Source organism: Lampetra fluviatilis, chromosome 26 (assembly GCF_964198595.1).
Source record: "Lampetra fluviatilis chromosome 26, kcLamFluv1.1, whole genome shotgun sequence".
In the NCBI taxonomy this organism is placed as follows: Eukaryota; Metazoa; Chordata; class Hyperoartia; order Petromyzontiformes; family Petromyzontidae; genus Lampetra; species Lampetra fluviatilis.
In genome coordinates, this window is record NC_136300.1 from 10,104,069 (window position 1) to 10,154,608 (window position 50,540).

The following is a 50,540-nucleotide window of genomic DNA, read 5'->3' on the forward strand; positions in this document are numbered from 1 at the left end:
CCACTATTGCAAAACCCTTGCACGCTCTAACGGCGAAAGGAGTGAAGTTCCGATGGGGACCGGAGGAGGAGGCCGCGTTCTGCTCCCTCCGGGACGCCTTGGTGGGTGCCCCACCCTTGCGCTATCCGGATTTTGCGAGTCCCTTCTTGCTAGATACGGATGCTAGCAACACGGGCATTGGGGGGGTACTATCCCAAGTCGTTGGGGGAGTCGAAAGGGTGGTCGCTTATGGTAGCAGGGTGTTGTCTCCGGCGGAGCAGCGCTACTGCGTCACCCGTCGCGAACTGCTTGCCATTGTTTTTTTTGTACAACAGTTCAGACCGTATCTCTATGGTCGTCACTTTACGGTCCGGACCGACCACGCGGCGCTACAGTATTCATTGAGGGTCGCCCAACCCTCGGGCCAATTGTCACGGTGGTTGGAAGTCCTCCAGGACTATCAGTTCACGACCACATACCGTAAGGGGTTGCGACACACAAATGCCGATGCCCTGTCGCGATTGTTGCCTTGTCAGAAATGTGCGTGTCTATCGGGATCGGCGCGCTGTAAACCGCCGGTTGTGGAAGATATGGGGGCATTGGCTGCGACCGCGGGCGCACCAATCGGGGATGTCCCCGCTACCTCTCAGGATCAGGACTCGCTGCTCTCACTGTCGCTGAGTGAGTGGGGCCGCCTCCAAATGGCGGACAGCTCCCTGCTAGCATTGCGCCGCAGGGTGGGGGGTCCTAAAGAGGACCAGGAGCGAACTGGCTCCTACGTACTTAAACAAGGCATGTTAATGAGATGGGACAGTTTGTCCCGGCGGCATGCACTGGTGGTGCCTTCTGCTGTGAGGGGGAAAGTTGTTTTGGCCGCACACGAACGCCTCTTGCATTTGGGAGTAAACAAAACGCTTGCCCTGCTTCAGCGTGACTATTATTGGCCGGGAATGGGGAGCGACGTGGTAAATATTCTGAAGGGATGCGTTGAGTGCGCCAGGCGAAAACCACCGCCCGTGGCAGCTAATCCACCGCTGCAATCTATTCAAGTCTCGCGCACTAACGAGCTCGTTGCGCTCGATATTCTGGGGCCCTTTCCAGTCACGCCTAGGGGTAATAAGTACCTGTTGGTGGGGGTCGAATATTTTACCCGGTGGCCTATGGCGTGGCCACTCGCCAACCAGTCGGCGGCGGCTGTGACGGACGCCTTTGTCCAGGGCTACGTCCTGGACAAGGGGGCTCCCGAACGCTTGCTGACCGACCAAGGGAAAAAATTTTCAAGTAAATTGCTGCAAGAGGTGTGCGATCTGTTGGGTACTAAGAAGGTGCGTACCTCCCCGTACCACCCGCAGACGGGATGGTGGAGAGACTCCACAAGACCTTGACTTCTATGCTGTGCCAGCGGGTGTGTGAGGCACATGTTGATTGGGACCTGCAGGTCCCGGGGGTCCTCGCCGCGTATAGAATGGCCCCCCATGCAGCGACGGGGTTTTCCCCATTCTATCTGATGTACGGTCGGGAAGCCGACCCGCCCATGGAAACGCAGCTTGGCCTGTCCGCACCACGAACTAATTCTAAATTGGCAGAACATATTAAATTTAATATTCATAAGCTGACAGAGGCGAGGGAGGCCGCACGGCTTAATTTGCGGGCTCGCCAAATTGCTAACGAGCGGTTGCGTGCACGAAAGGTGTCCGTGCACGACTGGAAACCAGGTGACAGGGCCTGGCTGCATTGCCTTCAGGCACCTTTGGCTACGTCGCCTAAATTGTTGAAGCCATGGCGGGGACCCGTGGAGGTCGTGCGTGTTGCACGCCCCCAGTGCGTTCAGATAAAATGGGGAAGGCGACGGTGGTACGTCCACCCCTCCCGACTGAAACCGTTCTCGCCTCCATATGGCCTCCCCTTGTGTCGTGAGGGCCGAGCATGTGACGTGACCGACGACCCAAAGGGGAAAATGTCTCTGCCTGATCCTCACATGTTTCCGCCTGATCTCCTCCCAGGTGTCTCGGAACTGACAGCTGCCGACCACCGGCGGCCGGATCTTCGCGGCGGGGCCGGTCCTTTCAGGCCCGATCCGCGCCGTCTAGAGCAGCCGGAACCACCGGACGGTCATCAGCGTCCCGTCCCATATGACGGACCGGCCAGACGGACTCGCGCCAGGTCGCGCTACTTTTCATGACCTACCATGTGAGGAGTCGAGGAAGCTGGAGCGCCTCGTCACTGCGTTAGTCACAGAGACGCTGGGCGCGTTCATTTTCTGGAAATCGCTTTTATTATGTTGTTCGTCGGGCTGTATATAGCTTCTTATAAGGTGTTGTGTGTGTTATTGTTGACTTTTCTTGTGTTAGTTGTCAAATTGTACATAGGTTGCTGTTGTGTTGTTGTTGTTGTGTTACGGGGCACACTGGGGGGTGGGGGTTTTGTTGTGTTAACGTTGTGTGATGTTGTTGGTTAGCAGCCGGGTCGGCTGCGAGCTATGTGGGAGGGGGTGATGTAGTGGTGATACGCGCTGGGGTAGCGATCGGGTGCCAGCGCGTCGTGATTGGCTGTGTGTGTGGTGACGCGCGCTGACGGTGAGGGATCAGGGGTCAGCGCGGGGTCGTGGGTTGTGTGGTGCTGATTGGCTGTGTGCCGGTGACGCGCTGGAGAGGGAGTGATCGGGTGGCAGCGCGGCGTGATTGGTTGGGGAGTGGAAACACGCGCTGGGGGAAAACGGATCGTAGAGATAGCGCGTCGTGATTGGTTCACTAAGGAGCGATGCTCACGTCGAGGTCCGCATCCGCTCCGTCTCCCGTGAGGAGGGACTATATAAGGTGATGCGCACGGGCGTACGGGGAGAGTGTAACCAGCGAAGACTGAAGACGGAGAAGAAGAGATAGGGCCCTGCGGTACCCAGTCCTGCTGTCCTGTGGGGACCGGGACTCTGTGTAACCCAGAGGCGGAGTGTAGGGTGAGCATGCAGTGTGAGCATGCAGAGTGTGTAGCCAGAGGCTTAGGGTCTACACGAGACGAGTGATGAGTGTGTAGCCAGAGGCATAGGGTCTACACGAGACGAGTGATGTGTGTGTAGCCAGAGGCATAGGGTCTACACGAGACGAGTGATGTGTGTGTAGCCAGAGGCATAGGGTCTACACGAGACGAGTGAAGAGTGTAGCCAGAGGCAGAGAGTCTACACGAGCTAAGTGAAGAGTGTAGCCAGAGGCAGAGAGTCTACACGAGCTAAGTGAAGTGTGCAGTCGGAAGAATAGAGACCACACGTTGTATTGTGACAAGTCAAGATTTAATAAAAAGTGTGTTACCCGTCAAGGAGTTTCCTGCCGTCATTTCCAATACTTCACATGAACTGAAATGAACACAGAGAGGAAGCGCAAGGCTTGGGCAATTGTTGGCAATGCGTCGGCTCCTCGCCACGTAGCTGTTGTTGCCTTCACCCCCCCTCCTCCGTCTGTGCTTCGTCGGGGAAGGAGGCCGTGATGCACTCACTCATCACAACACTGACTCACTCACACATCACTCACTCATCACTGACTCACACTACCACTGACTCACTCATCATAAGCTGACTCACACATCATACACTCACTCACACTACCACTGACTCACTCATCATACGCTGACTCACACATCATACACTCACTCACACTACCACTGACTCACACATCATACACTGACTCACTCATCATACGCTGACTCACTCATCATACGCTGACTCACACATCATACACTCACTCACACTACCACTGACTCACTCACACATCATACACTGGGAGTGTCATGCTGCCAGCTATGGCTGCAAGTTTGGTCGTACATGTTATGTATGTCGTTTGTTGTTGGGTTGAATCGCAGTTCCTATGATTACTGTTGTTATATTGTTTTTATAGCTTTATGTTGGTGATTTCGAAAAGATATGATTAATCTAAATTATCTTATGGTTGTTATTGTTTGACTTGCATCACACTGGCATTTTTGCACACAGCGTTGTAATACGGTTGTTTTTTTCTGGAAGATTTGCTGGTTTATCCAGGATGTTTCTGTTGAGCGTCGTCGCTTTAAGATGTTCTCTGTTCATGTTTTTGTTTGTTGCGGTTGCACCCGACTCAAAAGTCGCATGGCTCACAGGGCTATACCTAATCAATGAAACTTGAAAACGACAGCGAACGAGTCCCCCGTACGGTGCGGTGGCGACTCGTTACAAAGTGACCACTTTGTTCTCTCGACTGACCTCAAACTAAATAGTTTCTACTCATTTTACCGACGCCCGAAGGATGATACTCATTTTACCGACGCCTGAAGGATAGATTTGCGCGCACATCCACACGAGCAGTTCAAACAAAGACAAATATCCCCTGTATAGCCTTAACAGACTGTTAGGGCAAGTGCTGTTCGCGAGCACCTATGAAGGCCAGAACGGCACACGAGGGGGTGGGTGGCCAGCTCCACGCCCGGCCGCCTTTGTGGCGATGCTTTTACGCACCGCGCCAGGTACTGATTTGGAGCTGAGTCGACCTAGGGGAGGCCCAGGACCGGATAATCGTCACTGTGTGTGTTGGCCGTGAACAGGAATCGAACTCGGGTGGCCAGGTTCGTATCGCAGCGTGCTAACCGCTACACTACCGCTCCCCACACACACACATATACCTTTTGTCAGCATATATACCTACACACATCTATACGCATTCCCAGCCACGGCCGACCTCAACAGCGAGTGATATCTGCGCCAGTGCAGGACAATCAACCCCCCCCCCCCAAACTATCTGAACCAACCCGCACTAACCATCATGCATGAATTATGGTCTAATAGCCCCCCCGCCCCACTGCCCCCCGGCGGAAGACACAGCGTGCGGAGGCCTTCATCCAGCAGCGGATCCATCGTGGATGTTGCTGATGACACATTTGACTGCAGAGTGAATGCACCGACACAACAGGCGCGCCTCGCCCAGGAATCCCTGCGCAGTATTCGCATGGTTACAGCTCAAGCCTTTGGGTGGCGACAATTACGCCGTCATGCTGTCGGAAATGTGATCTCATCTGACCGGATGAGATTAATCTCAGATTCCAGCGCAGGGCTTCGTAGTGGGGTTATTTTGTGGGGGTGGAGGGAGGTAGGGGTGGAAGTGGCTTAGCGCATCCAAGCTCAATGCGGGCCCACGCCTGCTTAGCTTCTAACGAGATTGTGCGCATTGCGGGCTGATTTGGTCTTCGGCTGTGTGTGGATATTGATGAACTCGAAGCGATGTACGTACATCTAGCTTTATATAGATTTATATAGTGCCTTAGTCCAAGTTGCTTTGTAATAATTATGGAGTTGTGCATAGGATAGTGGTTGAAATAGAGAGTGGTGGTTATTAAAAGTGTAGTTATGGTGACAGGACAGATGGGAATGGTTAAGTAGGGGTTGGGGTGGTGATAGGGGTTGGGGTAGGCCTGGTCGTAGCTGGGAGGCTGAGGCAGGGAGTAGCAGTAGGATGGGCAAGGGAGAAGAGATGCGCTTTCAGGGTTTCGGTATTTCAAACGTAGCTCACGCACCCAGATACAGTCCACCAGAATGTGGGACACTCATCCTGTTTGCGAGCACCTGAGGCGAGCAAGGTAGGTAGGAACACGAGGTGTGGTTCAAGCGAGCACCACACGTGGCCGCAGTCTTCCCAGCGCTGATGTTTACATCCTGCACCGGCCATGACTCATCCACTGCTGGATGGCCTCCCTAAATCGTCACAATCTCCCAGGGCATCGCAACGCCACAATCCACCGAGCTTCTGCAAACGAGCAAGATTTCATCGTTCCATCTCCCGGTAGGTGGACGTCCTCTTAAGGGCGCGTTATCTCCCTTGGCGATATCTCCCAACTGTAGCGAAGTCTCGATGACCTCTCCTCGTGACATGTCTTACCCAAGCCCCAACGTCGCCCTACACTGCATACATCTCGTATACAAAGGAGCAAAGTGGGTGTTCACGCACCCAGTTCGCGTCACTGCCAAGTTGCAAATCCCTGGGATATAATTGCCCACATGGTTTGGAATTGGTCGACCAGTGACAGTGAATAAGCATTAGGACAACCGAGTGACCCTTTCTTTTACCGTGACGTCGGCATTACAGAGCCACCGACAGTCAAGACCCCGCCAGGGGTGATCTCATACCCGAGACTGGCGAAAACCTAGAAATTCAAAGCCCTCGGACAGGATCGATTTCCCACCGCAACTATACAAACACAGGCTGCTCGAATTATCAGCCTGGAGCTGTTCAACCGAGCTAATGTAGGGTTATTTGCACGACTGCATGTATGCGTACATTAATGACCTGCATTAAAAAGGCACCAAACATGCCCGAAAGGTATTCCAGAATGTGTGCTTTGAAGAAGGGGCAATGCCCAAAACGTCACCTATTACTTATCGAAGGCAAGTTTTTTTCTGGGTTTTTTTTTAACTGTGCTTGTGTACCATTACCAAAAGCATCACCAAATTCTGTGCGGATATGGGGGTGTGGGCAAGCGCGCTCCAAACCTCGTGACGAATTTCCACGAGGCGATGTCACTCGCCGAGGTGCGATTGGATAAACTTGCAAATGTTTAAATAGAAAACAGACAAGGCCATGGGAGCCTGAAGCAGGGAAGGAAGACACCTCCAGCGTCGTCAGCCCACTCCACAAGGCCGCCGAGCAACGCGTTGCGCGTGTCGGAAGTGCCGTGTGTTTATAGCACCGTGGTGAGCACAGGTGGTGCACATCTGCCAGTCATCTCAGTCATCTCAACCCACACACCTGGGGTCGGACTCATTACCAGGTTACCTCCCCGCCAGCAGCATCTTCTGGACACTTCACGTGGTCTTAAAAGTGTACCTAGCCTTGCACAAGCGCCGCGGTTTCACCTAAAAACTACGTTTGGATGCAGGAGCTCAGTAGTGCTGGCTCGAGTTCTCAGGCCTGGCTCTTAGTCACTGGAACCACACAGCCAGTTTGAGCACGTCTTCTGCTACCCACGGGCTAACTGCCGTTTCGTATACAAGCAGACTCTCTGGGGGTCATTAACGAGTGAACGCCTTTAATTGGGACACGGGCCTCTGCAGTATCCATCCTCACATGCATCTGTACAACAGGGTTTGCCTTATAATTACATACAATCAATAAAGGACCTCATTGAACCTGCCAGCTTCCTTGCACACAGACAATAAAACAAGAGGTTAGACGAGACAAACAAAACGTCCCTCTTTCTCGACAGCACACGATGTCCCTCCCCCACCTCCCCAAGGGTCACATTTCCAAGCACGAAACGGCAAACAGAAAATACAAAAGTGCAAAAATTTCCAGACGTGAATACGAGAAAAAGGATGGCTTTTTGTACTTCCGGTGGCCGTTTTCGGCATTTAAAAAACAATGTGGTCCAACTGTCTGCGAAAGAAACCATGCTAGACTATTAAAGCGATTGGAGATTAAAAACAAGCTTGCAGTCCCTCCATCCATCTGTCCATTCATCCGCATGTCCCTCCATCTGTCAAACAGCACAGCACAGCACAGTCTGCATCCCCCTTTCAAACAATAAAATAACAAGCTAGTGTGTCCTCTTTAATTAAAGAATGGAGCTCACAGGGAAAGTCAGACGCGGCGTGGGGGGGGGGGCAGTGCGTAGTGTGGGCGGGCGGGGGGGTAACAAACAAGATCGACGCGACCAGAGTCCTGCGAGAAAAACCTCCTGCCAAGAAGCTCCTCCACATTTCCAATACCAAGTCTTTTAAGTGCTCAACAACAACAAAAAAGCAAACCGACGACGAAATTAAACTCGGTTACATCTCTCTCCCTCCCGCCACCCCGCAATGACAGGTCACCCCCCCCCCCCCCCCCCGAGACGAAGCCTTCGTCAGACACGCCCCGGAGGACACCACGCGGGGCGACCGAAGCAAGTCCTGATCGACGTCCGGGACTCCTCGCCCACGAAGCCTGCAGCCCCCGTGAGCCCCTGAATCTGGGGGTCGCTTGTCTCAAACTGGTGGTGGGGGAGGGGGGCGGGGCAGAAGGGAAGGGTGGGGGCTTGTACGTGGGGGGGGGGAGGGGCGCGCGCCAGCTATCGCAGCCGCGTCGCAGACCTGCGCCTGCGCCCCCCACGGGGCGGCTGCGAACCGCACGCCTGGCTCCTGTTGCCGGCATTCGCAAATAACAAAAAAACGCCGTCATGACCACCGTGGAAGGAGTCGCGCGGGTCGAGGGGCGTCGGGGCTGTGCCGCGAGCTCAGGGCTTGGCCGCCGGTTTGCCGTCGCTGCTGCCCTGGAGGTTGGACGACGGGTCACCGCCCTCGTGGAATTCTCCCTGCTTGTACTGCCACAGGCCCAGCACGCCGTCCCACTGCATGAGCACAAGACAAAGATCCCCCCCCCCCCGTATAGCCCTTAACATACTTTTCGAGCAAGACGCTGTTAGAGACCACTTATGAAGGCCGGCACAGTACACCAAGGGGTGGGTGGCCAATATCACTCCCAAATGCCTTTATCTCCCCATAGGTGATGTTCACACACCGCATCAGGTATTGATTTGAGGCCAAGTCAACCTTGGGGAGGCCCAGGACCGTTTAAGATAATCGACACTGCTGTTGGGCGTGAGTGGGAATCAAACTCGGGTCATTGGGTTTTTAGCGCAGCGCGCCGATCGCTACGCTCACGCTCCCCATATGCACAAGTACACGCACACACACATTTACGCACACAAGGTGAGACATGTTGCTGGAAGAGATGATGTATGGCGGTCGAGAATAATGACAGTGGCAGCCAGAATGTCAGCCAAAGAATGGCGAGAACACGCCCGATACGCTGAAGTCAGCTCATGTGCAGGAGCAAGACACGCTGCTGCATCGCATGAGTGGCCTTCATCCAGCAGTGTAATGATCACGGCTGATATTGTAATGTACAGACAGTCCCATACTTACAATATTTTGATCTTACGATGGCGATAGCGATACGACAAAATTGTTAAATATTTTACATTTAGCGCGGCAGGCAAACGCTCAGCGTAAGAGGTACGATACTGTACGTTGGGACACTCAAAATTGCTCTGTTTTGCTAAATAATCACCATTCTTTAAGACTCCTGGGTAGGCTAGGCCATTTTCGACTTACGATATTTTCGACTTACGATGGGGGTCGTCGTAACGCATCTCCATCGTAATTCGGGGACTACCTGTATTCCCTTAACTCCTGCAGCAACTGGAGGGATTGCATTCACCATGACGGGGAAATAACTATTGACGTTGGACTCAAAAGGTGTGAACCCAAAATCTTGATAAATCATTAAATCATTATATGCCTACGAACACTGTGGCTAGAAACATGGCAGTGGAACAACATCCATTGCAGTGATCGCCTGTCGTCCTACGTTGAAGCTCCCAGCTTTGACCATCCCGCACTGACCAAAAATGGGGAAGTGTCGTCAAATATCCCCGACGACCGCACGGGCACGAGGGGGCCCTTACTCAGCGGTGGCCTAACAAACGCACACAACGAATGATCAAGACCACTTCATTCCTTCACATTTGAAAGCAGAATTCAGCTCGAGAAGCTAACGCAGCCGAGGCACCACTTCTGCTTCACGGCGACCAGGACCCCCCCACCCCCTTCCCCCCCTTGCCAGCTTCGAGCCCGATCCATCCATCTCGTGAATCCGACCACCCTGCTTTGTCGAAATCTCGCGCACCAGACGCGTGCATCACAACCGCAAGCAGAAGGGCGTGCACCCCGCGGAGTCCGACACCCCGGGGCAGTGCTCGTCACGCACACGGGCCGAACCCCAGCAGGGCGTGCGCGCAGACAGAACTGTTGCTATAAATGGAGGTCGCTCCGGGCAAGAATCAGGCAAAGCGACTCGCAGCTCATCCTGACCACACCCCAACCCACGCCATTAATTCCCTCCGGACCTCCAACCCCTCTCTTGCTACTTAAATTAGAATAAATATCGAACATTTTATCCCAACTTTGCTATCAGCGTCACATCACAAGACGAGGCATCCATTCGGATCTCCCGCAGAGCAGTGTGACCCTGATGGCTAGACAACGGCCCACGGAAGTGAATACCACAGAACTACTTCTGAGGTTTCTTCAGGGCGCGCGGTAGAGGTGGGCGTGTGCCGGGTAACAAAGTGCCTGGGAAACCCCCAAGCCGAGTGCATTTCTGCAGGGCAATTGACTTGGCCACACACACGATAATAACATTTACACACATTTTGTGTGACACTATATTGGTAGTGATGCATAAGCAGAAATGACAAAAGCTTGAAGTGTTCATCAACAACACTTTGTTTGCTCAAGGAAAGCCGAGCTGAGTCTTTAGACTTCATTATCAGGAGAATTCTACATTTAGGATGTTTGGCCAAGTCCACTGTAAGCGGTGGGCTTACGGACGGCAGAAAATCTAAAACCAGGCCTGAAATTACCTCCACATCCCCCGCTGCCATGTGATGTCCTGTCGTCGTTCAGTCTCACAACTCAACTCAAGAAACGATTACTTCTGTCTGTGGCTTGTACCGCCATGTTCGATCCATTAGCCGAATTTGAAGATTTGCATACACAGTGCACGGAATTTTCATTCGTCCTTAAAAGAAGATTTTTTTCACATACTGCTCTATGCATTTATCCAGATTGAAATAACTATTTTTAATCGATGAACTGATGCATGCTTACGAGGGGACAGCTGTGATGCGCCTCCTACCCCCCCTCGCAGCCCAGTGGGTTTGGGAGTTACACACATCTCTGTGTGATCCACAAAGCTTGACTCACGGACGTGCGCCAACACCAAGAAAGGGCACGCTAAGATGGACACAGCCACCGTGAGGGAGGGGCTCGAGAATGGGTTCGACCCAGCTGCTTGATTAAAATGAGTCGTACAGCCCATTGACGCTCTGAGTGTGAGAGTGTGTGGCTGGCTGGTGCGGCTAGGAGGTGTGGCCCACTGGTGCGGTGAAGTACGTGCAGCCAGATGGTGTCACCGGACTGAGCTGTGAACTGGGTGGATTGGCCAGTGGTGTCATTGAGCAGTTGGGATAGTCAGGTGTCACTGGGCAGTGTGCATGAGATCGCATCTTCTGATTTTGTCTGGTGGGTCTGGTGTGGCCCAGTGTGGTGAATAGATAGAATTGGTTGTCCTGGTGCAGCCGATTGAGTGTGTCTGCGCCGATATGGCCGGTGGTGTGGCTTGTAAGGTTTGGCTGGTAAAGTTCGGCTTGTCAGGTGTCACCGGGCAATGCGTCTGAGATGGTGTGGCCTCGTTTTGTGTGGCTGGTGTGGTGTGTGTCCTTGTAGAGGTGCGGTTAGTGGGAGTGCAACCGTTCTGGCGGTGCCGGTGCGGTTGGCCTCACCGACGTGCTGACGATCTTGCCGTCGTACGGGTGCCAGTGGACGTCGCGCACGCACGCCCGGTGCCCGTTGAGCCGAGCCACCACCTTCCCCGACAGCACCTCGTAGACTACACGCAGGCACAGACACGCCGAGTGCACGCAGATCGAGTGTGCACACACACACCCAATTCACTGTTCTAAGAGACCTGGAACACAAAGTTACGCGAGGAGGGTATGTTTTGTCCATTTGTGATTAAATTAATTTTGGATTTTGCAGTGGCATGGGGTGAACAAAGAAAACTGTGACGATAAAAAATATATAATTTACAGCCAGTTGTTAATCCACTCATAGAATTAACGTCTTTCCACACTATAGATCATGGGGGTTGTTTGATCAAACTTCACTACGCTGCTCAGTACAGATTGGTGAAGTGGAAGGTCCAGGACCGGTTCAAAAAAAACATGCCACTGATGGGCCCAAATCGAACTCAGGTCGTCATGTTCACGGTGCAGTGTGTTAACCACTGCACCACCACTCCCCCCAAAAAAGACATCACAGGGTCTCTTTAACTTTTGCACTTTGATATCGGACATCTCACTTTGTTAATTTACTTTTAAAATGACTTACGTGACAAACATATTTCTCTGAAGCAGAACGCAATTATACTCTTAGCATTGTCAAATGATGAAATGTTTAATTCAGTGGCAAACCAATTTAATTCGGTAGCATTCTTACATGTTTTCATCGGTGACTCGGCTGAGACCGTGACTAATGTTGGCCTCAGGCCAGTCATTGTTCGTCATGGAGATTCCTATTCCATGTTTAGTCAACTCGGTACAACCATCGCAGTAGTTTCACCTGGCCACCAAGGAAATTTGTCTGCTCCTTAGATTCATTATTATTTGTGCTATTTATAGGAAGTTTTTTTCCAGAGTATTGTTTACTTACCAATTACTGTTTTCTATTGTTATTTCTTTTTTTTATATCAATGAAGCATATGTTATTTTTTTTTACTTTCTTACACCGATTAATGAGACCAGGCAGATATAATTGGTCGAATAACTACAACTGAAGCATGTGCGTCAGTCTGAGCGGACACTTATGAACACATTGAATCGCCCGCTCGCTCGGCTAATCACTCGTGAACTCACTTGCCGTGTGACCACGGGCCCACCAGCTCGCCCGCAACCCATCAACCCGTTTGGTCGTTTACCCATCTGCTCACTCACCCACCAGCCCGCATGCTCAGCCATCCACTCAATTGCTCACCCACCCACTGGCCCACCAGCTCGCCCGCCGGTCTGCTCGCTCGCTCGCCCACTCACCCACGACCTTGCCGGTGGAGCAGCCCGTGTAGACGTATCGCTGTCCGGTGCTGAACTCCGGAGAGAAGCGGCAGCGGATGAGGGTGTGTAGCACGCCGTGACCGCGGTACGTCATGACCGACGTGTCACCGGGCAGCTTGTGTTTCTTTAGGGCTGCACCACCAACACCAAACAAAGACCCCCGCCCACCCCACCATATAGCCTTAAAAGACCGTTGGGGACAAGTGCTGTTAGCGAAGGCCGCCAAGGCACACGAGGTTGTGGGTGGCCAGCACCACGCTCCCTTTGTCTCCCGAATGGGCAATGTTTACACATCGCACCAGGTGCAAGCGTGCAAACACACAGACACAGTACACAGGAGATCTTTGTGTTTGCACGATAATGAGTTTCTTACCACGCTTGGGCACCTGCTGCCAGCGGTAATCCCAGTTCTGCTGTGTGACCGCCTGCCTCGACGCCTCCAGCCCTTCCTTCGGCGAGAAGCGCCGCACGTCCCACAGCTTAATCGACTGGTCCTTGGAGTTGGAGATCAGGTAACGAGCGTCGCCCTGTCAACAACATACACACACGCGCATCCTATGAAAATATAGACCAGGCGTGGGAACCCTTTTCCTTAGTAAGGGCCGAATAGGATTTTAAAATACCGTTGGCTGGCCACACATTAATGCAGGTCACCCACTGAAGGGGTCTCTTCCAGTGGCAGCAGTGACCGAGTGGGATATATATTTGAAGTGTGTTGTTGCTACGCCAAGAGAAAATTAAAAATGCCAAACTTGAAAAACATTTTGTAATCCTCAAAGCCGTCAATTTTTCACAGGTCAGTGACAAAAAACTGATTTAATCCGACGGTTCTGTTTAAGCAGTTGCTGGTGACATCAACTTGCTGCACTTCAGGATCTGGCTAACCAACAGGCGGATGAAACCTGGCTTTGAACCCGTGGTCTCAGCAGTGCCGGCTCAGCATCTCTGACATCTTATCAGCCCCTTGAGTAACTCAAGGTGGTCGGTCTCACTTCGTGCCCCCCCCCACCCCCTTTGCTCACCCAATAAGCTCCCCACGCCCAGCATGCCGTCTCTCACCTTCGTGTCGATGAAGGTGACGCCATCGCGGTGTCCGGCGAGCACCCCCACGGGCTGTGGCGAGTCCTCGCGCAGTGTGCGCCGGTCCCACACCTGGGCACCGGGAGGGAGGGAATGGGGGAAGGAGAGGGCAACTCTTGTTTAACACCACCGTAATCGTTCACATTACATGAGAACAACTCGCTTCCCTGGTCGCCTCTGCTTTGACTTACAATGCTTTAAAGCCATCGTATTACACTCTTGGGTAAGCATGCATGAAGATCCATCGGAAAGCTTACGGATGAACTGTTGAGATGAAGAGGGACATTGTCTCAACCCCACGAAGAAGGAAGCAAGGTGTTATAGGCCACTGCCGACATTAGTCGGGACAGGAAAGTCAGGAAGGCGAGCGCATTTTATGCTTCTGTAGCTCCCTGAAGCACACTCGCAAAACATTGGCCTACATCAGACACCAGCAGTAGCCGGCAATGCTGTATAAATGAAGGAGAACTGGAACTGATAATTAAAGTTAGAATAAGAAGCTCCAAGTACACGGTGTGAAATGTCGGACAACGTGCTAAACATCACACGGTGCAACCCATAAACACGTCGAAGAACTACAAGAGCGGGAACACGATCGCGAGCGCGACGCGGCGCCGGCTCCGCACCTTGCAGAGGGCGTCGTCGCCACCGGAGAAGAGGATCTGGGAGCTGGCATCGGCAAACGCCACCGTGTTCACGTCGTCTTCGTGAGCGTCGATCTGCAAGCGTGCACGTCGACACGGGGAGAGGTCAATCCGCCGCCTTCATCACAGTGCGCGGAGCCGCGCTCTCACCCACCACAGGTGGAACGATCGTCCTCGTCTGCCGGGCAGCTCGAGCGGTCGCGTGCGCGTGGCCGACAATTCACGCCCCTTGCTCGCTCGTAATGTCGCACCTTGAGCGTGCGCTGGTTCCTCTCGCGGTCGAAGACGTAGAGGCAGCCATCGTTGGCCCTGACGCACACGCACGTACAGGCACAGAGACCACGTAAATTCACGCTCGCACACACACACAAGCATAATAGCCAATGCGTGAGCGCACGTGGGTAAGTATGCAAAACGCAAGGACACAGGTACAGGTAGGAGCACACCTGTATAAGCACATATGAAAAAACTCGTAAACAACACTGCCTCAAAAGAGACATATATATAAAAAGGTAACGTTTTGGGCAATGCCCCTTCTGATGTGCTATAAAGAAGGGCCCTTGTCCATATTATTGACATTATACACATGTGGCGACATGATCCGAAAAACTATTATTAATAATAACATTGATCACAAATTCCCGTGTGTGAAATCATTAATTCGTATGTGAGTCAGTGATGCACACCTCCCTTGTCAACTACGCAACACAAGGTAGCATGGTTAGTGACTTTAAACAATTAAACGACTGTGAGTCATTAAAACAAATATATATCGTAAGCATATCCTTGCCATTGGCTGAATGAAAGGTGTTGTAAATTTTACAGCATAGACAAAAATACACAGGTCATTAAACATCCTGATGACATACTGAAAACATTAATAATCGGCGGCCAAATCCACAGATGTTTGTGATGTGGTACAGATGAGCGAGTCGGTGAGTGACTGACGCGTGTGCAAACATCGCGTTTAATAAAATACGAGCACAGGAAAGAAGTCACATGGCACCAAACCAACGCTACACCCAGGGGCCCCCTCTACAACCGAACGAGACTGAGCAAAGCCACGAAAGGAATCGACGCCCGGATTAAAACCGACCACAGCTGCTTACGACGCCACCATGTCTAGAATTCAACGTGGCCGGACTTGCCTCGACTCTGTGATGAAGCACTAAGTGGAATTGGCTTCAACAAAACCGTGGTTGAAAATTTTACGACAGGTGAGATTCAAACTTTCTTTGTGTTTCATTTAAAAGATACGTTCTTTATTTCTGCCAATTATGATGTTCCGATTATTTAGTTAGTGTTTAGTAATGAGATGAAGGAATCACCATTTGTAATTCCTGCAAAGAGCACCTTGCGCCAGAGAATGAACCTGGAAGGTGACAATCGCGGAACGACTTCTGGAGTAATTTCAGATGGTTTTCCATACAATGGGGACACTGTCCTCTTAATACACTCCGCATTGAGTGTTTGTGACAAATCAATCAGACTGACATTCTTCATTATTCAATTTGGAACAGTAAGTCTCATAAAGTGAAAAATGTACTTTCATCAATATGCTAGAGATATTTTTGCACAGTTATTGGTGACAGGGCTGACACCATTAACTTGCTAAACTTGAGGACCTGGTTTAATTAACGGGCATTTTAAATCCAGATTCAAAGACAGGATCATGGCAGTTTCGGCAGCACAGTGATCTATTAGCCCCAAGTCTCACTGTCAGAAACGCGCATATTAATAAAAAGGCCGAAAATACTATCACCTTGGTGATCTTCTCTACGGTTTGTGATGGATACGCCAATATAATCGAGCCACAACATGTGAAGCTGCCCGAGTCTGCGAATTGTGTAGCATTTCAAATGTAGACGTGGAGCGATCCAACCCCACAGCGATACGATTTTGTTGTCACAAATCGGTGTCGCGATTCGATTGAAGAATTGATTCTCTGTCACGTTCTCACCATCTCATTTGTATTGATTGTATATTTTTTCCTGTCGAGTTTGTACAGTTTTTTTTCTCTAGCTCCATTAACTAAAGTTCAAGGTTCGCCTATCATTAGCGCAACTCGTATACATTTCGACGAGCACCTCCCGAACCTCTTCATGTCACGTGGTGCGACTCACCCGCCAAGCACCTCGCGGCTGTCAAGCGACACGGTGAGCGAGAAGACGCAGAATCGTCGCTCGTCTGGGCTGCGGGGGACAAACACGTGCATTATGCTACCAACAGCACGTCCACTTTGATTTTCAGCTTTCGTGAAGAGAATAGTACACCACAGCCCTGAACCTCTATCCCTAACCCCAAACCTACCTGTGCAATTTTTATCACTTTACAGTTAAGGATGAGAGCAGTTATGCATTAGCTCTGTCCGCCCATCTCTGTTCTTCTGTCCATCCGTCCTTGTGCCCTCCTGCCCGTCCACATTTCCTTTCGATCATCCATTTATCTTGCCATCCGTCCATTTATCTTGCCGTCCGTCCAATCGTCGGCTGCCAGCTGAGGCCACGCCACTGCACTTCCGCCAAAGTCACAAGCGGGCTGAGGCATTTCCCGGGGCGGTGATGTTGGGTTTGGCGAAATTGTAGCCGAGACTCACTTGAGATCGAGCGCCGTGTGGGTCTCGTGCTCGCCGTAGATGTTGCACACGTGAACTGCGGGGAAGTAGAGGGTGGCGGCGCAATGAACCGGCGATCACACGCGTACATGCAAACACGTACCTATCCAGTGAAACACAGCGACGATAAGACGCTATCAGAAAATAGTTCACCCACGGCAGAGAATTACCGTCAATACTATAACCTCCGTATCATAGTCAAATTAACACCAACCAGGGGAGCAGTGGTGCTGCAGTGGTTAGCACACTGTTCTATTAACCTGGCAACCTCATTTTCATTACCACGCCACTGGCGTACAGTTTTGTAATGATATGGTCTGAACCCCCCTTCACCAATCCCGTACTGATCAGTGTGGTGAAGTATGGTCAGATAACCTTCAATGGGTTGCCGATAAAAATGTTTCAAGCCCCATAGTGCCCCATTACTACTTAGTTAGTGCCCCATTAGCATCTCATGAGTGTCCCGTGCCCCGTCAGCATCTTGTGAGTGCCTCTCGAATTCCCCGTTCGTCCCCCGGACTCACTGTAGTCGGACCAGCTGGAGTAGAGGAAGTGTGTGCCGTCGGGCGTGAAGGCCGTGTCCAGCACGCTCCAGCCGACGTCCCGGGCCTTCACCGTCTTGAACTTCTTGAAGCCACCCTTGCGCGCGTCGAACAGACGCACGTTCTGATCTGATGGAGCAAGTGCACGCGGATCAGTGATGCATGTACAAAGACACATGCGCACACGCTCACATGCAAAATACACGTGCATGCATACATACATATGTACAAAACACAAGCGTGGGTGCATACGACCATATAACAATCGTCATTTTCCACTAAGGGAAGGTAATGTCAACACAATTATTGTGGTAGGGTCAGTGCACTTCGAGGTATACGTAACATGTGTACACACAACATACGCACACTTTATGTGCACACCATTCAACACGCATATGCACGCACAAAACAAAGGCACATGCATAAAAGTAGATAACATTCATTATCACAATGCACATATGGGGCACACACAAAACATATATCCAAACAAAACATGCACACACACTTACACAAAACAAGGAAGCCCCACACACTGTAATTTGTGACAAATGCATCAGAGGGAAAAGTGTGGCAGGCTGGTACAAAACAATACATTTTGCTTTCACCGAATTCACGTATAACAGATGTGCCACCCATTGCAACCTCTCATCTACTTCATTCACCTATCTCCACCATTACATTCAAATGTACCGTTGTTAATTCTTTGTAAAGCGCCTTCATTAAGGTGCTATAGAAAGTCCGATACGAAAAAAAGATTGTTCGTAAACAATGAGAAAAAGACATTAAAACAGAATAAGAGTGCAGGCGGGATAACCACAAGTTTCAAACATCACGCAAAAACGTGTAAAAAGTACATCAGATTATTGTTGGCATTAGCCAGGCCATTGTGCCCCACGATGTGGATGTAGAGACTACTGTGCTGACCAGCCCCAATGAGGACTAATCCAGTCCAGTGGTCTTCACTGCATAACTGCTGCTGTCAGTCGGTTATGTTTCCTGCAATTTATTTTGATGGTGAATAATGCACTTCTTCAGGAACTGCTGATGGTTTTCACATAAAGCACAAAGAACATGTGGTTTTTTACAATTTTTTGTGTTGTTATAATGCAAAAAGGTGCGATTGCGACTATAAGATCACCCTCCCATCATGCCTTGCAAGTCACGCGACACCACCATGCTGCACGTATAATTGACACGGCCTTCTTTTGGAACCGCAGACTCAAGAATCAACATTGTGGCTGCACATAGAAATTTGAGTGTTTGCCTCTTTCCCCACACCGCCAGCCCCGCTCACCCACCCTGGCAAGCGGACATGAAGATGGAGCCATCTTGGGAGAACACTCCACAGAACGCTTTCTGGGTGAAGTGCGCCGCCTGTGTCATCTGGTTGGGCAGGAAGCTGAGGGGTAGGCGGAGGGGAGATGGGAGCCAGGAGACACGGGGCGGTGATGCGAGTCGGAGATAGGGTGGAGAGTTAAGAGGCGTCGGGCAAGCCGCTCAAACGGCGGGCGCCACGCGGTTTGTCCGCAAACCGCACGCAGCACGCACATGAACACTCAACACAGACACACAACAGCACCGATCTACACCCTCATTTGTCAAGCCACTTTGGGAGAGGGCCTCCCTCACCCACGTGCGGATCCTGGGGTTTATTTGACCACCATTCATCATGCTGGTTGGTGCGGGTTGAAGGCAGGGGGCATAGATGTTAGCGCATTATATAGTACAATAATGCATTTCTGCTGCACTGCCCACTGCTGACAACGCAGCAGCCTACGACACCCATTAAATTCACGGTGATTACCCATCCAAGCACTATCCAGGCTCGGCTTTCTGAGATCTGACGAGATTGGGCAATTTCTGGGTGAATTGGCCATATGCCCATAGCATAATTGCAATGTAATTGTAGAAGACAAAAAACACGGAAAATGCACGGGCGAGATGCAGACACCACCACACAACGCATATCAGAAACAAGCGCTCGCGCGCCCCCTGCCTGTAACGAGTGCCAGACGCCAGAAGCTGCGTGGGTTCAAACAGTGCTCGCTTCGCTCTAGAGCAGCGTTTTTCAAAGTTTCGTCCTCCAGGTGATGGAAATGCAAGTTGATCAGAAAATAAAGACAAATTTCATACATTTTGTGTCAGACATTAAATAATATTTTACTCATATTTAATAAAAAAAAAATGAAGTTAGCTAAATTGCCCTGATTAAACTATCCTAACCCTAAGAGATATGCCTCCCCTATATGCATATATATAAACACCTTATTGCTGCGTTTAAGAAAAATATTGTTCCGGTAATATGAATAATTTTGTATTTCTGGTATTTAGAGAAAAGTGAATGCGTTTTGCCACCAGGGGTGGGGGCTGGCTGGTCCGCGGGTCAAACAAGTTTGAGAAACACTGCTCGAGATGAAAGCCATCCATGATGTTGACTCCCTGTCCCTGTTCAGACTTTAATTTTATTTCAACTGCTAAGGCCCACTGAGCAAAGAAGCTTTTTTACAAGGGCAACTAGGTCAAGTCATCCAGGCTCAAGAACTTCCCCTTCTCCTCTGCTGCCTATATCTGCCTGATCAACCCCCCCCCCCCCCGTCTGTGTCTCTCGAGAATATGCCCACTGTTTTTAAACATTTAGAAGCCGTATAAATATTAATGTTATTGGAACACAAAGCCACCAGATTATAATCAAACTTCAGCGCTCACCATAACCCTATAATATCAATATAATACACTTTAGTATTCCATGAAAGCCTCAATGAACCTTGACAACTTTTCAAGTCGAACCTGCAACATTTGGATATTTGGACAATCCCAGGTGGTTTCTAATCCAAGTACTAACTACAAGTTCAAGCGGTCACCACGGACATTGCCGCTGATGTCACCGCACCTCGGCCATCGGCTCCTTTATTTTGCCAGAACTCGCAGCTTTAGACACAGCTGACATCCGACCTCCAAGGTCGGCTCTTACATTACAAACGCCAGCATCCATAATGGCAGCGTGTGCCAGCGTTAATAATTTCCACACCCTACAGAGCGCCACTCTTCTGACCTGCGTATTATTAACTTGGGCGTAAAGTGCAGACCAGCCCTGCCACATTTAACTCTGGTTATTTCACCGCGGGCCAACTACAAGTGCATTGCGTATCATATTGCTATTACTGTATGAAAAACAAACACGGCGTTGTATCGTATTACCGGCAAAATTTCAGCACGCTTCATGAACAATATGATCGTCTCTTAAGACGATGTTGGATGTGAGGTGTAATGTGCTGCATCGGTTGCAGAGGCAACGAGAACAGATGCCTCTGGCCACTGGAGTACAGGTGCACGCACAGAATGGTAGGGATGTTTTGACTGGATAGGGTAAGCAATGTGAGGGTTTCTAATGGAATCGTTTTTAATCGTGAGGAGAAAGATGATCCGACAGCCATTATGAAGCCCAATCCACTTAGCCACATCGGATAGATAGATCTTCAAAATTTTATTATGGACAGAGACACAAGTACCAACGTTGACATGACGATAAGCAGCGGCAAAGAAGCGTAACTCCTTAATACATTTGACAAAAAAACAGACAACGGCAGCGCAAATACAAGCTGGGGAGAGCAACAGCCGAGAGGGCGATCAAACTCAGTGACAACGCAGGAACATTAAACACGCAAATGGCTTTACACAGATGCCCTCAAGACAGGTACTGACCTCCCCCTGAACCACAACCTCCGACCCCTGGACCCCTCACCTGGTGGTGATGTGTGAGCACTCCCCCTGGGAGAAGGCACTGCTGCGACACATCCCGCGCTCCCTCTGCCATGACAGATCAATGCGAAACGCGGTTAATGGCGGCGGTTTACCAGTTAGCAGCGATGATTATTGGTTAACAGCACTGTTTATTCTCATTTTGTTCAGTTAGTGGCAGTGGTTGTTGTGGCTGTAGGTTGTGGCGGTAATCGGCAGTTATTCTGAGTGCTTAGTGGACAGCAGCAGTGGATTGTGGCAGTTGTTTAGTGGTTGTATTAATAATCTATGTTGGACTACATTGGTGCATGACAACATTAAGCAGGTAGTGGTAATGATAGCTTGTTGGATGGCAGGCAGTCGGGTGTTCATGCAGGAGTGGGGGCTGACGTCGATATGGGCTGTTGAGCAGATAGATGGTGTTGTGCGAAAGCCAGAGTGCAGAGGCTGGTGTGCGGGCTACTGTGCTGGCCGGAAAACAAGTGTGCAGGCTGCCGTCATGCTCACCTTGTGGAGCAGGTGTGTGAGACCCCTGATTGGACGGCCTCCCAGGCCGCCTGTGGCCAGCAAGATCTGCTGCTGAATCTCACTGCAATCCAGCTCCTTGGTGTCTGGGTTTTGGTCAACTGCAGCCCAATCAAAGAGCAGCAACAAATAGACAGTAGTCAGTGCGACGTGATCACCAACACCGGGGCTCTGTAAGAGTCTCAGAAGATGAGGTTGAATCTGTGGCCGAAACCCATTTCTCCTGGATGTGCAGCAGTACATGTGATGCGGTGAGATGCATGGTGTTGGAAGGACAGGGAGTGAGATGAAAAACGAAACCCATTGCGGGATGACGCAACCCAAACCACATAACACTGCACTTATTTTATACACAAAGTACCCAGGCTCTGTGTCTTGGGCAGTCCAACGTGAGGTTGAAGTTCCGTTAATGACAACAACAAAAACTTTAAAAGATGGATTCGAACCATGGACCTCGGCACCAAGCGGTGAATGTGCGACCACTGGGCCATTACGAATGCCGGCATGGAAGTGATACGGCTCTAATTTGCCCGACTGTGAATTTAAAGTGGTTTTTTTTCGTTAAAAATAACGTTTCAAACTTGCGTCAGACAGACCAGAATACACGGCCTACGTACCTATCTAGAATAGAAGTGCAAATTGTTTTCTGGGGTAAAACTTCTCTTTACTAAAGATGTCGGTTCACGGCCATCGGGATAAAGACCCTTGGTGACCATGAGCATCCAATCATAGGTCTGGTTATTATACAAACCAATGCAACAATTAATGTTAATTTTAAAGCTCACGATACACATCGAATTGCGCACGTAACAAGTGACTTAAAAACATTATCTGTCTATTTGTAATGCATGTGTAGGGACATATGACGTCACTACTGTGTTGGGTCTGCACGGGTGCTGTAGGCGGGGTGTCAGAGGTCGCGTCAGGCCGTGACACTCTGCGTGAACCCGACAGGCCACGTGACCGGACGAAGGGGGGCTAGGGGCCCCAGTGGGGAGCTTGGTGGTCACGTTGCAAGGGGCCCAGACCTTCCCGAAGGATCGGGAAGGGGGGCGTGTCCGAGGACGGGGCCAGCCACGCCACAGCGGTTATAAGCGGGGTCTGAAGAGAGGGCGCGGCTGTTCGACCCCGGGAATGAAGACACCATCAGCGGTCCTCGAGTCTCCGATCTTCGTCCGTGACCAGGCAGCCTGTTAACCTGCCCTGGTCACGTTATATAGTATTCCCCAGAGTGTTAGTTAAATTAAGAACGGTGGTCACTACCTGAAATGTCGTGTTCAAGTTGTTTGTTTTGTTGCCTCCAAGTTAGGTGTGCGCCTCAATCGAACCCATTACATATGTGGCCGAAGATGAAATGATCAAGTATGTTAATGAAATGTCAGATTTCAAAAGCTAAGCAGATTTGAGTCTGGATAGTGCTTGGATGATGCCGCTCAGGTTGTCATAGGCTGCTGCAGCAGCTATAAGTCGTGGGTAGAAAAGGTCTGTCCAACAAAATCGATTGTTGTACTATACCAGATTCCAGGTCTATTTTTGCATTACATTACAAAGAGGCGTTTGAGTGGTACTTGGGTGCTTGTCATGTGACAAGGGAGGGTATTATGTTACTAGGGGGGTTATTGCAATATCAGGGAGTTTACCACTTTACCAGGGAGGGTATCACATTACCATGGCATTTATAGCATTACCAGGGGGATTATAGCGGTCTCCCAGTCTCCCGTCCCAGCCACTGTCGCTGTCTTCATCCGACTCGGAGAAGTTGCTAACCAGGTGCAGCCCTGTGCCGGCATTGCGGATGAGCCGCACCTGGCCTCTACACGCGCACACACACACACGATGATCTTATACAGAGTAGACAAGTGCTGTTAGAAGGCACCTACTAAGGCCAGTACGGCAAACGAGAGAGGGGGTGGTGTGGCCGCAACCACTGGGTTAAGCACGCCTGTGCTGAGGTTGATTACACAATGCACCAGGTATTCATTTTAAGCCCGAGTTGACCTAGAAGAGACCCAGGACTGGTGCAGACATTACTCGCCACTGATGGTAGACATGGACAAGAATTAAACTCAGGTCGCCGGGATCAGAGTGCAGATAAACAACCGTGCCACATCTCACATGCACACACGCACTCGTGCTAAGCAAACAATCACTCCTTCTAGTATTATAGACTGTAGGGTCATGTGCAGTTAGCAAGCATATACTGAACTAAGCTTAATTTAATTATGTTTAACCAGGTGAGAACTCAAGAGACCATGATGAGTCTCATTTGCAAGAGTTATCTTAATGTATATGTCTCAAGTCAGTCATTTGTGGGCAATTCTAGAATTAAGCAAGTTTGGTCACTTACGCCGGCACACGATGCAAATGACGTCAGGGGATCTTTAAGGTCCACTATAAACAAACTGTTACTGCACCCACGTTAATAATCAAGGCGGCCGCTGGATTCAAACCACTAACCTCTGCATCAAACGGCGAATGCGCTAACACTGGACCATTATTTGGGTCATTACTACGCACAAGTGGGTGGTGTGGCCAGAACTGCAATGTTTACAAACCACACAGGGTAGTTGTTTACAGAGTTGATATCGAGGTCAAGGACAGGTTCAGATATCACTTTCCTCTACTGTTGTCATCTGAACTCAGGTTGCAAAGATTGTAGCACAGTGTGCCGCCTTCAGCACCACTGCTTTACACAAAGCACATGCAGTCTCACATGCACGCATACATATACAAGCATATATACAAGCACACACAGGAGTTGTTAACAAGCATTTACTAAGGGCAGCATGGCACATCGAGGCACAGCACACAGTGGGGGTGATGTGGCCAGTACCACGCATTCCTAGCCACCTTTGTCTCCATAGTTTTGATGTTGATCACACACTCCACCAGGTACTTATTTTAAGGTTGACTTGACCAAGGAATGGCCCAGAAGTGGTTGAGACAACTTGCCACTGTTGTGCATCATGTCCAAGAACTAAAATCACGTCATTGGGATCATAGCGGAGCGCATGAACCACTGCACCACTGAGTTTAATATACATGCATCCACATAAAAAAGACAAATATCCCCCACTGTAGCCAAATAAGACATGTAGACAGTGCTGTTATGAAGCACCTATTAAGGCTGGCATTGCGCATTAAGGGGCGGTGTAGCAAATACCATGCCCACCCGCCTTTACCTCCGAGTTTGAATAGATGTCAAGTATGCGTGGATTTTCTTTAGGAACCCTGGCTTCCTTCCACAGGAAAGCAATTGCAGTGCTTAAAATAACAAATCACCGAATGAAAGTGAGTCTTTGGCCACGCTGAGCTTTTCCTGGATGAAAAGAATAATCGTATAATCCCTTGGTAGTCTAATTGGTCGAGACTGCGAATTAATTTGCCTCGTGCAGGAGCTAGGTGGATTGCTCGATTACTGCATCACGAGACTGGGAGAGATGGTGGGAGATGGTGGCGGCTTGGAGAGGCGTTCATCCTGCACAGGATAGATCAAGGGTGGCACAGTCGGGTTTTTTACAATCGGGTTTAGTCTTTTTATATTAAACCCGATCATCTGAGATTGGGAAAGATCCCGTTTAATTGGTTCTAATTGCAGAACCGCACTTCTCAACGATGGGCTTCATCCATTCCAAGCTAAGGAACTCACTGGCGCCCACGATTGTGGAGAAGCTCGTGATCATCAAGACCAACCTGCTCGCCGCATTCTACGACTACCCCGTGCCCGACGGCCCCCCCGAGTACGATACCAGCACCGACGAGGAAGCAGCCTAAGCCTATCAGAGTTTCGTATTCATTAAACCAGGTTTTAATTCCCCGAAATCGGGTTTAATTGTATTAAAGAAAAAACCCGATGCCTGTCGCTGGAAAAATCGGGTTTTTTCCACCCATGGAATAGATCATGGCCGATGATGACGCGTGCAACAATTCGACCCTCACCCAAAAATATTGCTTTGATTAACTTTCACATTTCAGGCTTGGGATGCAATTCTTGTTTTGCTTAAATTGTATTGCTTCTAGGTTTGTTTGACGATTTGTAACATTTTGTTCACTCCACCGGCCTGAACGTAAAATTACTGATAATTTTGAAAAAATTTCATACATTTTTGCGTACATTTTATGCGTGTATCCTGAGATTAAGAATCGATTTTAATCACTCAATTGCAACATGTCTGATGAGTAATTCCCCAAAATAAATAAGGATAAGAATGGCAGTGATATTAATACAGTACAACACTAAGAAGACAGGCATCATCATCTTTCCCAACACAGCTCCAAGTGGAATGTTAGCAGGATGATGCTAAATTAAGAACATTATTTGCTTTGTCACTACTCTACTGCAATAGTGGGAAGAGCTGATTAAGGTTGGTGTGACGTAGGGCTCAGGGGTTTATTGTCATAGGTTGAGTTTAGGCTTAAGATTTTGGGAAATCGATTAGGGGGGTTGGGTTAAGGTCCGACTTGTGTTAAGTTTATGGTTACAATTACGAATCGGGTTATGATTATGGTTAGGTCTAAGGCGAGGTGTTTGGTTATAGTTGGAGCTTACATTCGGAGCAATATTAGGGGTGAGGTTTAAGGTTTGGATTAAGAAATGAGTCAGTGTTATGGCTTTAGTTATGGGTAGAATGTGAGTTTTCGATCGTGCATATTGGGCCTTTGGCCAGGACCAGTTTCGGAATCAGCGTTACACACTTAGCTGCCTCCACCCACCCAGTTTGGCATTATCTTCTATTTTTGTTGCGATGCAATCCCATTATTATTCCTCTAGATTCCTACTCCGATAACAATCTGGCATAGACCGCATGCCAACCCTGACCCATGGAATAACACAAGGCTGACATGACCCCCTCCCCCTACCCAACAGGACTGCCACCCCATCACGTCACAGCCAGAGGTTTCGTAACTACTCAAGACACTCGTTAGAAAAAACAAATGTCACGGGCCGGGACATTTGTTGATTTGTTTTTTTGAGGCCCACTCTCCCCGCCGTTACATCAGGCCCGTGACACATCGTGGCCTCACAAACGTGCAGATATTCTCAAGCCACAACCCTGTGTTTATCTTACACGAAACCTCTGTACTGTTACTTGTTTTAATACAGTACCGTATTTGAGAACAAAGGGCATGCGAAGGCAAACAGAGGCGTTCGCATGCGGGCGAGGCCATAGAAAACCACGCACTCGAATTACCAACGACTTAAAGGGGGGGGGGGGGGGAATAGACCCACGAACCTGACCATAAAACAAACAAAAAAATCCAGCCCTAGGAATTATGGGCGAGACTAATGACGGAATGGCAGCCAAAGGCACGATAATGCCCCCGAGAAGCGGACACTGGCCAAGCATCGCATTTGGCCGTGATGGGATGGCAACGACGTGGGCCTTCGTCCACAAGTGGATAGACCACGACTCGCGATGATCGCAAGCACCGTTCTTACACACGGTCAGCGGTAAGTGAAACAAGGCGGGTGAGGAAAAGCTAAACGAATGAGTGAACAACACTTAGAGCGGCTTGTCAAGCCAGCAATACAGCAGCTGTACACGTGGTAGGGTTGGCGGATCACAGAAGGACGGGCGAGGCCACCTGTGCAGCAGGAAAGCAAGAATCTGCGCCAAATCCACGTCCTCATCTCCTTCCTCGCTGCTGTCCACCTCCCTGACGACTCCTCCTCCTCCACCACCACCACCCGCTCCTCCTCCGGCCACTGCTCGCTCCGGCTGCTCGGCTCCATCGGCCTCGGCGGACATGGTCCTCGATGCTCGAGATCCCATCACAGGTCGGTGTAGCCGAGCATTGCGGCCCCACGCAGACGGCGAGGCCCCGCGGGCCGCGCGGAAAGGGCCGGCGAGAGGAACCGAGTGTCGTGTTGAGACCGCCGAGGGCCAGAAGGAAGAAGAACGAACGGGGAACGCCGGATTAGAAGCACCGTAGAGCGGCCATTGAGCGACCCCCCCCCACCCCCTACTGAGATAGGGTAAACAAGGTGGACAAGTCCAACTCAAACAGGAGGGGTGCAGAGTAGCGTAGTGTCAAGATGCCAAACTAGGGATATGTTTACGGTTGCATCGGCAAACTGATTAAATTTGTTTATAATTATATTGCATAGCGGCGGATATGGAACGTTTCGTTGCGAAATTATAAAGTTGGCGTGGTTGCGAAATCGCTATGCACCCCTTGACCCCAAGTGATGGAATGGTCGAGTCCGCCTACCCCCCCCCCACCGGGGAGTGGAGATGGGAGGCGCTCTACGGATGTGACGTGTCCGGGCGGAAGTCGCCTCCCTTGTCTAGGCCGCGGTGCCACTTCGGAGGTTTTACCTCTGACAAAAGTAGACAAATCCATACTCTTTGGGGTTTTTTTTCGGTAAAGTCACTTAGGTATAAAATCAAATAAATCACGTTTCGGGCGTCCATCATCAGGTGGGAAAGCGCTTGTGTTGCGCCCGAAACGTGATTTATTTTATTTTCTACTTAAGTGACTTTACCGAAAAAACCCGGAGTACGGATTCCTGAAGTCAAGAAATCAAGATGAGACAAAGCCCCTCTGAAAGCCGCACTTGCTTCCGAGGAAGAGCCTCGCTTCGGCCACCTGCAAATCGTCGTCATCGCCATCACGATCCATGGGCAGAGTAGCCCGTGGGTTGTTCACTGCACATTTCCAACCGTGTGTTTCCACTTTATCTTCTGTCTTGCGTTCAATATGCTCAAAGTAGTGCCACATATTTCTCAAATATTTTTGGAAGAACATGAATGCACTTACAGTTTACGCCAAAAACTTGCATCGTATCAAGGCCAAACGTTTAGGTTGAGCCCGTAACTTTGGGTGGCCATGCAAAGCTGCATGAAGCAAGTGATGAAGGTTGTGATGATGACGCAGTTCAAGGTGGTGTGGTGGTGGCAGCATCAGCAGCAGCCTTAAACAAGAGGCGAAAACGGCCATCTGTTCACGGCTCATCTTGGCAAGAAGACATTCTCTTGACTTGGGTTGCCACTTGTCCGGGCTTGAACTGCACCGTCGAGAAATTAGAAATGTGTTCAGGTGACAGGAATAAACAATCCCTGATGCCATATTGTCCTGATTAATGGTATTTTGCACCGCTTTGATCGACTCAGGCTGAGAAATGTCCAGATTTGGTCTACAGTGGGAGAGGTGGCAACCCTGAATGACTTGACGCATGTCAATTTCAAATTTGGTTGTAATTAAATAATTTGCATGATAAAGTGCCTGCACGTGACTTGCCGTCACGGCTCAGCCAGCCACACAAATGACGAAAATACGTCAAAGCATGTTTTATTTTATTATCAAAGGTATTGTTTTTCCTCGATGGACTGACCCCAATCTACCTCCTTCCTCTCATCCCACGCACATGAGCAGCAATTACTGCGGTCTAATCACCCAGTTAACCTTCGCTCAGTGGGCGGCCACTCGTCATCCTCTGTGCCCAGCCTGAAACTCCCTTGCCCCAGACATCTGTGCTGTAGACTCCTTTCCTGTCAAAGTTTCGGCTCGAGACCAGTTTCATCTGCCTATGACGCGGTAGCATTTAGACGCTTTATAAATCATAATCATTGCATTTCTGAATTGATGACAACGCTCAAACAATTGTCCGACAGCCCTCTATTCACAGCCTTGGTACACATGAAAGAACAGTTTGTTTAGTGGTGTCTTTCTATAACATCACCTTATCAACAGTGGCAGGTCTGTGGTTCCTGTTAGCAGGAAACCTCACATAACCCTGGCATGAGGCTTTGACTAAGACCACTGTATCATGCCTCCTTCCTTACACTTCACAACGGAATGCAAAGTGGGGTTTACATTTCACGAGACGAAGGGTTTAAAAAAAAACATAACTTTATTTTTTTTAAACGTAAACAACACGTACAATTCCCACCTCATAACAGCATCTGCATGCCTAAAGTGTTTTATGAGTCGCAACAGACACTGACCTTTGACAGGTGTTTGAACTCACAGTTCTTTTCCTTACTGGGGGGGGGGCAGAGAACTTTCAAATCACTTTGGTGGGCAATCACACATTCACACGCCAACTGATGTCACTGCACGAGGTCCTTGCAGTGACAGAAGTGACCTTGCATGCTAAAATTAGAAACCACCCACAAGGTTGAAAATATTCCCATCCAGTACCCGATTAAAACGGCCAAAGATGCTTGCGGTGAGCTCTTCCGAAGTGATAGGACTCGCGTGGCCACAGGGCTGTCCAAAATTAAGTCGCGGGCTGTATCTGGTCCAGACTTTTCTTGCCAGTGGCAGATTTTTGTATGAAAAGCAGTCGGTCATACAACACATTATGGTTTAGTCAACGTGTTATTTCATGAATCACGTTAAAACGCTACCGAGATAATCTCCTCTGAAAAGGAAACCTAAGTAATTGTTTTTACTTAAGGATGTTTTGTAATTCAATCTATTATTTAGAAAAGTCTCAAGACTTTTTCAGAAGGATCCTAGATTGGAATGTTTGTCCAATTCCATAACTGTTTTTTTCTCTTACACAATGGATGGAATCAGTGTCTGGAGAAAGCCTACACGTGAAAGCACTCGAAAATCTGCAGGTTGGCACCGTTTTGTGTACTGCAAACTGTTGGCTAGCAGCCCAATGAGATTTTCACCTGTTGATCTCTGTGATCCCTCAACCCCATTACCACAATGGATAAGTGTGCACTGGCATGCCGCCCACACACTCCACAGCCATCCACGGTACACCACTAACAAATCCCAGAACTCAACAGGAAGTCTCTTCACATTTTAAGCATATTCTTTATATAAAAACATTGTTTCAGGGTAAAGAGATTCATTGTGAGGTCAGGGGTCAGAAACAGGGCTTAATTTCGCACTGAATATTCTCTGGGTCGCTGGTTGACTAAGGCCATAATGAGCGGAGATACACTGAATGTCGTGTGACGGGTGCTTTCATATTTTCTGTGTCACCAACTCAGACAAAACCGACTAAAATTAAGCCCTGGGCATGACCTCCAACCTCCGCCCTATGCCCTCTGTCCTCACGCACGCCATGCTTGTTTCCCAGAACTCATCTCGCTGGCGTTAATTGGCTTTAGTGATGATGCCGTCAGGGTAACGCTTCTTGAAGCGAGCCACCACCTCGGGGTCCAGCAGGTGGATTCCGTCCAGCTGGTTACCCAGCGTAACCCTGGCAACAAAGAAATGGACCATGAAGCAGCTTAAACTGATCAGGAAAAAAGAAGTGCAGAACAGAACATTCCACAGCAGAAAGAGCAGGAAATGAGCTTCAGCGGTCACAAAGACTGATCATGATAAAAAGCAGGAGAGGAGGGGAAAGTAGGATTAGTTCCGTGGTGATAAACAATGGTGGTATAAACAAGAAAGCATCTGGCTGGACTCCTGAAACAGAATTAATGCAACAATACTGTCGTCTATAACACACAGCAAATTGAGCTGCCCACTTTTGGCCTGCAATGACTGCTGGGGAGACAAGGGATGAACAGACTTTAGTGCTGCCAATGTCTGCTTTAGCTCACGGACTTTTCTCTTTGTGTGTGAGCTCCTACCAGTTGGGCTGGATGTTGTGAGGTCTCCCGAACAGCTCGATCTTGCGAGTTCCGGGGGAGAGGCGTTCGATGATTCCGTAAATCTCGTCAGGCTTATGACTCGTGGAGCGAACCTGTACCATGCGTGGGTGCACAACGGCACCAGTCAAACAATGATATAATCTACATTCTCGCCGACTCAAATAGCAACACAGTTTTAATTTATAAGTATAAAAATAACATTTTAAAAAGTTGTGTATTTAGATGCAGTATACATTCTAAAGTGTATATGATAATGTGCTAGCCAGAAAAAAAATAGTTTTAAAGATCCCTCTAGTGATGAATCATTCATTTTTGGGTCAGGTGGCGCAAGTACAATGTGTGCCATACAGCCTCCTCCCCCTGACAAAGTCCAATAAAGTTATTATGTCAACGTGGTCATTTTTATTGCTTAAGCAAAGTGGTATGTTGACCCAAAACTTTCTAACAGAGGATGGTAATGGACCGCAACCAAAGGATGAAGTTACGGAGATGAGTAGTCAAATGGGCATAAACGTGTTTTAATGTTAAAGAGCAATCCATATTTGACAATAACGATACGGTGCGACGTTTCGCTGGTAATCATAGCCATCATCATCAGGCGATTGCCAGAGTTCATCTCCTGCATTGAAAATGTTCTGCGATCCTCGGGCCTTCGCAGTCGGGGGGTACTGATTGCTGTGTCATCGGAATTGAGTAATTTGCAGGTAAATTTCAAATTTTGCAAATTTGGACCACCGTGCCAGGACACAATGGTCTACTCTCGCAAACGAAGTCACGGCATGTTTAATGTCCACTGTGGGCAGATGGCGCGTCAAAGTATTATTACGGTTATTACACCCGCAGTAAGAACCAGGGCAACCACTGGTTCGAACTATGAACCTCTGCAACAAGTGGAGAACGCGCAACCGCTGGGCAATGTCATTATCTCTTAATTATCCTCAAGAGCACGTAATGTTTGACGAGTCCTGTGTAAGTTATGAGCGTATATTAAGTTGTGTTTAGTTATGTCTTGTTAATGTTACAAGTGTGATTAGTGAGGTGTGCAATTAAGTAGTGTGTTATTTAAATTATATTGGGGTAAGTAGTTAGTCCTATGTTATCTTGATTAAAGTAACATCATTTGAAGGAGGTTACGATGCGATTACGAATAATAATTTGTTCCTAAGCCGCACTCAGCCTATAGCTGCAGGCTCGGTTGAAAGAATAACAAATCGCCTATGTAGCACTGCATCGATTGTTGGGGTAAGTGCTTTTAGTGAGCACCTATTTTAAGGCTGACACAGCTCACAAGGAGGTGGTATGGCCTGAAACATGTCCGACCACTGTTGTCTCCCCTCTGGTGAACTTTACACACTGCACCAGGTACTCAATTAAGGCCGAGTCGACGTAGGGAGAAGTTTTGAAACCACTTTCCACTGATGTTAGTTGTGGCTGGGAATTGGACTGAAATGAACGAGTTTGTAGTGCAGTGAGATTACCATTATGCGACCACTAGCCACGCTATTACACATAGGACCTCACACATGAATACATTTTGCATAGTAATTGGAGGTGCGGAATAGTGTGCCATGAGCTGCTGTTACACTCACATTTGCACACACACAAACAAGCATGCAACACACTTGCCTCTGCGACCAGAACATCACAATCCAGCCCCCGGTTAAAGCCCTCCGTGTTCCCCTTCATACCAACCTGCGCACAGTGACATACATGCAATCAACATCAATGTCCCTTACATAACCAGGCGAGCGCTCACACATGCAGAGTGATTTCGGGTCATTTACACACTACTCCGTGCTGCAGCATGCAGTAGCATGGTGCGCGAGACACGTTTTCACCAGAAGTCTAAACTACAAATGCAGACAGATGCAGCCGGTAACACGTTGCCCTCTGCCCATACTTTATGTGGAACTGAGAACACTGAACTTGATGCTGTGCCCTAGCTTGGTTTCGTGTACATAGGCTAGAAGAATACCAAATTGTGCCCATAATACATGTACGTGTTTGCATGCATGTGAGACAGCGTGCATTTCCCATTGTTTGTGCGTGGATGTATGTGGTTGTACGAGCGGGTGTGCATAAGCAAGTGTGCACGTGTGTGTGTGTGTTTGCACGTGTGTTCATGTGGAAGAGAGTGTAACCACGTATGTATGCATGCGTACATGCATGTGCATGCGTTTGTACATATATACAAGTTGCACGGGTGGCGCAGATGCCAGTCAACAGTCAGTTAACCCAACACACCTAGGTTTGTTGCACGGTCTCCTGCCAGTTAGCCTTTGAAATTTCAATTGACCCTACGTGCAATTATCCTGGCACAAGCGATACGGTGGCAATTTGCCACCAAGTAATGTACAACAACAACAGCTGTTGTTGTTTTACGTATGCGTAAATGTATGCCGGTTGGACGCTGGTACCAGGCAATGCTCCTTGCCGTGGTTGAGCCAGTGGCCCGTCCGCCCTGTACGGATGATCCGCTGCAGTTGATTTGTCTTAACCCAGATGAGCTCATCCACTCGCTCATAGCTGCATACATACACACACGACAATAATTATCATCAGACAGTAAACATTTTGCAACTACAGTCCCCGCAGATGTAGAGAAAGAAATCGACTCTCTGGAATTTTTGTCTTTACATGTTTATCCAACAATTGACCACATTTGTCAATAACACTGCCATAAAATAACTATATAATAGGTGACATTTCGAGCAATGTCCCTTTTTCATAGGATATAAATGAAGGGCCATTGGGTTGCGCTGACCTGTGAACACAGCTTTCCAATTCCTGCTTCTTTCCTGTTGCGATTATGAAACATGAACGCACATGGCGTCTTTAGTTCTAGGGTAAGGTTAGGTGTAAGGTTAGGCATTAGGGTTTAGAAACAGGAGTTAAGGTTACGGTTTTGAGATTAGGGTTATAAGATTAGGGCCCAGGACAGTATCACCCGCATTTGTGTGACAGTAGTCTAAGCCGCAAGTGTTTTGTGCTGTGGTTACTGCTTCTTAGCCACAAGCTGTGTAGGCATGAGTGTTCTCATGAAGCTGTATGATGTACGATAACAAATACGATATGATGCGGCCTGAGGTTTTGTGGTTGTGATGTGGGCTCCTTGGAAGACCTTGGGAACGACTTACCCCCAGAGCTTCAGGCACTCCCTGCCCAACTCCATGGCTCTGCGGCACAACCACACACGCACGGGCACGCAGAAATGCAAATAGGCACGGAAATGCGCCCGCGCGTACACACACAGCCATACGCACGGCATACTGTACATGTGCAGCCCTTTTGCCAATCGACTGCCGGAGGAGGCACCCTCCCACGTTGTGCAGGTCGTAGTTTATTTGAACAAACTTCACCACGCTTAAGTATTGTTAAATAGGTGGCGAATATAGATGTGGACGCATAGAAGTAAAGATTTTAAAAAAATGGTAGAGTACAATAAAGTATTGTGCTGCACTGCCCTCTACTGCCCATAACGTAGCCCTGCTTGCCTATTACAATCATGGTGGTTGCCCATCCAACTATCTTCAAAGATCTATTATTTATACTATTAATTATATTGGATTTGAATATTCAGATTCCAAAGAACACAGGATGAGATGTTACTATCCTTTGTACAAGCACTTCCAAGAGTTCATGAACAGTGAGCCTGGTGAAATTTGGGGAGCGCATCGTCAGTAGTGAACCTTTGGATCCTAGGGTGTTTCGGCCTTTCATACTATACACCCTCCCCAAAGGCGGCCAGCGACAGGGTGATCAATCCTACGCTCGCGTCCCATTCCCAATTAGTCATAGGAGTTGCCTTGTTGTTGATAGCCAACATCCCATGGGACTATGCATGGCAGGGGTGTCCTCCTCCCCGAGTCAAGCATTGTTGACTGCATACCTCCTGGCCCTCTCACTTTGGGGCCCAGCTGGGGTCTTTCCTCTTCATCCAGAGCCACTGACTGCTGCCTTCTGCCGCCTCCGATACAGCTCTGATTGCCGAACGCTGGCTCTGGCCCTTAATTCCCAGGTCTCTAAGCAGTCTGGTTGTAGATGTTGCCACAAAACCTCTGCAGCCCACCTCCACTGGTCGGACTTCTGTGTTCCAGCCATGATGCCGTGCTTCGGCAGCTAGATCGGAATAGCGCAGATGTTTTCGCTCATAAGCCTCATCTACTGAGTCCTTCCAGGGTACTGTGAGCTCAATGATGAAGACCTTCTTGAGCGAACTGGCCCAGAGCACCATGTCAGGTCTTAGGGTGGTGGTTGCGATCTAATGTAGTTGTGGAGAATATAAATAACAAAATAAGCGGGAAATGTCTCCAACACATATTCGTCTACAAAACATTTTTTTTAAATGACGAGGATTTTTTGTTACAAAATGCACTTTCCACACAGACATTGATTCAAGACAGGCAAACTTTGAACCAGTTTCGACAAAGTGTCTCATCAGCAAAGTCGGAGTCAACAATCCAGTCAGCAAGCAAGCATGACTGCTGATGACACGTTCTATGTCAAAACTGGTCAAGAGTTTGTCTCGAATCAATGCTGCTTAACTGTGCACTCCCAGAAGGCCATGCGGCTGATAGGTTGGGTAAAAAATAAGTATCACGAGTGTACAATCTCCTTTAATTGATTAATCGCTTGCATCTTTTCTTGGCATGGTGTTGTGCAGTATCCATCACCATCTATCGCTGCCGTGCCAAACACAGCGATGGACAGTGATGGCCACACTCGCTGTGCGGCCATTACCTGCCCGTCACCCACAGGAAGATGTAGCCATCGTCCTGCAGCACGGGGATGTTGAGCCGGCGCATCTCGTCGTCCGTGAGTGTGCCGTACGGCAGCTCCATATGGATGTCCCAAGGGGGGTCTGCCATCACTACCGAGAACTTACCCAGAATGCTCATGTCCAGGAAGCGTATGTCGCAGTTTATCCACTGCGCAAACACATGTGCACGCACACCAAAGACAGAGTACGTGCCGGATATAGCCTTGTAGACTATAGTGGCAAGGGCATAGCAAGTGCACATTGAAACCCATACATGTACACTCAAGCATGCAAATACAAGCTCCTCCATTAAGCCTACATAGACTGTTGTGGTAAGTGCTGGTAGTTAGCAAGAAAACAGTAAAATAATACATGTTCTCTCATGCACATGAAGATCCCCCAAACAGCCTCAATAGACTGTGGGCACAAGTGTTGTTAGCAAAACAAACAGGAAAACGCGACATGTACTATCGTGCAGTGATGTTAGCATGCAACGTCCATGCAATGCTCACCTGCGAGGGAAACAGTTTCCCCGCGGTGGTGTCATCGCGCGGCCTGTTCACCGCCACCGCCGCCGCCGCCTCCTCCATGCGGCCCCTCCGGCCTGGCCCCCCCATGCCACCACCGGCGGCCAAGCCACCGCCATCGATCTCGTAGTGCACGTACTTGCAGGTGTCCATGTGGAAGCACGTATTAAGGAAGGAGCAGTCGCCCAGCGACTCGTCCGTGTGCTTGTGGATGATGCGGCGGAAGTGCAGCTTGGGGCACGGGCGTGAGGAGCCGCACGCACCCATGCACTCCTGCTTGGTGCCATGCTCACAGAATTCCCGAACCTGCAGCACCGTGGCGGCATGTACGAACAGAGACAAAGATCACCCATGTAGCCTCTACCAGACGGTTGGGGCAAGTGTTATTCGCAGGCACCAATGACGGACAGCAGGGTGCGCAGGGGGTGGCATGGCCAGCACCATGTCCAGTTGTCTGTCTCCCCAGTGCTAATGGTGTTTAAACACTGCTCCAGCTCCTCATTTAAGGGCGAGTCAATTGATTTAGATATAACTGGCCACTGAAGGGGACTGTGGCCTGGAATAAAACGCAGGTTGTCGGGTTCCTAGAGAGGTACTCGAACCACAACAGTTTGGAAAGAGCTTAAAACCCCAACCTGCTGATCAATGAGGTTGACAACTGGCACAGTTGGAGAAATATCATGCCCAGAGCTGTCAACATGATGCCTTAACAACGACATATTAAAGACAGGCCATGAAGATGAATGTAAAATGGATGAAGCCTGAAGGCATAGGGCAATGAGCATGTGGCTCAGGGAAGAGTACGGGAGTGTGCGTGTGTGCCTGTGCGCGTGTGCCTGTGCGCGTGTGCCTGTGCGCGTGTGCCTGTGCGCGTGTGCCTGTGCGCGTGTGCCTGTGCTCGTGTGCCTGTGCGCGTGTGCCTGTGCGCATACCTGTGATGGTGTGCCTGTGCGCGTGTGCCTGTGCGCGTGTGCCTGTGTGCCTGTGCGTGTGTGCCTGTGCGCGTGTGCCTGTGCGTGTGTGTCTGTGCACGTACCTGTGATGGTGTGCCTGTGCGCGTGTGCGTGTGTGCCTCCTACCTCCTCGCGGTGCCGGACGGGCAACACTGTCGTGGGCAGTGCTGTGGGGGGAGGGCCAATGCCCATTGGCCTCTCCCCTCATGGCGTCTGTGACCACCACAGTGGCTAAACGGGGGCTCTGGACGGGTGCGAGGGGCTGGTAACCCCTCCACCTTTAATTAACCACCACTAAACTACGAATTAAACATAAACCTGTAATTAATAAGCTTGTGCCGGAGGCCCCGGGGGGTCAGGCTTTTATGACGTCTCCTGGCCAAACCCCATTTGGCGGAGCCAGGAGATTGAATTTTCACCCTCGGGGCTCCTCCAGAAACAACGAAAAACCATTGCGGATGGCCACGTGGAATGTTCGAACGCTCACTGCGGAGGAGAGGCTGCCACTCCTCTGTCGGGAGCTGGACCGGTACCGCCTGGATCTCTGTGGCATTCAGGAGGTCCGGTGGACCGGTTCTGGCTCCTGCCACCATGAGGGGTGGACAGTCCTCTACTCGGGGCAGGAGACTGCCAAACAACAGGGTGTGGCTCTTCTTCTGAACAAAAGAATGAAGGGGGCGTGGGAGCGTGGCGGTGAGGTGTGGGAAGCTGTAAGCCCCAGGATACTTTGGGCTCGCCTTCCCATCAACCAGAGGCGAGGAGTGGTGGTCGTGGTTACTTATGCCCCCACCGAAGACGAACATCCGTGGAGGGATGCAGGCAAAGCCGATGAGTCAGACGCTTTCTATGACCTCCTGTCACAGGTGCTGGCTAAAGTGGCCACTCGGGACAGAGTCATCTTGTTGGGTGACTTCAATGCCCGAGTTGGTCATGATGCTGGCACCTGGTCTGGAGTGATTGGAAGGCATGGGCCAGATCAGCTCAATAATAACGGTAGGAGGCTGCTAGATTTTTGTGCAGCCCATGGGCTTGTAATTACCAACACGCTCTTCCGGCATCAACGCATCCACACAACATCATGGATACATGCCGGGTCCAAGCAAGAACATCTGCTGGACTACATAGTGACGGACCAGCGGATGCGAGCCCATGTCCTTGACACCAGGACCTACCGTGGAGCTGATCTGACCTCTGACCATCGACTAGTCATCTGTAAGATGCGCCTGCCATTCTTCCACTCCGGTGGTGGGTGTACACCCAGGACCCCATTCCAACCAAAAGTGGCCTGGTCTCAGCTAGCTGATGAAAGTTGCAAGCGAGAATTTCATCATTGCTTGCAGCTGGGGTTGGCATCGTCCCCCACTCCACCTGATGTCGAGGGTAAATGGGCGAGGTTTAAGACTGTGACTCATGCAGCTGCAATGGCTGCTTTGGGTACGCGGTCCAGACCTCCCCAGAAACCCTGGCTGACGGAGGAGGTGTTCAGGTTAATTGAGAAAAAGCGACAGGCCCACTCTCATCGCCTACAGCATCCCACATCAGAGAATGAGGAGGTTTACCGCAGCCTTCGCTCGGAGGTTCGGAGAGCCGTAAGGCGCTGTAAGGATGGGTGGTGGTCGCGGGTTGCTGAGGAGATGGAGTCTGCCTCAGTGGCCCGCGATCACAAATCACTATTTAACTCCATCAAAAAAGTAACCTGCAGCGCCACACCTATTACCATCATTAGAGGAAAAAACGGTGATCCAATCTCCGACCCCCAGGAACAGGTTTGCAGATTTGCTGAGCATTTCTGTGAGGTCCTGGGGGAGGGAAAATCTCTCAGCCAGGAAAACATCATGGCACAAAGTGGGGATAACCCTGCTGAGGCTGCGGTGCCTCAAATATTGGAAGAGGTCACCCCCTGTGAGTGGCTGGCTGAGGTACCAGCTGTTGAGGAAGTACTGAGGGCGATCCGGAGTCTGAGACCAGGGAAGGCACCGGGCAGAGATGATCTCCCAAGCGAAATGCTGAGGGAGGGTGGCGTTTGTGCACAGACTGCCCTATATGACATCATAACAACAGTCTGGACCACTGGACGGGTTCCACAGGACTGGAAGGATGCCCTGGTGGTCCCCCTCTTTAAGAAGGGGGACCGTACCGACTGTAACAACTACAGGGGCATCTCACTCCTCAGTGTGCCGGGTAAGGTCCTGGCAAGGATTATTCAACATCGCCTTGCTAGGCACGCTGAGGAGAGGCTTGCGGAGCCCCAATGCGGTTTCAGGAAAGGGCGGTCCTGCACAGATGCCATATTTTCTGTCCGTCTGCTACAGCAGAGGTGTAGGGAATTCCAAAAAGACCTACATCTCTGCTTTATTGACCTGGTCAAGGCCTATGATACCATCAGTAGGACTGGGCTCTGGGTTGTTCTTCGTGCTTTCGGAGTCCCTGACCCTCTGCTCACGATCATTAAGGACCTTCATGATGGTGAGCGGGCCCGGGTAAAACAACGTGGCCGGGAGTCGGAGCCGTTCCCTGTACACCTTGGGGTGCGACAGGGATGTCCTCTGGCTCCCACATTATTTAACATCTATTTCGACTGCGTAGTTCGTGAAGCCTTCAATAGCTGTACCGGGGGAATTACCATTTGGTACAGATATAATGGGAGGCTGATCGACGCCCGGGTGCGATCAAGGGATGGCTCCCTATTGGTCAACCACGTTATGTATGCCGATGATTTGGTAATAGCTGCTCATTCAGAAGAGGAGTTGGAGACGCTGCTGCTGAGACTGGAGCGTGCCACTAAGAGGTGGGGCCTTACCATCAGCCCCACCAAAACTAAGCACCTGCCTGGGTATTTTGTACCATCGGGCACTCCACCCCCACAACTCCCAATCGGTGATGGGGCAGTTGTGGAGAGAGTGGAGAGTTTCCCATACCTGGGCAGTGTGCTTATGACCGGCTCCAGTTTATCAGCAGAGGTCTCACTCCGAATCAGTCGAGCGGCAATATCTTTTCATCGGTTGCGTAACGCTGTGTGGAAGCTACCTGGTCTGTCGCTCCGCACGAAGCTTCAGGTCTTCTCGGCCACGGTCATTCCCTCCCTTCTCTACGCTTGCGAAACGTGGACCCCCCTAGTGGAGCATCTTCGCCGGTTGGAAACATTTAGGCTGGCCTGCCTACGATCCATCCTGGGTTTAACCAGGCTGGATTGTGTGAGGAGCTCACAAGTCCTTGAAAGATCTGGGCAAAGTCCCATCAGTGAGCTCCTCCGGCAGGCAAGGCTGCGTTGGCTGGGTCATGTAGCCCGCATGCCCAGCCACCGCATGCCTAAACAGCTTTTGTTCGGCCGGATCGAGGGGGCTAAACGGGCGCGGCACGGGCTAGAGAAGAGATGGAGTGATGTGCTACAGGAGGACGTGGAGCTGAGTGGACTTGCCGATGACTGGTACCAGCGGTGTCAAGATTGGCCTCAGTGGAGGAGGCTCGTGAAGGACGCTACTGGGCAGTTGGAGGCAGTCGCCCTCCAACAACAACGGAGGGCGGAGGAGCGACGCTCACAACAACGAGCGGAGCGCCGGGTGGCTAAAGCACAGCAAGTTGGCACAGTAGGGGGCACAGGTGGTGGATCAGCCAGTCATCTCGGTCATCTCGGTCAGTCGACCCGTGGCACCTGGGTCTGCCCCGTGACCTCCTGCCAGCGGGCGTTCGACACTTCACGTGGCCTGGCACAAGCGTCGTGGTGACGTCACCGCCACTTAGTGGCGAATGGCGGTTGTTGTTGTGCGCATGTGCCTGTGCGCGTGCGCGTGTGCGCGTACCTGTGCTCCCCCTCGTGAGCGGAACTTCTCGAGAATCGACTGTTCCTTGGCCGTGCTTGCCGTGAGCAGCTGCAGTATCTCGGCCGACACCTTCTTGCTCTCCTGCTCACGCGTCGACTGCTGCGACAGCAGGCTCATGATCTCCTGGTCCAACTGGAGAACCGGCAGTTGCCCACATCACCACAACGCACCCACATCCTCATCTGATCATCATCAGCCACGGTCAACCAAACTGCTAGGTGACGTCATCCCCAACTCGTCGCCATCCTTCACAGTCCCACGATCCAACAACCCACCCAGCACCAGCACATGAGCCCAGCTCATCGCTTAATCTCCGCAGTGGATTTTCGCTTTGTTAATACAATCCACCACAAAACGCCAGATCGCTTCAGACCTCAAGATAAGGAGGATTGATCCTGGAGAGTGCTTGTATTGGCAGCCATAATGAAGGTTGGTATAGGCTGTGGGCAGTTCAGCTCCATCTATTGTTGTACTGTATGTCTATGCTCCCTACCTTCACCAACCAACACTTAACAACATGGTAAATGACAATCAAATAATCTCCATGGACTGAAAAAAAAGGACTGCACATGCACTCGTTATTGTCTTGAGTCAGCGTGAGAATGCAGCCAACGATGACGCTGTCACCTCATTGCTTGTGGATGATGTGGAGGTGGATGAGAGCTGCGTTTTCTTATTCATCTTGTCGGGAGGTGCTCCCTCGCTGGCCTCAGCCTTCCGCTTGTTGGCGCTGGAACTGGGCACCAGTGGAATCGAGCTGCCCCCATCCTGCCCCAGGTCGCCCTTGCCGACCCCACCAGATCCACCTGGGTCCGCTGTCACACCTGGTACTGCACGGCAAGGACGTGACCCTTGGTTATTTGATACTTGTCACAATTCGAGGCGGTGATTCAATTCAAGAATTGATTATTTTTTCCCGCACTGCCGAGATCCTGGGTTTTTTTAATCCAGATTTTAGCCATTCATGATTTAAGCAGGTCTCTTAAATCTAATCAATTGATGGTCTCAGCTGAACAAATAACTGCACAAAAAAGTCATCACGATAGATTTTTCCAAAATGACAGTTCTGAAAAAAGGAAAATCAGTTTTACTGCCAGTTTCGCGCTCTGACCGGCGAGTCACCACAGAACCCAACGATAAACTCCGGTTACTCACCTGACCCAGAAGTGGTGGCTGCCCCCAGCATTGCGGACAGCTTTGAGTGCTCGGCGTCTGTGACGAGCACGCATGGCCCGCCGTCCGGCAGGAAGCCGGCACTCACCGCGATCAGCTCCTGCGCTGCGAACTTGTGCAGCAAGCTCTCGACGGACGCCCGCGTTACGAGGCATTCGGACTGCGCGTGTACACGCACGACATTTGCGCAGACACACACACGCGCGCGCATGCAAGTCAAACAGATTATTGTACATCGCACAAAACGAACACACGGTTCTGCACGAAAAACGGAAGTGTGAAATGTCACGTCGAGCATAATTAAGTCTTGGTGGGGGGGGCCGGGGGGTGAGTGGTGTACATGGTGTTTGATGTCCTCATCTTGGCTGAAAATTATTATGCCACCAAGGTTTGGAAAACCCATTGATCAAGTTGGCCGGTTTTATGTAGGGTACGTCCCTAATAAACAAGTTTATGCCGAAAATGCATTTATATTGGATTATATTTACGAAGGTTCTTGTGACACCCTCCGATACAGATGGACAGAGCTAAGGCATCAATACAATCAACCTTAGCTGGAAAGGGTTAAAAACACTTCTCGAGAGCTCTACACAGCCGTCTTAACATCCCCATCACATGCCACCGTGCACTCAGTGGCCACTGTGCATCATCACCTGTGAGATGGCAGTCTGGATGGCAGCCGAGTCAACGGGCAGTGGCAGGGCGAGGTCGGAGAGGTACGCGAGAAGCCGGCTCTCGAGCCGCGGGTCCACCCTCACCTCCAGCACCGGGGCTGTCACCTCGACCACCCCCACTGCCCCCCGCCGGAGAGAGGGCTCGGGGAGGGAGCTCGACGGCGAGTGGCCTGTAGGGCTCTCGCTGCGTGCCGCAGGCCCAACCACCCCGCCGGTCACCTCTGGGTCTGGCGGCCACCGCAGAGAACCAATTAGGTTTGGAAAATGCTTGCAATATAGGGTATCTTAAAAAGTTTATTCACCTAAAAAATTTTTTTTTTTTATCAAATGGATTAATTGCCTGAATGATCTTTAAAAAAAGAGTTTTTCAGCATTGCTTACTACCCCACACCTGTCAGATTTCTCAATCACACCCCTAAACAAGACGTCACCCCAATAGTCTGATGCCTTCATTGGCTATCAACCCCAGATCAATTCCAAGACTGCTTGCACCATCTGCAAAATCCTCTATGGACCTGCCCCCTGCCAACCTCTCTCCTACCTCTGCAAGGGCGTCTTGCAGTGACAGAAGTGAATGTAATGTGTATAAACATGTGGCTGCCAAAGATAATTGAAAGTCCTTTACAGCTCTCAGTCAGGGAAATATTCCCTATCTATGCTATTGTATTCTGTTTGGGGACCAGAGTAGTCCGATTACGGGAAGAGAGTGGTCCAATATAATCCATTGTGCGGAATCACCAAGGCCAAGCTGAGCTGGGTCCTTCCATCTCCTCTGGAGTCTCTCCCGCAGGCTGCTCAGCTGCTTCTTATGAGCCTGGATGCTGCTCCACGTGTCCGACATGATGCTGCTGACACACACAGGCAGGGATTAAACTCATAAAATATTTCAGACTCTGTCTTCTCGACAGACCTGTTCTTCACCTGAGGACGGCTGCTTGCATTGTGGCCGAAACGTCGTGAGAATTATTTTATTATGTTTTATTATTATTTTATTATTTACATTCTACGTGACTTTACCAAAAGAACCAAGAAGATGAATCCCTGCAGTCACGAAAGCTTTAAATCTAAATTTCATAAAATATTTTACAGAGATGCCTAGCCATCAATCCATCGGAGCCCACCTCCTCTCCAATTAATAGCACAGCAATTATATACCGTAACACCATCACCGTTCGCACCACAACAATTGCCAACATCACCACAGGCATCCCAACAATCACCAGCATCACTATCAATATCACCGTTACCACCATTGTGATCATCACATCACCACCATTATATCAACACCATGATAACCACCACCATGACCACATCATCACCATAATACCATCATCCCCATAGTCACCACCACTACAACCATCACTATCACAGCCGCCAACATCAGCACCACTATGAGCAAAACAAAAATCACCACCAGCACCGTTATTTTTAGCAGCATCATTACCACCACCGTCATTGCCAACGCAAATTTTTACCACCAATATCATCACCGTCAATTTCCATCACCACTATGACCACCATCACCACGAAAAAACTATAATCACCACATCCTTAGTGGTTGGCACTCAGGCGAAAATTTTCGGATCGGGTGAGCCGGTCTCAGACGAAGCATTCTACTAATTTAAAAAGACTCGGCACCATACTCGACCAGTATATGTGGTTTGATCACCACGTGCAAAATATAATCAGGTCCTGCAATTTTCATATCAGGGCTCTACCACACATCCGACCACTATTGAGTCGTGACATAGCCAACACAGTGACGTCTAGCATAGTATCGACAAGGTTCGATTATTGCAACTCACTACTTTACAGGACGTCTGGCAAAAACATTACCAGGGTGCAGAGTGTACAAAATGCTTTGGAACGTGTTGTGACGGGTACTGCAAGATCTGACCATGTCGGTCCGGTGCTTGCGGAGCTGGTTGCCGAACGAATACATTAAAAGGTCGCAATCATACACAAAATGCTTGCCACAAATGAACCACAATACCTTGCTGAGCTCGTCAAAGAGCATAAACCATCACGCTAACTCCGGTCATCCTCGCAGCGGCTTTTGGCTAGCCATCGAGCAAACACTGTCACTGTATCGCGCGCTTTCAGATGCGCTTCTGCGGCCGTCTTTCCGGAACGTTCTTCGTTCCAATATTAGAAATTCACTTGAGCTATGCATTATTATTTGGTTCTTTCGGTTAAGTCACGTCTAAAGATAAAATAATTAATTAATTTAAATAATAGAATACGACGTTTCGATTGCAACACAAGCAATCATCAGGTATAATGAAATAGCGACATAAAATCTAACCAGAAAACTATAGACAGACATATTAGCAGACAGATATTAGCAAGATACATAGCGAGAGCAACACAGGTAACAGAGAGGGATGATCGTCTCTGTGGGGTGGCCTTAAATAGACAGAGGGGGGCGGAGGCAGAGAGAGGGAGGGGCGTTAGAGAAAAAATTAGCATATCAATTGGTGCTCCAAGAACGATTACACGGCAAGCAAGCCTGAAAATCAGGAGAAAGACACACTAAAATTAAATAACCTAGTAAAATATCGAAATGTAATGTAATACAACACAGAGGGTCGGTCAACACACAATTAACGCATAGCCTGGTTGATTACGTATTTCAAAGATTGCTAAGTTAGAATTTGAGTGTGAACATTCTAAAGAGGACACAGGCAGAGAAAACAAGTCGCCAGAGAGAGAGAAAAAAGATAAGCTTAAAACTTCCCCGTAGAAGTGGTTCAATCTTAATTTTAGAACTTTCGTGACTGCAGGAATTATTATTTGGTTCTTTCGGTTAAGTCACGTCTAAAGATAAAATAATTAATTAATTTAAATAATAGAATACGACGTTTCGATTGCAACACAAGCAATCATCAGGTATAATGAAATAGCGACATAAAATCTAACCAGAAAACTATAGACAGACATATTAGCAGACAGATATTAGCAAGATACATAGCGAGAGCAACACAGGTAACAGAGAGGGATGATCGTCTCTGTGGGGTGGCCTTAAATAGACAGAGGGGGGCGGAGGCAGAGAGAGGGAGGGGCGTTAGAGAAAAAATTAGCATATCAATTGGTGCTCCAAGAACGATTACACGGCAAGCAAGCCTGAAAATCAGGAGAAAGACACACTAAAATTAAATAACCTAGTAAAATATCGAAATGTAATGTAATACAACACAGAGGGTCGGTCAACACACAATTAACGCATAGCCTGGTTGATTACGTATTTCAAAGATTGCTAAGTTAGAATTTGAGTGTGAACATTCTAAAGAGGACACAGGCAGAGAAAACAAGTCGCCAGAGAGAGAGAAAAAAGATAAGCTTAAAACTTCCCCGTAGAAGTGGTTCAATCTTAATTTTAGAACTTTCGTGACTGCAGGAATTATTATTTGGTTCTTTCGGTTAAGTCACGTCTAAAGATAAAATAATTAATTAAATTAAATAATAGAATACGACGTTTCGATTGCAACACAAGCAATCATCAGGTATAATGAAATAGCGACATAAAATCTAACCAGAAAACTATAGACAGACATATTAGCAGACAGATATTAGCAAGATACATAGCGAGAGCAACACAGGTAACAGAGAGGGATGATCGTCTCTGTGGGGTGGCCTTAAATAGACAGAGGGGGGCGGAGGCAGAGAGAGGGAGGGGCGTTAGAGAAAAAATTAGCATATCAATTGGTGCTCCAAGAACGATTACACGGCAAGCAAGCCTGAAAATCAGGAGAAAGACACACTAAAATTAAATAACCTAGTAAAATATCGAAATGTAATGTAATACAACACAGAGGGTCGGTCAACACACAATTAACGCATAGCCTGGTTGATTACGTATTTCAAAGATTGCTAAGTTAGAATTTGAGTGTGAACATTCTAAAGAGGACACAGGCAGAGAAAACAAGTCGCCAGAGAGAGAGAAAAAAGATAATCTTAAAACTTCCCCGTAGAAGTGGTTCAATCTTAATTTTAGAACTTTCGTGACTGCAGGAATTATTATTTGGTTCTTTCGGTTAAGTCACGTCTAAAGATAAAATAATAAATTAAATTAAATAATAGAATACGACGTTTCGATTGCAACACAAGCAATCATCATCAGGTATAATGAAATAGCGACATAAAATCTAACCAGAAAACTATAGACAGACATATTAGCAGACAGATATTACCAAGATACATAGCGAGAGCAACACAGGTAACAGAGAGGGGTGATCGTCTCTGTGGGGTGGCCTTAAATAGACAGAGGGGGGGGGGGGGGCGGAGGCAGAGAGAGGGAGGGGGGTTAGATAAAAAAATTAGCATATCAATTGGTGCTCCAAGAACGATTACACGGCAAGCAAGCCTGAAAATCAGGAGAAAGACACACTAAAATTAAATAACCTAGTAAAATATCGAAATGTAATGTAATACAACACAGAGGGTCGGTCAACACACAATTAACGCATAGCCTGGTTGATTACGTATTTCAAAGATTGCTAAGTTAGAATTTGAGTGTGAACATTCTAAAGAGGACACAGGCAGAGAAAACAAGTCGCCAGAGAGAGAGAAAAAAGATAAGCTTAAAACTTTCCCGTAGAAGTGGTTCAATCTTAATTTTAGAACTTTCGTGACTGCAGGAATTATTATTTGGTTCTTTCGGTTAAGTCACGTCTAAAGATAAAATAATAAATTAAATTAAATAATAGAATACGACGTTTCGATTGCAACACAAGCAATCATCATCAGGTATAATAAAATAGCGACATAAAATCTAACCAGAAAACTATAGACAGACATATTAGCAGACAGATATTACCAAGATACATAGCGAGAGCAACACAGGTAACAGAGAGGGGTGATCGTCTCTGTGGGGTGGCGACTTGTTTTCTCTGCCTGTGTCCTCTTTAGAATGTTCACACTCAAATTCTAACTTAGCAATCTTTGAAATACGTAATCAACCAGGCTATGCGTTAATTGTGTGTTGACCAACCCTCTGTGTTGTATTACATTATATTTCGATATTTTACTAGGTTATTTAATTTTAGTGTGTCTTTCTCCTGATTTTCAGGCTTGCTTGCCGTGTAACCGTTCTTGGAGCACCAATTGATATGGTAATTTTTTCTCTAACCCCCCCCCTCTGTCTATTTAAGGCCACCCCACAGAGACGATCACCCCTCTCTGTTACCTGTGTTGCTCTCGCTATGTATCTTGGTAATATCTGTCTGCTAATGTCTGTCTATAGTTTTCTGGTTAGATTTTATGTCGCTATTTAATTATACCTGATGATGATTGCTTGTGTTGCAATCGAAACGTCGTATTCTATTATTTAATTTAATTTATTATTTTATCTTTAGACGTGACTTAACCGAAAGAACCAAATAATAATTCCTGCAGTCACTAAAGTTCTAAAATTAAGATTGAGCTATGCACTTTGAAATTTGGATTGCAAACGATTTTCTTTATAACAAAAAATTGTATTCTTTCGGTAAAGTCACGTAGATAGGTTCAAATAAAATAACAAAAAACGACGACGTTTTGATCGCAACACACGCGTTCGTCATCAGGAAGAGGGGGTTAGCTTCTAAAAGCAAACCGTTTATAAAGGTTTAAAATGGGCGTAGCCAATGTTAATGTCAGTGGTGGGCAGCGATCGCGACGCTGGTGGGTTTTCCACCAATCAAAGGGCTGTCAAGTAGTTTGTTGTCATTCCCCCGCACCTCCGATTCGTGCGGTAGGCTACGTACGGTGTGTGAAAGTTCAACGTAGATTATTACCCACCACTATCGCCACCGTCATTATGATCAACAATTGCTATCACCATCATTACCTTCACTACTGCAACCATCACCGTTATAATCAACACATCTCCGCCACCATCATGACCAACAATTGATATTAGCACCACTACGTTTGCCATAACTTCCACAACCACATTCCCACCGCTATCACCATCATCGTGATCATCAATTGCCATCACCATCGCCACTATTATTATTATCATCACCACCACCGCCGCTGTTAAGACCACGAATCGCCACCACCACAACCAAATTCCCACGGCTACCACCATCATCATGGCCATCAATTCCCATCATCATAACCATCAATTGCCATCACCATCGCTATCACCATCACCATCACCACCACCACCGCTGTTTAGACCACCTATTGCCACCACAATCACATTCCCACCGCCACCACCATCACTATGACCACCAATTTTCATCACCATCGTCGTCGCCGATTTAAGACCACCAATTGCCACCGCTACCACCACCGTCTCCACCACCGCCACCACCACCACCGTCTCCACCACAACCACCACCGCAGTTTAGACCACCAATTGCCACCACAATCACATTCCCACCGCTACCACCATCACTATGACCACCGCCGTCTCCACCACCGCCGTCTCCACCACCACCTCCACCACCACCGCCGTCTCCACTGCCGTCACCACCACCACCGTCACCACCACCACCACCACCGTCACCACCACCACCACCGCCGTCTCCACCACCACCGCCGTCTCCACCACCACCGCCGTCTCCACCACCACCACCGCCGCCACCACCTCCACCACCACCACCTCCACCACCGTCGCCTACCAAGTCTCCGCGTCTCCCAGCGCGCGTGCCCCTCTCCGTGTTTACCACTCTCTACTGTACCGGCGCGCGCGCACTGTACGTCGCGTTTCCGGCGGAAAAATTGCGCGCATGCGCCGGAAATGAAAATTGAATTTCTTTGTTCCGACCGCGTTGCAGATTACAAACTACATTCTAACAACACTAAGATATGTTAGAATAACTGACAGTGCCCATCGCAATTTGCAGTAGAACAAAAAAACTCGAGAAAAAAAATGTTGACATATATCGATTCACGCCTTCGCAGCCTATTTCGATTTCCATTCATGATTCTGTAATCGATGGTTGTACTATTGTTCCTTAAGTGGAATCGATAGCTGCTCAGAGTACAGCAATGTCATTGTTAACGATCACTCGATGGTTCGATAATCGATCTGGAATCGGAATCTACGTTCATATAAAATTCGATTCCTCTTGCCTTGACATTCGGCGAAATAGTTAATGTACGATTCAGTGGAATTGATAGTCTGCCCCTATAGACTCGTATTAATCGTATGTAAATATATATTTTGCATTTCTAATTACTGTATGTATCGGTGAATCGAATGCAATAAAATCTAAATGAGTCAATGCAATTTTTTTCATGAGACCAGCGAAATCCATTGTTTGTGCTCTACTTACGATGCTCCCTTCCATGAACCCGG

The 50,540-nt window shown here is 49.1% G+C and overlaps 2 protein-coding genes across 5 annotated transcripts; both read right to left on the minus strand.

Annotated features, from left to right (window-relative positions):
• Window positions 1-7,962: 7,962 nt before the first annotated feature.
• DCAF11 (DDB1 and CUL4 associated factor 11) lies at window positions 7,963-27,753 on the minus strand. Of its 2 annotated transcripts, XM_078868734.1 has the most exons (15): window positions 27,366-27,752; window positions 23,468-23,592; window positions 21,762-21,880; window positions 21,259-21,323; window positions 18,815-18,915; window positions 17,499-17,645; window positions 16,957-17,011; window positions 16,484-16,552; window positions 14,612-14,669; window positions 14,343-14,435; window positions 13,696-13,788; window positions 13,010-13,163; window positions 12,616-12,768; window positions 11,311-11,417; window positions 7,963-8,313 (listed from the first exon to the last, which is right to left on the minus strand). In XM_078868734.1, exons 1-15 carry the CDS (start codon window positions 27,551-27,553, stop codon window positions 8,200-8,202), a joined length of 1,641 nt encoding a protein of 546 aa, XP_078724860.1. In that variant the 5' UTR covers window positions 27,554-27,752; the 3' UTR covers window positions 7,963-8,199. The 2 variants fall into 2 exon arrangements, with proteins under 2 accessions (XP_078724860.1, XP_078724861.1); XM_078868735.1 differs by lacking the exon at window positions 23,468-23,592 and having other exon boundaries at window positions 12,616-12,775; window positions 13,008-13,163; window positions 27,366-27,753.
• Window positions 27,754-29,660: 1,907 nt separating this feature from the next.
• METTL3 (methyltransferase 3, N6-adenosine-methyltransferase complex catalytic subunit) lies at window positions 29,661-49,943 on the minus strand. 3 transcript variants are annotated; one of them, XM_078868733.1, is made up of 13 exons: window positions 49,861-49,943; window positions 43,991-44,097; window positions 43,232-43,473; window positions 42,561-42,738; window positions 42,033-42,235; window positions 41,385-41,537; window positions 36,617-36,937; window positions 36,086-36,273; window positions 34,483-34,521; window positions 33,763-33,871; window positions 32,972-33,037; window positions 31,325-31,437; window positions 29,661-30,945 (listed from the first exon to the last, which is right to left on the minus strand). In XM_078868733.1, the coding sequence occupies exons 2-13, from the start codon at window positions 44,091-44,093 to the stop codon at window positions 30,840-30,842; spliced, it is 1,821 nt and encodes a 606-aa protein (XP_078724859.1). In that variant the 5' UTR covers window positions 44,094-44,097; window positions 49,861-49,943; the 3' UTR covers window positions 29,661-30,839. The 3 variants fall into 3 exon arrangements, with proteins under 3 accessions (XP_078724859.1, XP_078724858.1, XP_078724857.1); XM_078868732.1 differs by having other exon boundaries at window positions 43,232-43,479; window positions 43,991-44,100; window positions 49,861-49,901; XM_078868731.1 differs by having other exon boundaries at window positions 29,662-30,945; window positions 43,232-43,479.
• Window positions 49,944-50,540: the final 597 nt, after the last annotated feature.

Coding starts and splice junctions, on each gene's coding strand:
- DCAF11 (XM_078868734.1), bottom strand. CDS start 27,553: ATGGGATCTCGAGCATCGAGGACCATGTCCGCCGAGGCCGATGGAGCC. Junction 14,436..14,611: donor GGAACCAGCGCACGCTCAAG/GTGCGACATTAC, acceptor GCACGCTTGCAG/ATCGACGCTCACGAAGACGA. Junction 13,789..14,342: donor GCGACGACGCCCTCTGCAAG/GTGCGGAGCCGG, acceptor CCCGGTGCCCAG/GTGTGGGACCGGCGCACACT.
- METTL3 (XM_078868732.1), bottom strand. CDS start 44,093: ATGTCGGACACGTGGAGCAGCATCCAGGCTCATAAGAAGCAGCTGAGC. Junction 41,538..42,032: donor CATCATCCACAAGCAATGAG/GTGACAGCGTCA, acceptor CCGGTTCTCCAG/TTGGACCAGGAGATCATGAG. Junction 36,274..36,616: donor GGAAACTGTTTCCCTCGCAG/GTGAGCATTGCA, acceptor GTGTTTGCGCAG/TGGATAAACTGCGACATACG.